Genomic DNA, 66,844 nt, shown 5'->3' on the forward strand with positions numbered 1-66,844 from the left:
CCAAAACGTACCCCGGGTTTTTGAGAAGGAGAGGGCTGCGGGGCTCCAGAGGGACTCCCTTTATATCCTCGGTGTGTCTCTCTCCCTGCCCCACGCCAAGGCCCGGGAGGCGTGAACGGCTCCCTTCTCCCCGCTCCCCCTTAGACGCTGAGGATCACGCGTCCGTCCGAGACTCTCCCCCAGCCCCCGCGCCCTCTGAATCGCCGGTCACCATGGCTACTGCGAAGTTGCCAGCGGTGCCCGGGGAGGAGGAGAACACCATCCTCACGGCCAAGGAAGAGCTGGAGGCCCTGCGCACCGCCTTCGAGTCGGGCGACATCCCCCAGGCGGCCTCCTGCCTCCGGAAGCTGCTGGCCTCTTCCGAGAGCACCCGGCTGGAGGTGGGCATCACAGGCGAGTCCGGGGCCGGCAAGTCACAATGCCCTCGCCCTACCCGCACCCGCAGTTCCCAGACGTGACCCTGTGGGACCTGCCGGGGGCCGGCTCTCCAGGCTGCCCGGTCGACAAGTACCTGAAGCAGGTGGACTTCGGCCGCTATGATTTCTTCCTGCTGGTCTCCCCCCGCCGCTGCGGCGCCGTGGAGACCGGCCTGGTCTCCGAGATCCTGCGCCGGGGCAAACAGTTCTACTTCGTGCGCACCGAGGTGGGCGAGGACCTGGCGGCCACGCGCACCCAGCGACCCTCGGGCTTCAGCGAGGCGGCGGTCCTGCAGGAGATGCGCGAGCACGGCGCCGAGCGGCTGCGCGCGGCCGGCGTGAACGACCCGCGCGTCTTCCTCGTGTCCAACCTCTCGCCCGCGCGCTACGACTTCCCGCTGCTCGTGTCCACCTGGGAGCACGATCTGCCCGCGCCCCGTCGCCACGCCGGCCTGCTGTCGCTGCCCGACATGTCGCTGGAGGCCCTGCGGACGAAGAAGGACATATGCTCCAGGAGCAGGTGCTCAAGACGGCCCTGGTGTTGGGCGTCCTCCAGGCTCTGGCCGGGCCCCGGCTGGCGGCCGCCTACGACGATGCGCTGCTCATACGCTCGCTGCGCGGCTACCACCGCGGCTTCGGCCTGGACGACGACTCGCTCGCCAAGCTGGCCGAGCAGGTGGGCAAACAGGCAGGCGACCTGCGCTCCGTCATCCTCTCCCCGCTGGCCAACGAGGTCTCGCCCGAGACTGTCCTGCGGCTCTACTCCCAGTCGTCCGACGGAGCCATGTGGGTGGCCCGGGCCTCTGAGAAGGGCATTCCCCTGTTCAGAACGCTGGTGGCCGGGGGGGGCATCAGCTTCGGCACCGTCTACACCACGCTCCGGGGCTGCCTCAACGAGATGGCCGAGCTCGCCCAGCAGGTCCGCATCAAGGCCTTGGAGGAGGCGGGGCCCCAGCCTGAGGTCAGCCTGCAGGCGGCTGGTGACAACGGCGTGGAAAAGCGGGGATCCGGGCAGGGGAGCGGCGAGGAAGGCCCGCTCTCGACCTGCCAGAAGCTCGGCCTCCTCCTCAAGTACATTCTCGACAGCTGGAAGAAGCGAGATTTGTCGGAAGACAAATGGAAGTGCAGCCCCCACCCCCCTGCCTCACCCACAAACCAAGCCTTATCAAAACCGACCAAACAAACAAAAGAGGCTGATGTGAAAATGAGAGCTGCAGTTGCTGAGGGGCGGGGTGTGGAGGGCTGAGGGTAGCAGGTGGGCCCAAGTCCAAGTCCCGAACCTGGGATAGGAATTGATCTTGGGAGGGAGAGGTTCAAGGTATGGACGGGGGGTCAGGGCTCTTTAATAGTCTTTCTCTCCCTGGTCCCCAAGTGACCATGAGGGATTTGGGGGTGACAGGACAGCCCGGCCTGGATCCAAGACAGGAGCCCACTGTCAACTTGGGTGGGTGACTGAGTGGGCACTGGGGCCTGCAATCTCATGTCCCTTTCTGAGAACCCCAGAGTCCCAAAGGCCTGCTCTGGTGCGAGAGGGGCGGCCAATGAGTGCCCGGGATCGGCACAATGGTGCCTAGCAACTGGGTTAAACAGAGGTTAGACAGGACATCCTGGGCCAGCCCTGCTGCCTGTGAGTGATGGTGGGGGTGGGTGGCAGGGAGAGGGGAGGCCAGGTGGCCACGGGGAACCGTGGGGAACGTGGGGAAACAGAATGAGAGCGGAGGTGGTGAGAGGGCAGGTGGGCAATTCTGTGAGCATGCAAGGAGAGAAGAGGCAGGGGCACAACCGGCCACCTAGAACGAGTCTCGTTTCAGAAAGATGGTGAGTGGGTCCGCGTGTGGATGTGTGTGGCGGTGAGCTTGCTGGTGTATCCGTGATTGGGAGGAATCTTGGTAAGTCCCTGTGATTTGGATGCTGTGGTCTAAGATCGTGAATAGTTGGCTGAGACTGGGGTTCCGGGTCTGTGTGTGCATGGCTGAGTGGCTGGGCGCAGATGTTGGGGATGGTGCTGAAAGGCCACGGGTCTGACAGTGAGGGCACCTGTTGGGATTTCTGCGCGAGGGTTTGAACGACAGAGGGTGTGTAACACACTGAGTGACGGTATTAGCCTGGCCCAGGAGACCCTGGGAACCCAACTGGTTGGCACATCCTCTGGCTCTGTGCTTGGCTCTTTGGCTGGATGCAGAAGTGAATCTGACACCCTTATCTGCTCAAGCCAAAACTCACATGCCGAGTCAAGGGTCATGCATGTTTAAAAACGAACCACCAGACTGGGGGGCTTGGACAGGACAGGGGTTGCCCCAAGAGCATCTGTGGGCTTGGATGAGGGTCAGGGAAAGGTGGGATTTAGGTGCAGAGAAGGGCGAGTTTCCAGGAATTCAGAAGGCAGCTCTGGTGCTGTGAAGGTGGCCTCACTAATATTCCCTGAGGGTGTTCCAGGACCTGGTGATGGTTCTAGCCTCATCTGGGGGCCTCAAATAACCCCTGACTCTGGAAACAGACTAAGAGGGTCCACTTTTACCTGGAGGATTAAAGGCGGTGCCAGTTTTCTTTGCTGAAGAGCTCTGTGCTTTGCAAAAGATTCCCCTCTTCCCAGAAGGCCTCCCATTGGCTCTGCAAGGACTACTTGGGGTTCATGTGGACCTTTCGGCACCAAAGGAGGTGCGAGGGACCATGGTAGGGCTATCCCAGACCCCCTAGATGCACAAGAAAGAAGGTCCCTTCCAAATCCATTCTCAAAAACACAGCCCACATCCCTATACCTGTGGACCCTCAGACATCATCCTAAGCACAGGACTCACCGACCCCAAGTGGCTGGGATGGAAAGGTCAAGCGTGCTCTCACCATACTGGGCCTAAGGTTAAGAGAGACAGCCCGGGTGACTTTTGTCTCCTGCTTCCAACTGGTGGCCTCGTCCTGTCCCTTCTGCCTCCATCTTTCCCTTTCCCACCTCCCATCTCAACCCCCAGCCCCTGTTCCAGCTGAGACCTCCCCCTCCCCACCTAGGTCCTGCCCCAGCCCCTCACCTTGTCTCCCAGGCCCCAGTCTCATGCACCGTAAGGCCACGGAGGGCTCGTTTTAAAATTATTTTTATTATTTATTTATTTATTGGCCACACCACATGGCTTGCAGGATCTCAGTTCCCCAACCAGGGATCGAACCCAGGCCCTCGGCAGTGAAAGCGCGGAGTCCTAACCACGGGACCGTCAGGGTATTCCCAGGAGGGCTCTTTCTAATGTCCACCTCAGACCCCTCCCTTCCCTGCTCAGAACCGTTCCATGGCTACCCACAGATAAAGATCAAGCTCAGCCCGCTGTTCCAAGCCCTTCGCAAGCTGGCCTCTTCCTGAACCTCGCCAGCAGTAAGACCCTGAGTCTTCCTAAAACAGCAGAGCTGGGAGGGCTCTAAGGAGTCATCTATCCACTCCACAGGTGAGGAAACTGACACCCCCCACACACACACAGAGGGGAAAACAAAGGCTCCAGAGGGGATATGGCTTGCCCCGTGTCACCCCGCAAGTCCCTGGCACGGCTGGGATTAGACGCAGTCACGCAATCCCAGGATTTAAACGCGGCTGCCCCGTCCGTCACGCCGGTGAGGCCTCGGAGGCCTAGAGGCAGGACGGGGCTTGCCTAGGTGCGCCCTGTGGTTCCCGAGCACACGCACGTAATCAGGAGCCAGGCAGCGAGGATGAGTGATGTTTCCACAAATGCACTAGACCCGTCTCTTCCGCTAGTGCTGGAAATGCAGCACCCAAAGAGGTCTTGGCACATAGTGGGGGCTTAGCTGTGCAAAGATTTGGGGGGGGGGTTTGTATGGCAAAAGGATCAGAGGGAGCTGGCCCATATCCTGGTTCTGGTGCAGGCTGTTAAGACATTTAGCAAGTGACCTTTATCTCCCTGAGCCTCAGTTTTTTGCTCTGTAGAATGGGCACTTGATGAAATCATGTATATGGTTAGAACAGTGGCTGGCCCAGAGTAAACATCAAATAAACCTGATCTATGATTCCCAGCAATGCTGAAGATTCCAGCTCTTAATCACTGCCCTTTATGGGTGATTCCAGTGCCTGGTGCATGGTAAATGCCCCCCCCAAATGTAAGACTTTGAATTCCAGGACCAAAAGACCTCAGCCCCATTCCCAGTACCCCCAGGAATTAGCTGGAGGCCTTGGGCAAGTGATCTATCGTCTCAATGCCAAATGTGGATAGGAAGGGAGGGAATCTCCTTTTCTGGCTGTTTTGAGGATTTGATGAGATACTCCAGGAGGAGAAGCTGGTGGTGATGAATAAATGTGAACTTAAATAAAGCACTTAGCACCAGGCCTGGCATCTTGTAACACTCTCAGTGCTATTACTGGTGATGCCGCAAATACTTCAGGCAAGCTGAGGGATGTAGAGAAGACAGGGCAACTCAGTGAAAATACTCCCTTACCGGTCCTGTCCAAGGTCGTCAAGTCCTGAAGATGGAGAGCTGGGGGTCAGGCAGCCCATGGCAAGCGAAGTCTTCCAATCATGCCTCAGCCAGTCCAAGATACTGGAGCTCTCGAAAGACACCAGGGCTCTGAAGGAGGCCTTTGAGGCAGGGGACCTGCCAGCAGTAGCCGCCAAGTTACAATCTACGCTTCATCCACTGGAGAACGTCGGGCTGGACATTGGTGTTACCGGGGGAACAGGCTCAGGCAAGTCAACCTTGTCAACACCATCCGGGGGCTGGGGGGCGAGGACCCCACCTCGGCCTGCACGGGCGTGGTGGAAATGACCGTGGACCCCACGCCGTACCCGCACCCCAAGTACCCCAACATCGTCATCTGGGACCTGCCGGGCATAGGCGCACACCCCTTCCGGGCTGACAAATACCTCCAGTGGGTGCTGCTGGGCCGGTACAACTTCTTCCTCATCATTACGTTGGAGAGCTTCGCCGCCGACCATGCCCAGCTGGCCCTTGAGATCCGGGGCGGCGGGGCAAGCGCTTCTACTGCATCCACCCCAAAGTGGGTGTGGACATCGCCGCCTCGTGCAGCCGCCGCCCCAGCCCCTTCTCAGAGGAGAGGGTGCTCATCCCAATCCGGGACGACTGTGTGCAGAGGCTGGAGGGTGAGGGGCGGGCTCTGGAGGGCTGGATTCTCTTTTTTTTGGCCCAGCGTCTTGCGGGATCTTAATTCCCCAACCAGGAATTGAACCCGGGCCCTCGGCAGTGAAAGCACAGAGTCCTAACTGCAGGACTGCCAGGAAATTCCTATCTATTTCCTTATTTATTTTTTTAATTTTTAGTTTTTATTTATTTTTTGGGGGGCTGGATTCTTGAGGGCTTGCCTCCCCCTTCCCCTGCATCTTCCCACCGAGGCCCACAGTGGGGTGAGGGGTCGCCCGGGGTCACACGGCCCCCATGGTGAAATGCTGCTTACGGCTGCCACTTCAGTCACCTGTGATGGAGACCAGTCACTTGCATTAAGGAAATAAAAGGGTAGGTACTGGCTTATGTATTGGCCAAGTTAGAGCAGTGCAAATGCTATCCGCCCATGCCACGCGGATGCTGGCGACGCGTCGTGGCCGGCAGCTAACGTTTCTTGAGGGCTCACCAGAGGCCACGCACCACTTTCACCAGCTCAGTTCACCACCATGCCATCCCTAGGAGGTAGGTTACAATCATCCCTTGGTTTTACAGATAAGTACAGGAAAGCCCAGAGAGGTCTGGTAACTAGCCTGATGCCACACAGGGCGTAGGGAGCGAGGCTGGGATCTGAACTCAGGCAGCCTAGCTCCAGGGCTGACGGTCTTAAGCCACATGCTGTGTAGACCCAGCTTGCACCCGGGCAGCTCTCAGGACAGCTGGGTCTGCTCGGCGTGGAAACCCACCGAAAGCGCTTTTGTCTCCTGCAGCGGAGGGCCTCAAGGACCCCAAGGTCTTCCTGCTGTCCATGTTTGAGTCAGGCAAGTATGCCTTCCGCCTGCTGGAGGAGTCGATGGTGAGGGGCCTAGAGAGCCACAAGCGGCACGCGTTCCTGGTGGCCCTGCCCAACGTCTCCAAGCCCATGCTGGAGCGGAAGGCGGCCTCGCTACGGCAGCACATCTGGCTGGTGGCCATGGTGGCCTGCGGGGCCAACCCGAGTCCCGTGCCGGGTGTGCTGGAAGTGGCCTGCGACCTGTACACACACGCTCACCAGCTCCCTGGAGGGCTACCGCCGCAGCTTCGGCTTGGACGAGGGCTCCCTCGTCAGGCTGGCGGAGCAGACCGGCCGGCCCCTGCACAAGATCCTGGAGGCGCTACAGGGCCCGAAGACCAAGATCACCGAGGCGCTGGTGGTGGAACTGCTGGGCCAGGCCTCCGGGGATGCCTCGGCATTCAGCCAGGAGCCCCTCAACGTGCCCATCCTGGGCTCCCTGACCGCCTGCGGCCTCTCCTTCGCCGCTGTTTACCGGATACTCCACACCTCCCTGGACGTGGACACCTAGAGCGTGCTGGTTGAGGCCTCCCTCGACAACCCCGAACACAAGCTCCCAGATAAATCCAGTCAAGGATCCCAGCCCTGAGCCTGGGCCAGCTGGAGGTGGCAGTGAGGGGCTGGGAGCAGGCAGGATCCACCTATGCCCAGGCTGGGTGGCACTGGGGGACGGGAAGGAAGAAACTCAGCGGCAACTCTCCTGGACTGCGCCCGTGTGCTCTCCTGCTTCTGTGCCCTGGGTCTCACGCACTCGCTGCCGTTGCCCCCACCTTCCCTACTCTGGTGAACCCACACACCAACCAGCACTCCCCTGGGAAGCAGGGGGAGGGAACGGGACACGGGAGTGCTAAGTTCTGATAAGGCAGAGCAGAGCCAGCTGTCAGGCTGGAGAGAGCGGCCAGAAAGGTGTCTGTGCAGATCGGGACACGGTGGCAAAGGATGCAGAAGCATTTCCGTAAGAGGGCAGTGAACAGCTCTCAAGGGCCTGGGGGGTCACGAAGGGAGGTTCCTGCCTAGGAAGCAGGCAGGAAGGGAGGTCTCAGCCAGTGGTGGCAGGGCCAGAGCCTGCCCTGGGCCTCGAACCTCCCAGACCTGGGGTCTGCAGACTCCCCACTTCTGGCCAGACCTTCTCTGGCCTGCTTTCTTCACTGACCCTCTCTCTACCCTCTTCAGTGAGGTAGGCCCTCACTCTACCCTCTTCAGCTGTGCTTTTTTTCTCAAAAGACCTCAGGATTCCCATGACCTGGACACCAGGACTGTATACAGGGTACACCAGAGGGCAGGGGGAAGCCAGGGAGACCAAAGTGGCCTGGGGGGTGGTGGGCAGAGCTGATCAGCTGGTCGGACTGGAACCAGGCTGGAGTGGCACGATTGGAGGGCCAGGACTAGTCTGGGATTCGGGTGCGGTGAACAGACCGATCTGGAGACATACTTTGGGAAACCCTAAACTAGGATGATGTACCATATTTAACTGAGCAGGTGAGGATAGGTACTACAGTGAACTGTATGGTGTATTTAATTGAGGGTAGGTTCTGGATGAAAGGGAGGGACCATTTCTCAGCAAGAGCAGTTGAGGTTTAGAGAGGAAGGGAGCCACCGTGTGTAAGGGTAACATCACGTGCAAGGATAACACATGAGTATCTGAACAAGGGTAGAACCTGTTTTGACTAAGGGGAAGTACAGTTGGCCCTCTGTATCCCAGGGTTCCACATCCGTGGATTCAACCAACCTTGGACTGAAAATATTTGAAAAAAAAAAAATTCCAGAAAGTTCCAAAAAGTAAAACTTGACTTTTCCAAGTGCTGGCAACTATTTACATACCATTTACATTGTATTTACAACTATTTACATAGCACTGACTGGTGGATTAGGTTTTTTAACTAGTCTAGAAGATGACTTACAGTAGATGGAAGGATGTGCGCACGTTACATGCAAATACTATGCTGTTTAATATACCGGACTTGAGCATCCAAGGATTTCGGTATCTATGGGGAGTCCTGGAACCAACCCCTTGTGAACACCGAGTGACAGTATACTATATTGACTAATTGTATTTAACTAGGGACGTGTTCTATTTTTTAACGAATTGAGTTAGGCATTGCATTTAACTAGGCATTTCACCAAAGGGAAGGCACCATCTTCAAGTGGGCAGAAAACGAGGGCCCTGTACCTTCCTCTCCATGACACACAGAGATGGGAGGCTTGATATCACCCCAGGAAATAGAATACCCCTTTCTAGAGGCTTCCTACGTAGCAAAGACTGGTCTTTAACCACCCCTGACAACTCTCTGACCTACAGTGGATGTGCCCATGGGAAGTTCATTCAGGGTCCAGTGGGAGGCCATGACTAACCTGCCCCCAAGGCCTGGGACCCAGAACTGGGGGGATTCCCAGGACAGCACGCTGGGGAGGGGGAAGAAGAGGAGCTCCAGAACAGGCTTGCATGACTGTTTTTATTCCAGCCACCAGATCTGCCCCAATAAAGAGCTCCCAGACCCTGCCTCACCTTCCAGGCAGGGGCCTGGCGTCAGGACAGAGGGACCTGCTGCTCCTGTCCTTGCAGAGGGAGGCCGACACGGAGCCTGGGCTTCCTGGTGACCACTCAGGCTCCTCCCGCCGCCTGTCACTGTGGGGGCTGATGATGGGCTACCTCGTCCAGGCTGGGGGCGGGATCTCAAAATCACCCCCTGAACAACACTCCCTTGAGGATGGGGGCCTGGCCCTGGACACCTCGTGTCTCCGGGTGAGGAAGTCACGGTCCCTTGTCCATCAGGCCTGCTGCCGCTCTCCGCCCCGCGCGGAGAGGACGTGGGTGCCCCTCGCCATCCACTGGGGGCCCGGAAGGGGGTTCTCTGCGAGACATTCCTCCCCTTGGCCTCAGGCCAGCAGGCGGCTGTACTCTGCCAGGGCGGAGGACTTTTTCACCCCGTCCCAGATCCGGGCGGCGTAGTGGAACCTGTGAGGGGACGTCAACAGTCAGAGCTGCCCTGGCTGTGGCCCCCGCATGACCGTAACGCCTGGGACACAGGGAAGATGCCAACGCCAATGCTAGGTGGCCTGATCCCCTCACCTCCCCAGGGGAAGCGAAGCTGAAGCCCTCGAGTGCCCACCTCTGGGCCCAAACTGCTTCCCGCTGCACTCAGTGCTGGCCTTTGTGGGTAGGGGTCTATCTCTACATCCCTCCAGTCTTGTGATGATCAGAAATGTCTAGCAGCTGCATAACCCTCCCACCTCCCAAATTCTCCCCTCCCCACTGGGCCCTGGTTTAGACCAAAGAGAGAAACAGAGCTCGCGAGTGGCTTCCTGCTGTGTCTGCACTCCCCGCCCCTTCCGCCCACAGCCGACTGCAGACAGACCCAGGGGAGCCAAGCTACAGCTGCTTCTCAAGTTTCTGTTTCTCTGGGAAATGAGATGAGGCAGCCCCGGGTCTGTGGCAGCACTGCTGTGGGCTCTGGGCATAGAGAGCCACGTAGAGTCGGGGCTGGGGAAGCAGCGCAGGGCTTTGTGAAGGAAGGTAGAGAAAGCCAGGGGCAGAGGCTCCCAGTGGAGGGGGCCAGTGGGGGGAGGGAGGGGCCTGGAGAACGCGGCTCCTGTGGCCCCTGACAGCTTTCCGCTTTCCTCTCCGGTGCAGCTATGCTCTCTGCACTCAGGGCCTCAGAATAAATCTTTAAACTTGACTGGGCTCACTGGCCCTACTCCTTGCAGTCAAGTGACACCCAACCACAGTGCATGACCTTGCTACGTGACGCTTCCTTTCTCTGAGCCTAAACCTCCCCACTAGTAAAACTGGACCTCCTCTGCCGAGCGCTCTTACCAGTTCTTCTCGGTGAGGATCGTGTGTGACAGCTGCGGCCGGGCCATGGACATCACTTGGCTCCGGAGCTTGCTCACCAAGGACTGGAAGCTGGGGTGGCCTCGGTACCCAGGGAGCAGGGAGAAGAGTGGGCTGGAACTGGGTCCTGGGAAGTCAGAAGTTAGGAGGGGAGGGGAAGGGGGACAGCCTGCCGAGAGAGGCCCTTCCTCCCCGTCAACAGCACCCTGGCCTGCCAGGAGTGCCTCTGAGTTCAGCCCCGGCCCAGGTCCCCCTGTCCTTCCGTGACTCGGAAACATGCTCCTACGGAAGGGTCTGAGCACCTCAAGGACAGGCTTGAGTCTCCCCTCAGACCAGGGTGGGTCCCTGTCACCCCCAGACCAGGGCAGCCTGTGTCTCCCTCTCACCAGGTGGGCCGTGTCTCCCTACGGACCAGATCCCCTCGAGGCGGAACCATACCTGCTCTTGGGGGGGTTTCATTCTCTGCCTCGCTGTCCATGAAGGGCATCAGGAACAGATTGACCTCGGAGTCCAGGAAGTCGGGTGGCAGCCCAGGGAAGACGTTGCACTGTAACATGGACAGCGTACCTGGCGGAGAGAACCCGTGAGGCTGCAGGCAGTGCTGCAGGGCCGGGGGAGGTACGCGCAGGGTGGTCAAGCTGGGGTCACAGGACCGGTCTGGGGGCCGGGGCTATGGGACTGGATTGGGAGCCAGGAGGCCACTGGCCAGCTTGGGGGGTGGCTGGGGGACCCTCACCCTTGTACCGCAGGTGGGAGTGGGCCATGAGCTGGTCAATCATCAGGTGCATCTGCCGCAGCTTCCGAGGGCAGAAGTCCTCCCGGCGAGCTTTGTTCTGCAGGAAGACTGCGGGTGGGAGGAGACAGGAATGTGCGGCAGCTCGTGCCCGTGCCGTGTTCCCCTTCTCACACCGAAGGCGGCACTGCCCCGGAGTTCAGATCACTTGTATTTACATGACAAGTAACCTCCCTTTAGTACCAGGCCCTGTGCTGGGCGGCGCTGGGGACCCAGAGAAATGAGTCAGATCTGGTCTCTGCCCTCAGGAAGTCCCCAGTCTGATGGAAAAGGCAGAAGAGGAAGACGGCCGCGTGATCAGGAGCCTGGCAGAAAGCCCAGGGGCTGGGCCAGGTGGAGGACGCGGGGAAGACCCTGCCTGGGGTGTCATAAATGAGCCGCATCTTTGCAGAAGAGCAGTGCGTCAGAGAGCAGGGCAAGGACAGAGCGGACCAAGGATGTGCGTGTAGGGGCCCAAGCAGGGTGACCAGGGTGCACGGCGCCCCCGGGGCCGACTCCACACTCACTCCCTGAGCCCCGTGCCATGGACCCAGAAACAGGCAGACTAGGGTCCTGCCCCCAAGGGGCTCCCATTCTGATCGAGGGGCCAGAGCTGGACTCGAGGGTCATGGCCCTGATGGCCAGGGGGACCCTCAGAGGAAGTGGCAGCTAATCCTTTTTGACTCTCCTCCTCACAACCCTCACAGGTGCTCCTCCCAGCGCCCCCTCCCCAGAGTACGCCCGGTTTCCGCCCCCCACTCTCCCCTGCCCACCACTGCAGCCCCCAGAACACCTCTCACCCAGGTGGGGGTAGTACTCAGTGCCTTCATCGGAGCCTGACGAGCTGCTGGACTCATGGCTGGGGGACGGGGTGGAGGGCTTCACCATCTCTGCTGTCTGGAGGAACCTTGGGGTTTGGGGTGACAGGTTGGTGCTCTGCCGCCGGCCCCCCCCATATCCCACAGCCTGGGGAAGGAGGGGGCTCCCTTCATGGATCTGATTAAAGCTACAGCGACACTCAGAAAAATGCCACATACACACCATATTTCTCACACAGTTTTAGGGAACCCAGAGACAACCCTCTCAGACACTGATCCATGGACCCATGTCAACACGTATGTATTTTTTAATGAGTTTATGCCATCAAGAAAAATACTTTATTTTTTAGAGGAGTTTTAAGTTCGTAGCAGAACTGAGTGGAAAGCAAGGAGATTTCCCATGGACCACCCCCCCCCCCCCACAAACAAACAGCCTTCCCACTTCGCAACATCCTGATGATCCTCCATCGACACATCGTTACCACCCGAAGTCCACGGTTTACATTAGGGTTCTCTCCTGGTGGTGTATGTTCTATGGGTTTTGACAAAAACCACATAAATCCACCATTTGTACCACACCGAGTCGTTTCAGGGCCCTAAAAATCCTTTCTGCTCCACCTTATTCACCCCTCCCTCCCCCTCCCAACCCTGGCAGCCACCGATATTTTTACTGGTCTCCATAGTTTTGCCTTTTCCAGAACGTCAGAGTTGGAATCATACAGTATGAAGCCTTTTCAAATTGGCTTCTTTCACTTAATATCCATCTGAGGCTCCTCCATTGTCTTCCATGGCATGACAGCGCATCTCTTTTTAACACTGAATAATATTCCATCGTGTGGATGTACCACAACTTATTTATCCGTTTATCTACCAAAGGACATCTTGGCTGCCCCCGGTTTTGGCAATTATGAATAAAGCTGTGCAGGTTTTTGTATGGATATAAGTTTCCAGTTTATGCTATTTTAAAGTAATTCTTCCAAATATATAAGCGTATATATAAAAGTAAATAAAATAAACCTGAGATAAGGGCTAATGGGATCTGATAAACTATTGCCCTTCTCCTTGTACGGACATGCACACAAAGCAATCTGGAGTGACTGAGGGGGGCAGGAAAGGACAACAGAGTTGAAGGTTCCCTCAGCCCAGACTGGGGTCCCTGATCTCAGGACTCAGCTGAGGGGACCTCAGGGCAAAAGGGCCTCTGAGCCTATAAGCACCTACTATGTGCCCAGATTGCACTGGCACCTCCCTTCCAGGCCGTCCCTAAATCAGGCCACAAATATGGTATCCACAATTTCCAGGGATACACCTGCTCTGGGGAGCCCACATGTAGACTCTGGCTTAAAACCGAGGCTCTGCACGGGCCAGCCTGAGACCACACCCCATCAGAATGTGAACTCCACAGGGTGGCCTGTGTTACCTGTTTGTTCACACCTGCATCCCCAGAGCCCAGGACAGTGACCAGCCTATGTAAATGTCCAATATATTTGTCCTTCGAATGAATTCCAACGGACGATGGTGGTAGGAGGGGGTGTTTCAGAATTAAGTCACTTAGATCTGGTCACAACAGCCGGCTCCCCCAGCAGGTTGCTTTTTACTGTTGGCCAGGCCCTTAGCTCCCGCCCATCCCCAGAGTTACTAACACAAACCTTAAGCTCCCACTTAATCTACTGCTTACTATGCACCAGGTACTGTGCTGAATGCTTTACATTCTTTAAACTCACTTCATCTGCAGGACACCGTTTGCCTATGAGGAAGTGTGGAAAAAGCAACCACTCGCCTAACAAGTACTGGGATTCAAACCTAGGGCTGCCTGACTCCGGAGACATCTGCTTCCTTCAGCTCGGCTCTCCCCTCCCCACGAGCTCCTGTTCCTTCCATCTGTCTGTCTGGGCCCCGTGCCCAGGGCTGCTGGCCTCCCCACAGCTACCTCCTGGGGCCTGAGGCCAAGAGGATGGGAGCCAGTCCTATCTGGGGGCATTTCTGGAACCTCCAGCTGCTTCAGGCAGGACTCCTGCCAGATCCTGACTCCCTCCCTTCCCTGCCCACCATGGTCCCGCGGGAACGGCACCTACGCCTGGAGGGGATGGGCCACGAGGCTCTAAGGACCAGTTCCTCAGTATGCTATTCGTTCAACAAACTTGTGTTAAATATCCACCTTGGGCCAGGCACTGTGTGAGCCACTGGGGCTTACGTTCTAACGAGGGAGACAAGACCATAAAAAGGTCCACACCATCCTGTCAGGGAGTGATACGTGCAATGAAGGAGAACACAGCAGGGTGAGAGCGGGAGAGTCACAGGAGAGACAGTGTTAGCAGGTCGGGGAGGCCTCAGGGGGACGTGAAGGACATGAGGGAGGGGGCCTGGCAGCCGCGGGGAGAGTGTTTCCAGCCGAGGGATGAGGCGTGCAGAGGTCCTAAGTGCCACGAGGGACAGCCATGGGGCCACCACACCTTCGATGGAAGGAGTGAGGGAAGTGCTGGGAGAGGTCAGGGCGGTGACCGGGACCACATCACGTAGGACCTGGTTAGCCATGCATGGGGAGGACTTTGGAGTTTACTCTGAGTGATGTGCACAGTCCGTGGAGGGTTGTAAGTGTGTATGTGTGCTGAGAGAGGACTAGGTGGCAGTGATCCTCTCCAGCTCACGTTTTCAGAGGGTCCCTGTGGCTGCCGCGTGGAAGCGGTGAGAGCCGGGTGAGTGGCTGAGTCTCGGGGCCCCCGTCCCTGGCCCGGCTCCGCTCCCGACAGCGCCTCACCTGTACAGACTGAGGTCCGTGAACCAGTCCTGGACGACAATCACCACGTGGCAGACCGTGAAGAGGAAGGCCGCGATCTGGAGAGACTGCGCGGGGCAGGAACGCACAACAGAGTTGAAGGTCCCCTCCGCCCAGACTGGGGTCCCTGATCTCAGGAGTCAGCTGAGGGGGCCACAGGGCAAAAGCGCCTCTGAGCCTATAAGCACCTACTATGCGCCCAGATTGTACTGGCACTTCCCTTCCAGGCCATCCCTAACATGGGCCAGGTGGCAATGATCAGCCCCTTTTTACACAGGCGGATACGGAGGCTTGAAGGGGGATGATTTTGCCGAGAGGCAGAGCCAGGAGCTGAGCCAGGTCTGACTCTTGGTGCTGCCCTCTCCCTCCAGCTCTGGGGTACCCAGGGCTCTTATGAAGCAGAAACTAGCCCAACCCGTATCCACTAGCTCTCCATCCTGGACCACCAGGCCCGGCTCGGCCCCCTCACCTGCATCTCCACGTAGGTGTGGGGCAGGCTGTACTCTGGAGGCAGCTTGCGGTCGTTGTTGATGAGGTGGTCCAAGATGGAGGGGCTCAGGATGGGCTGGAGCAGGAAGACAGCAAGGTGTCAGGGAAGGGCTGGGGGTCAGGATCCCAGGGGACATGGCCACCCAAGTTCCACCCGATGACGGCAGATACATCACCTCTCAGGACAAAATAATGTCAGATACACGGGCAGTTTCTAATTAGAAAAGAACTAGTCAGTGAGAGGAGGTGACAGAAAAAAAGTTTCAAAGCCGACACACTCTCCCCAGCTCTCTTACAAGTCCCCACTGCTCTCAAGTGCTGCGTGCCCCAGAAGAACGCTCCTAGTGCTGATAAATCTAACATTTACTTGAATGAGTCATGTCGCTGCAACACCCTTATTTTGTTGTTTCAAATGCTTTCAAACTTCACTAGGATAATCACTCAGGTCAAATAACAGTGATTAATGTGAAGACTAGTGAGGATTTAAAAGGCTGCATCAGGGCTTCCCTGGTGACGCAGTGGTTAAGAATCCGCCTGCCAGTGCAGGGGACACGGGTTCGAGCCCCAGTCCAGGAAGATCCCACATGCCGCGGAGCAACTAAGCCTGTGCACCACAACTCCTGAGCCTGCGCTCTAGAGCCTGCGTGCCACAACTACTGAGCCCGAGTGCTGCAATTACTGAAGGCTGCACGCCTAGAGCCCGTGCTCCACGAGAAGCCACCACAATGAGAAGCCCACGCACTGCAACGAAGAGTAGCCCCGGCTCACTACAACTAGAGAAACCCAGCACAAAGCACTAAAACCCAACACAGCCAAAACAAACAAACAAACAAAAGAACTGCATCAGTGGGTGTAAAAGAGCCAGCGGTGAGCTCATCACCTTTTCTTAAAAGAACATCCCACTAAAAATACAAGAGGCTAAATTAGTGGATGATCTATCCACTTCTTCCTGCCCTGGGTGGAATTAACTTTAAGAAAGAGGCTTTCCCAAGGGCTCACTTTCTAAAACCCCAAACACTGCAGTGTTCCATTCTGTCTTTTTTCATTCATTCATTCATTCATTCATTGCTTGTATTTATTTATTGCTTGTTTGTTTGCTTGCTTGCTTGCTGCATTGGGTCTTCATTGCTGCTCACGGGCTTTCTCTAGTTGCGGCGAGCGGGGGCTACTCTTCCTTGCGGTGTGCAGGCTTCTCGTTGTGGTGGCTTCCTTGTTGTGAAGCACAGGCTCTAGGTGCACGGGCTTCAGTAGTTGTGGCTCGCTGGCTATAGAGCGCAGGCTCAGTAGTTGTGGCGCATGGGCTTAGCTGCTCTGCGGCATGTGGGATCTTCCTGGACTGGGGCTTGAACCTGTGTCCCCTGCACTGGCAGGTGGATTCTTAACCACTGCACCACCAGAGAAGTCCCTTCCATTCTGTCTTGTTCTAACTTCTGCTGTGCCCCATAGGGGCCCCGGACCAGCCCGCAGCTGGTTCAGCTCGGCACGAGGTCCTGGTGGTCCTGTCACAGGGCCTGGCACACAGGTCTCACACCACATTTGTGGAAGGTTTTCCATCCATCAATGTGTATGGTGGCCAGAACTTTGTTCCACTAACATTCACTGAGCATCAGCTGTGGGCCAGGCCTCTCCCTGAGGAGCTGCAGACCGGAGAGGAGCGGGCACAGAATGTGAGAACCGGATTGTGGTAAGTCACGTGCTGTGCTGGGAGGTGCACATGGGCACCGGTGGGCGCTCAGAGGAGGGGGAGGCTTCCGGGAGGAGGCAACGCCCCTGCGGAGTCTTCAGGGAGGAGAAGGCAACAGCCAGGCAACAAAGCAAGGGGAGAGAGAATGTTCTAACGGTGACGATGCTGACAGCCAAGAGTACTGAGAACCCACTTCATGCCAGGACTTTACCTGTGTTAACTCACTGACACCTCACAGAAACCCCACGAGGGAGGTAATGTTGTTTTTCCCACTTAAGGAAACCGAGGAGTGGGAACGTTAAATGACTTGGCCAAGGTCGCAGAGCTCGGGAGCGAGACTATGGCGAGGCCTGGAGGTGTGCGTGGCGGGGCTGGTGTCTGCATGAGAGGGGAGTCCAGGGAGTCTGACGGAGGCGAGCCGCACAGGCCCCGGCTGCCTAGCTAAGGAACAGCGATCTTGGAAAAGCTGAGGAAAGCTGCCAGGTAACGCAGGACAGGCCAGCTCTTGTGACAGTGAGGCGCCTGAAGGCTCACCACGCGCCGCCCCGTGCCCAGCACTCTGCCTGGACTGTTCCACTGACTCCCTGCAACCCTCCTGTGAAGCTGAGAGAACTATCACCCCCATTGACAGATGAAAAAATGGAGGTGGGGCGGTTAAAACTTACTTAAAGGCCAGCTCTGGCTGTAGACTGACTCTAGGGCCCACACTTCCAACTGCTATGCTATACGATTCTTTAGGCTCCTGTGTACACGACGGATGGGAGGGGAGAGGGGGCGAAATCTGACAAGAAGAGACTAAGGGCCAAAAAGAGACACAACTTGCCCAAAGGCACTAGCATGTCCATGGCTTGGCCGGAGCCCAATGGAATCCAAGCACGGTTCTGGCTTAAACACATTTGGGGATGAAGTTGAGTGCTGCACGCAGCAGGGTGGGGTGAGTGGGGCTCAGCACCTGCGTGTCCAGGAAAACGATCCGCTCCTGGGTAATAAAGAAGTCAATGCCACTGGTCTGGTTGCCCCCTCGTTCCTTCATTTCGGCGCTCTGGGCCCGGAAGACATAGGCCCTGTGGAAAGGAGCAGGTGGGGGCATTAGAGGTCAGGTTCTTGGCCTTTGCCGCCTCCAGAGTGTGGCCCTGTGAGTGAGCCCATGAGATGTGATTCCCCGCCTGCCCGCAAAGCCTTCCATCCATGGCCCCTGCTGCCTAGGGGGCTATGTTTTATATCACATGACTTCATCCCTACCCACAGGTAGACCTGTTAAGTCTTAACAAAATCAGTAGACCGAGGTGTTTAAGAGCAAGGACTTTGCTGCACTGCTGGGATTCAAACCCCAGCTCTGCCTCTTCCTGGCTGTGTGGCTTTGAGTAAGTTCCTTCATCTCTTTCTCCTCGGTTTCCTCATCTGTAAAACGGGGACAACAATAGTCTCAATCTCTCAGAGTGACTGTGAGGTTAATATACATAAAGCCCTTAAAAGAGTGCCTGATACACGGCGATGTAAAATTGCTAGCTATTAATTATCAAGTGTACCTGCCGTGTGCCAGGCACGGGACACACAGCACTGAATACTCTCCACCCCACAGTGAGAGGATGCGGGGCATCTTGGTTCCCAGTTCTTACCCTGACTGGAGCGCTTTCCCTGCTCCCCCTCCTCAGAGTCCGCTTGCTCTCAAATGGCCCCCTGACCACCTGATTTAAAACAGTAACCTGGCCCCAACGCCACCTCCCTATAGCCCCTTCCCGTTTGATTATCATCTTCTAATGTGCTTGTTTACTAGCTCCCCATTAAAATGCAAGCCCCACGGGGACAGAGATTTTGGCCACTTTTGTTTACTGTTGTAGCCCCAGCACCCAGGACAGGGCCTGGCCCGTGGTAAACACCCAATAAATATTTGTTGAACTGAAGCAGGGAGACCAGTTAGGAAGCTCCTGGCCTCCTCCAGGGGAGATGGCAGTGGCCTGGACCAGGAGATGGGCGTGGAGGAGAGGAGCAGATGAATTCTCAAGATATTTAGGAGGTAAAACTTATGAGACCTGATGATGAGAGTTGGTACCAACGTCTGCCATGTCACAGGCGGACCTGCCTCAGAAGGACACATTAGGCCGACAGGATTCTAGCTCAAGAATCCAAGCCGATAGCCACAGGAAAGTTTTGCTAGTTGGGGGTGGAAGCTGAGCTGGAAAGGATGCCAGCCAAGAGAGCTGCAGCTGTGCCAGAGCGGAGCCCAGCTGAGGTGAAGTCGTGAGTGAGCAGAGAAGAGTGGGGACGGAGCCGACCTGGGAGGTGGGGCACCCGCAGCTCTGGGTCTGGTGATGTATGTTCTCACCACAGGGGTTCTTAACCTGTTCCGGGTTTCCCTCAGGACCCTCTGAGAGCTGGTGGGAACTATGGACACTTTCCCTAGAAGAGAAGCCTGACTGTAAATGTGTGTAGAATCCTGCATATACCGTTCGGGGGTTCATGGACTGCTGAGGCCCATCCATGGTATCCAGGGTGACATCACCGACTTTATGAAAACCAAACTCCTACGCTTTTAGATAACCCTAAGTGGCCACAACCCCTGCTCACCCCCCATCTTGATTCTTCTCTAATTAGACTGTCTACGTTCCCTACCTTACTCCCTAATCCCTGCCTTTCCCTCTTTCCTTCCCTGCCCTCAGTTTGGGGCTCTAGTTCTCAAGCTCCCTCCTCCCCCAAAGGACTCCATCCTTTACCTTCACAATCATACCCCATCCTTACTCAGCAAGGCAGGACTGAGGCTGGTCTAGAACCCATGCCCTTCACCCAGGTCTCTTGTCCCAGTGTTTCCCAGGCCACATCAGCCACATCCTGTGAGTACTCGCTCTGTGCCAATTTCTTGTTAACTTTTGCCTTCCCGATCTTGTCTCATCCTCCAAAATCCCACTTTACAGATGAGAAAGTGAAATACTAGGAGGTGAAGGGACCTGCCCAAGATCAGCCAGCTGGTGAGTGACAGGGCTGAGACTGAGGTGAACCTAAATCCAAAGACTTAATGAATACGCCATGCCAGTTCCTGGCGGCCCTGTACCATTTGCTGGCACAAGGAAGGAAGGCAGGGAGGGAGGTACAGGATTGGTTTCTTTGGAGCTACACGAAAGTTTGGTCCAGACTGGTCATCAACCTCGTCTGACAGAGACACTGAGGTCAAGGGAGGGGATGCAACTTCCCAAACACCACTTGCAATATCCAGGCCCAGCCTCCCCTGACCTAGGTGGGTGCCACCTCCCTTCCAGACCCAACGCCCCCCTCACCTCTGGTCCTCCTCAGGAGTGTTGGCTGACAACAACGACATAACCATGGACTTGCCTGTCCCCTGGAGGCCCAGGACACCAACCACCAAGACATCAGTCTGATCCAACAGGTACTGCGGGAAGATGCAGGAATGAGACCCTCAAAAATCTGTCGGTTGATGGAGTGGGAGTGAGGAAGGGGCCCTAGAGACTTCCATGGCTCGTCCGCCTACCTTCTCGGATATAAAGAAAAACGTTCGTGCACCAAATCCCCTCAACTGGGCAAAGGGCGGGGGAAGGGGGGGTATATGGAATGTTCTGGGCACAAAGGACAGCATTTGTGAGAGCTCCGAAGCAGAAAAGAGCCTCGCTGGTCAAGAAGGTACTAGGAAGTCAGCGTGGCTGGAACACAGAGGAAAAGGGGCGCTTGACTTTGGGGAGGAGAAGGGGAGAGGCATAGGAACAAAAGGATGGGTGGAAGCAGCCAGGACTGGGTAACTGAGGGCCACTGGAGCAGACTCCTGGGAGGCTTTGGGCTTCAGGCAGGTTGGGAAAACATGGGAAAGCATGAGAAAGGCAGCAGTAAGCAGGAAGGGGAGCCCAGCCCGTCCTGGCTCTGTCTGTGGGATTTAAGAGTCCTACAGAATCCTGAGACCTTCACCTCTGGGCTGCCAGCTCTGCTGATTTTCACCACCAGGGGGCATAAGAGACACTCCTCAAGGAAAACAAGTCATGTCCTCAATGTGGCTGCTGCACCTCAGAACCATCTGGAGAGCTTTAAAAAACACCCCTCTAATCCTGGGCTGAACCCTAGACCCACTAAAGCAGAATATCGAGGGCTAGCCCAGTTCAATATGGTAGACACTGACCACATGTGGCTACTTAAATTTAAATTAATTAAAATTAAACAAAACTACAAATTCAGTTCCTCAGTTATACGAGCCGCATTTGGGGATTTGTGGGTAAGCGCTCTACAGCAGGGCCTGGACAGCGGCTTTTTTTTTTTTTTTAAAGCTCCCCAGTTGATATCAACATGAGAGTGGTAACAGATGGGCCTGGTATGTTGTTAGTAAATCCAAGCTGTTGGAGAAGGAGAGGGAGCATACCTGGGAGAATCTGAGGAATGTGACAAGCCTGGGAGGAAAAAACAGGAAGGGGGAAATGAAGACTGGGACACTGGAGTAGATGTGACGGTCCAGGAGTGTGAGGTGTGGACTAGAGTGAGGGCTGTTGGGATGGAGGCGGAAGCTCCGGGGCTAACATTCAAACCAGTTCACACTGGTACTGCATGGGTCTCGACCAACCAGGAGGAGGACTGGAGCAGGCCCCGGAGGCTGCCCTGCTGCGCGCGAGCGGGGGCAGGAGATCCCAGGGCCTCTGCGGTGGTAGTGGGTCCCTCTCTGCCAACCAGTATCAAAGTATTTCAGCATTTTAACAACCAGCACAGCTGAGCTAGTGTCAGCCACTGAAATTCGGCCCAGCTAGGTGAGAACTTTCTGATCCATTCTCTCTCACTGCTGCCACTGCCCGAAAGCTGTCTAGTCTCGTGTTGCCTGCCAAAAAGGTGGGGGGCGGGGAGGAGGTGAGGGTGTGGGACCCGGAAAAGGTCGAGCAGGGAGAGACCCCTGACCCCCCAGTACCTCAATGGCACTGTCGCACCAATTCATCTGGTCATCCACCAACTTGATGCTGTGCTTCATGCGCTCTGGGGGCAGCAGTTTGGCCTGGCCCACGACAGCTGCAGACAAAGACGTGCTGAGGGTCTGTGCGAGGGGGTTCCGGCTCCCAACCAGATCCCGCCTGGCCCCAACTCACGGTCCATGGCTGCTGGCGCGGCAGTCCCCATGCCCCGGTTCTGGATCTGGTACACAGGCTGCGTGGGTCTCTGCCCCTCCTTCTCCCCCTTGGGGGGCGCAGGGGCCGCAGGGGGTGGTGGGGCAGTGCCCTCGGGGGTGGAGGCACTCGCTGTGGCCGCAGGCCCTTTCCCCTCCTCCCGTGGCTTCATGAGGACAATGGGCTTCTCAAGAGGGGCTGGGGTAGGCGGGGTGGCAGGGGCCGTTGGAGTCGGTGGCTGCTTTGACTACGGGCATGAGAAGGTTCCGGTCAGTGGAGAGATCCCTGCCCTAACTGCTCCCAGCCTCCCCTTCCAAAGCGTCTTCCCCACTCACCCGCTCTGCTGGAGGTTTTGAGAGGATGATGGGGGTTTTCTGCATGACCGCCGTGCTTGTCTCTTCGCTGCCATCCTGTGGTGAGGGAGGGCAGTTACTCAGGAGTGGCTCCCCTAGCTCCCTGGACACCCCTCTAAGTGCCAAGTACCATTCTAAACGCCTTCAGACATAAACTCCTCCAATCCTACCAACAGCCCTTTGAGAGATACCTTTATCCCCATTTTTCAGATGAAGAAACTGAGATCCAGAGAGGTTAACTGGCTTGCCCAAGGCCACACAGCCAATTAAGCAGTGGAGCCAGGGCTCGAAGCCAGACAGCCGGGTTCCAGAAGCACGCTGCCAGCCGCTCCACTCAGCTGCCTTTGCTAGACAAGCCCAGGCAGAAGGCGCTGAGGCTCTGGAGCAAGAGACATCTGCATTTGAACTTGGCCTTGGCTTTTGTTGGTTGTGTGAACACGGATAAGGAACCACCCTTACTTAGGCCTGTTTGCTCATCTGGCGAATGGGGATAGGAATTCCTTCCTCACAGGACTGTTAAGAGGGTGAGAGTAGACAGGACTCACAAACCGTCCACGCAGCATTGGGCACGTGGCAGGTGAGCAATATCTAGAGCTGCTATCCTGACAGCCCTGCTGTCCCAACCTCCGCTCCCCAGCCCCACCCGGGCTAGCCAAGTCGGCGGACTGATTCCCATGCCTTACCCTCTTCATGCCTCTTCTGTCTCACCCCCATCTGCCTAAGAAAGGGGAGAGACCTGAGTTGGAATCCTGTTCCTTCTGTGGTAGCCTGAGTAACCCTGGGACAGTCTTGACCCTTCACTAGGTCTGTTTCTTCACCCACATATTGAGGATACTTATTTAAATCCTGCTCACTCACTGGCCTATGACGAAGGACAAACCAAAGGATATGAACGTGCTTTGCAAAGAACAGGTGAGGGTGGAGAGAAGATGATGGATAGGAGATACAGTCAGGAGGCACCATGTACAGCACTGGTGCCCGACTGGCATGGGGGGTGACCAGGATGAGACCTGATGGGCTGTCACTAGTAGTGGGAGGAAGAGAATTGGCAGGAAGACGCTGAGGTCAGCAGGAGACATGGAGGATGTGAGGAGTCCATTGGCCAGTTAGGAGGCTGCCAGGGCTCAGTAGCAAAGTCAGAGTCAAAGACAAGAGATCTGAGAGTTGCTTGTTCAGGGACTGAAGCTGAAGGTGCAGGAAGATGGTAACATTCCCCAGAAAGATGTGTGTGGAAGGAGGAGAGACTGCGTGTTGTCACTTATGCTGTGGCCCAAGGGAAGGAGCAAGTAAGAGCCAAGCTCACTGTGAATAAATTTCCTTCATGTTTTTTGCAGTTTTATGGCTCAGAAACTGTCCCAACCATTATCTTCTTCCACTCACCCCCGGCAATAAACAGCCCTTAGAGGCGGGCAGGGCCCTGGAGAAAGAACCCCGGGGGCAGGCTCTGGCAGTGCGTCACCTACACGCAGGAGAGGAGCAAGGCAGGACCGGGCCCACAACGAAGCTCCCGATTCCCGATCCAGGACACTCTACAGCAGACACAGTGGTGCTGCGCCTGAGGCTCACTTGGATTTGGGTTCAAGTCCTGGCCCCAAAGCTTATTGACTTGTGACTTTGGGTAAGTCCCTTCCCCTCTAAGACTCATTTCCTCATTAGTGAAAACTGGGTCTATCGCAGGCTCTACTTCATGGGACAGCTGCAGGAGTCCAGGAAGACCCACAGGATGGAAAGCACTCTGCAGAGCACCAGCACACTGCAAACTGCTCAACAGACAAAAAAGGCTGCTATTATTACACAACTCTGGAAAACAGGAGCTTCTGGCACCTCTCAGCTCAAACTCCAATGCCAATTCCAGTCAGCGAAATCCAAAGTTCTTTCCAAGGCCTATCAGGTCCCACATGATCTGGCCCCAGTTTCCTCTCTGATCTCATCTTCTATCACTTTCCCTTCTTCATCCACTGCAGCCACGCTGGCCTCCTGGCTACTCCTTGAACACACCAGATAAAGGCCTCAGGGCCTTCGCATTTGCTCTTCTTTCTGTTTTGAATGCTCTTCACTCAGATTCTGTCAGGACTTGTCCCCTTGCCTCCTTCAGGTCTCTGCTCAAAAGTCAGCTCTTCAGAGAAGCCTTCTCTGACTGCTTCATCTAAGACAGCCCCTTTATCACTCTGAGGGCAATCCGTTTTGTCCACAGATATATCCCCAGCATCTAGATGAGGGCCCGGTGCCTAGCAGGTGCTCAATAAACATTGGTGGAATCAGTGGACACATGAACGCTGCCCTTGGGCCCAGACACTCACCCGTCTCTCTCTGTCCCAAGGTGCAATGTAGTCCCTCTCCCGACCGCCAGGCCCGGAGAGATTCTGGGGGCCGCCAGGGCCTGGCTCCTTCCACCGCCGCCGCCTGTCTATCCCATAGAGCCCAGGCTGACTGTGCCCAGACTCAGACATGGTCACCTATGGGTAGAAAAACGATGATTCCAGGATGAAGAAAGTCTCTCCCCACTCTACGTGGCTTACCCTGGACTATAAGAAGGCACTTCCTTTCAAGAGAGCTCTGTGGCTGTGGCTGTGGCAGTGACTGCCAGCAGGATCTCAATAGCCATTCTTCACTTCTTCCAAAGAAAACCCTCAGTTCTGAGCTGGATACATGGCTATCCAGAATACGCTTCTCAGCCTGGTCTGCAGTTAGCTGCGGCCATGTGACTAAGCTCTTTCTGGCCAACGGTATGACACCAGAAGTGTGTTTTGGCAGCGTTCAGAAACTTTTCTTCACAGACACTGGCACCTGCCTTTTGTCTCCTACTAGCTGAAAGGAATGCGGGTGTGGAGGCTGGAGCTCAAGCAGCCATAGAGGTCTGTGAGGCAGCTTAATGGAAGGAAGGCATAGAGACAAAACACAAGGTTTGGGGACTCCCTATTAACCTTAAATTGCCTATCTCTGGATGCAGTGACAAACAAATCCCCTTCTAGCTCTTGCAGCCAAAACTATTCCCAACTGGTAATCACTTTGCTCAACATAAATACTAACACATGGGGGAAGGTCACATAAAAATGGGACATACTCTTTCCCAAAGTGCAGCAAAGCATTTCCATACAAATCTGTAACATGACTCCCAGTCCAACAACTACCCTTTTGATTACCCAATACTGGCACATGTTGGGGTGGGGCACCTGTATTCAAGGACCTATTTTCACCGGGTGTCCCTCTACTTTCAGTGTGTTCACCTTCCATTACTGATGGTCTGCCATCCCTCACACTCCAAGGTCTCACCAGGGACATTATATGCCCCTCACCAGGGTCATTATATGTCATTATATGTCTCACATCTAAGACATTATAAAATGTATGGTTACCTATATAACTCACTCTCTATCATTTAACTAGCTGCTTATAGGCCCCTAGGGAGTTTCCCCAGCTGTTTACACTTTATTCCAGGGAAGTCTCTTGAGTATGTCTGTTTGTAGGACTCCGAGGTCAACTGCTGTAGCTCACGGGTCCATATCTGGTCTGCCTTCTGTTTTTGGAAATAAAGTTTTATTGGAATACAGCCACATCCGTCAATTTACAAATAGTCTACAGCTGCCTTCTTGATACAACGGCAAAGTTGAGTAGCTGAGACAGAGATACTATGGGCTGCAGAGTCTAAAGTAATTATTCTCTGGACCTTTATAGAAAACGTTTGCTGACCTTTGCTTAGCTCTGAAGTGCCTTCAAATCATTCTATGAATCCCTCCACCTCCCACCCCAGTACAGTGACATGAAGAGGTTCTTGTGTAAGACTCTTTCCCCAGAACGGAAGTATCTGTTTACAGGATGCAGAAGTAATTTTGTTAGCCAGGTAGGGGCTTGTCTAGCTCCTCTCCCACTGCTCTACATGACCTCTCCCTTAGCCACAAACTAGGTGGAAAACTGCCTTCTGAGACAAAGGAGGACAAGGCCAGTTTACAGATGCTTACGCAAACTGATTCAGCACTTAAATGACTGTTTACAGTCTCCCAAAGGAGAGCCTCCTCAGAAATTGAGACTCTTCCCCCCTTGCAATTAAGGTTCTGTTTACACTTTATCCTGGAGGCCTCCCCAGCACTTGTCTGTTTTCTTGCCTCAATAGGGATTCTGCTCCAGCACTACAGTGTCTGTTTACATAACCCATGAGGACCTTCTTCCCATGCATGTTATTCTGGGAACTTCCACAGTATCTGAGTTTACTCTACAGCCCCTATGGCAAGCTCCCCAGAATTTAAGAGTTCACCTACAAGCATTTTGGGGACTCCCAATATTGTTTCCAGGTTCCTCTGGGGATTCCCCCCCCCCAAAAGTATAAAGCCAGTCTATTTGTGTTTATTTACAGGACTCTTAAGGTGACCTCCCAGAACTACAAATTACAAATTCCCCTATTACAAATTCTTTGGGGGGCTTCCTCAGTACTTAAGCATCTCTTAACACGCTCCTTTTGGGGGATCACCCAGAATCTATTTGCAAGTTATTTGGGGAGACTCCCAATTCCTAACTCCGTATTTATGGTCTATTGAAGCACTCCCACCCCAGAACTTGAGTCTATTCACACTATTTTTCTACAAGACTCTCCAGCAACTACATGTATACGTACAGCCTCTTATATGGGGTCTCCCCTGGCACTTGAGTCTGTGTTTTATTCAGGGGACTTCAGCATAATTAGGCACCTGTTTACAGGCCTCCCATAGGGAACCCCAGAACTTAAGTTTCTATATACACTGTATTTAGAGGAATTTGGAGGACCTCCCCACTGTTTAAAAATCCGTTTGCAGGCCCTCTACGAGTGTCCCCAGGGCTCTGCACGTTACTGGAGGGATTTCGCAGTACTTTACCGCCAGTTTACAGGCCCTCACTATAAATGGTCTCCCAGAACTGAAATTTTTCCTATATACACATTATCTGTCTCCTGCCCACCCCACTCCCGCCAACGCGCTTTTTAACGGGTTGCTTTGACTCAGAACTCAGTTACGCACAACCGCCAGGCGTCCGAGCGACCCGTTAGCGGTCAAGGAGGAGCCTGGCCCCGAAACACGCCCTGTGCCCCGCCCCCCGCCAAGGCGCCAGCCTCGCGCAGGCACGCGGGCCCCTTACCTAAGGCGGCTGTTGATTGGTTCCTGGGGTGCAAGGGGGCGCGCGCCCTCCGAGATGGGGGTGGGGTGGGGACGGGGAGGTTCCACCGCAAGCCACCGGCCTGTAAATGGAGTCTGGGGACCCGGGAGCGTAGCGGGAGAGAACGGGTACCGGTCAACCCAGAACCGGTGGGGGCATGCCGGAAGCGGCACCGAAGGAAGGCCGGTCCGAGGGAGGAAGAAGTCGAGAAGATCTCGCGGAGCCGAACCGAGATCAGGTCTCGCGGGCTGTCTGCCCTGCGCATGCGCCGCAGGCTGGGCGCGCGAGAATCGAGCGTGAGCGCCGGGCGCAGCATGCGTTGATGTAGGTGGTTGGCTTCAGCAAGCTGGCGGATTGCAGAGGGGAGTTGGGAGTGCGCGGCGACTCCGCTTCAGTGCGCGTGCGCATCGCAGGGGGCGTACGTGGGCTTGCAGAGAAGCTGGGGAAGTCGGGGGTGGGGGGCGGGGAAGCCGGGGGCGGGGGCGGGGACGCCGCATGCTTTGGGTTCGAGTACCGCTTCAGCTGTGGTGTTGGCAGGACGCGGTGGGGTGGGACAGCAGGAAAGAATTTAAGTGTCCCGGGCTGAGTGAGTGCTGAGAACACAGGAATGAATCAGACCTGGCGTAGGCCCTGGAAGGGATCCCGGTCTGTGGAAGGAGACGGCTAGGGAATCAAATCACTTAGGAAAGGATGCGGGTACGATTGGACCTTGAAGGGCAGGCAAGGACACTCCAGGCAAGGGAACCCCGGGAGAAAGGTCCAGACTGGCTTGGACTCATGGAGTTCCACTGGGGTGGGAGGTGAGGCAGCAGACATGGGCAGGTCAGATCCTGAAGAGATGTGAGACGTGGACTGGTGGGAAGAAGAGCACGTATAAACCCTTCGGGGGCTGCGGTGGAGGAGGGATACAGTGCTAAGAGTCGACAATTCAAACGCCTGCGGTAGGAACCCTGTGCGCGCCTCAGAGGAATACCGGGCGGGGAGTGAGGCCCGCGGAGACCGCATGCGCAGTTAGCCCAAAGGGCTCCGCGACTTAGCTGAAGCGGGTGGTTACCAATGGGAACGATAGATGCTTCAAGAGAAGAGAGAAGGGTATATATACATATACATATATTCATAGATATGTAGGTGAGTGGGGAATTTACCATTTTTCATTTAAAATTATATTTGGGTACCTCCCCGGAGGTCCAGTGGTTAAGACTCCGGGCTTCCATTGCTTGGGGACACAGGTGGTTCCTGGTCGGGGAACTAAGATCCCACATGCCGCGTGGCGCGGCCAAACAACAACAAAATTATATTTGGACAGGGAATACGTGTACATTCTGACAAAAGTCGAGCAGTCCATGGGGTAGACAAGAAAAGTCCGTCTCCTCTCTGGTTCCCATATTCCATTCCTAGAGCACCGCTTCTCAGTTTCCTTCTGGAGCTACTGTTACAGCAAAGCATTGGGGTTGAGAGCTTGAGCCTGGCCAAGTTCCTTAACCTCTCTGCGTCTGTGTCCTGTTTCTACAATGGAGATGAGGGCACTGAATGATGATACTGGCAGAGTTAAATGGGTGACAGTGCCTAGAATAGTGCCTGGGGCATAGTAGCACTGTGTGTTGTCATTATTTTGTGGTTTATGATGACAGTGATAGTGACTGAGTCTGAACTGCCCCCCTCCCGTCCAGGCCTCATCCCTGCTGTCATTTTCTCAGCACAGGTGGCAGGTGGAACCATTTCTCCAGGCTGGGTGAAAACAACCATCACACAGACTGAGTTGAGAGTCCTCTTGTTTATGGATTCTCCAGAAGATTGTGGGTGTCTGGCAGAGATACACATGACAGGCCATCTTTGTGTTATGTCTGACATTATCCCTTTTAGCATCTTCATCTGTTAGGTCGAATCTGTTTTTCTTACCTGAATTTCTCAACCCCAGAGTAGCCTCACAAATGCCAGTTTCACCTCTGGGCAACCCTCAGAGGTGGAGATTTGACTTAAGGGAAAAGAAAGGGCTTGGCACTGGACCATGAGCCCACTGTATACTGGGTTCTGCTTTATATACATCACCGTAACCTTCTCCCCTCCTTGTTTAACAGATGCAGAAAATGAGTCAGAGAGAAGAAGGGGCTTACTGAAGTACCCAGGGCCAGGAGGCATCAGGGCCTGGATTCAAACCCAACCCTGTCTCACTCTAGGGCGAGCACACATTTTTTCCCTGGCAGTGGGCAGCCTGCCTAGCGGTGAGTCAGTGGTGCAATCAAGCACCCAGAGAGCCTTTTATATAAGTGGGATGGCGTGCTGTTGTGTGGATGTACCGTACTTAACCATTACCCTATTGATACACGTTTAGGGTAGTTCCTGAACTTTTGCTCTTACAAACATTTGCCACAATGAATATCCTGTACATCTGACTGCATGTAGATGATAGTATTATCAATAGAATATCTTGTTTGAAGTAGAATTGCTGGGTCAAAGGGTACATGCACTGGGAATTTTAAGAGCCCTTTGCCAAACGATCTGTTCATTTCTCAAGTCACTTCTCTGTTCACTTCATTCATTCGTTTGTATCTATTGAACGAATTATGGAACTCTAGTCATCTGCCAGGACAGAGCACCTGCCCTCCAGGAACGGATCTTCCAGTAGGGGCAGATGATGTCAGGTAAAAGATGCTTGGACAAATCAGGATAAGGGAATTGAGAGTGACAGAGGTCACAGAGAGTGACAGTTGGTCAGGGAAGGCTGCTCTGAGGTGACATTTGAGCAGAAGCCTGAAAGATGGTAAGGGAATGAACCATAGGAAGATGCTGAAAAACAGTAAGTGGAAAGACCCCGAAGTGAGAATGGACCTGGGTGTTCAAGGATTATCAAGATGACCAGAGTGACCGGAGCAGAGTGGAAAAGGGGTAGAATTATTTAGGGATATAGCTGTAGAGAGGTCCAGGTTACATGGGGTCTTGTGAGCCATGGTAAGAGCTTTTGAATTTACTTCCAAGTGTAACAGGAAGCCTTTGGAGGGCCGTGAGCAAGGACCAGCATGTTGTGAGGTATGTTTTATAAAGATTTCTCTAGTGTTATTCTCAAAAAGTAGTAACAGTGGTTCCCTGTGGGGGTGAAGGTTATAGGTGGATGTGGAGGAAAACGTCTTAAGACTTTCATGTTTTTGAACTATGTGACTCTTATCTATGCACAAAAAAGTTAAAGCAGCGCTGGCTGCCATGAGGAGAATGGGCTGCAGCTGGGCAGCAGTGGAAGCAGGAAATGAGGAAGCTGCTGTCTCTTCCCTGGGCAAGAGATGATGATGATGACTCAGGAAGAGGGTTATGTGAGAGGAAGCATGAATCAGGGATGACCTAAAAGTTATCCTGAAGGTTTGGGCCTGACCCACTGGGTGAAGAGTGATGCTTTTTACCGAGATGGGGAGGAGTAGCCTTGACGGGAAATTGACAAGCTTTGAACTGCTTAACTTTGAGATGCACATTGGACATCTGAAGTGGTCCAAGTAAGTGGTCGCACTAAGGCGAAGCCAGGGTTTGTAGATACAGAATTTTTGCTGACTTTTCATTTTGAAATTTTAAAAACACGCACAGAGGTTTTCTGGTATAAAGAACTCCCACATACCCACCACCCAGTGTGGGGAGTCATCACATTTTACTTACCTTATTTCTTCTGTTTTCTTCTCCCACATATAAGCACACTTTTTCCTGGAGTTTCTGTATTATTTTTTAAGCTTTTAAGCAAACCTCAGATGTCCTGTCATTTTATCAATAACTATACAAGTGTGCTAAATTTTGGAGCTGTTAATATATAGATGACATTTAAAGCCCCGGAATTTGCTGCAACCATCCAGCCTGAGGGAGTAGGTTGAGCAGAGACTGGGCCCTGGGCCTCCCACGTATAGGAATCAGGGAAAGGACCAGCATCCTAGAGAAGGAGCAGGAACATCAGGAGAGGTGATAAACCGGGGCCAAGGAAACAAAGAGTTCCAAAAAGATGGTGATCGACTAGGGAGCAGAGATACAGAGCAGTAGCTGGAGGTGGACGTGGGGTCCACCATGAAGGAAACATGGCTGTCTTATCCCCCAGTCTTGTTGCAGGAGAATGGGGTGCAAGAGGATGGTCATGTCCCAGGCGAGTCCCAGGGACGGGCCACCAAGTGAGGGTCCTTGGTTTCACTCAGGAAAGTTCAAGAGCAAGCCATAGTAAAGTGAAAGTAAGTTTATTTAGAGAGATACACATTCCATAGGCAGAATGCAGACCATCTCAGAAGGCAAGAGTGGCACTGGGGTGTGGGGGTGGTTAGTTTTTATGGGCTGGATAATTTCATAGGCTAACAAGTGAGAAGATTATTCCAAATATTTTGGGAAAGGGGCGGGGATTTCCAGGAATTGGGCCACCACCCACTCTTTGGCCTTTTATGGTCAGCCTCAGAACTGTTATGGTGCCTGTGGGTGTGTCACTTAGCATATGCTGATGTATTGCAACAAACGTATAATGAGGCTCAAGGTCTAGGGAAGTCCAGTCTTCTGCCATCTTGGACCTAGTAGGTTCCAAACAGTTTTAGTCGTGTCCTCGAGGGGCTGTGTCATTCTTTTTTTTTTAATATTTATTTATTTATTTATTTGGCTGCTCTGGGTCTTTAGTTGCGGCATGCATGAGGGATCTAGTTCCCTGACCAGGGATCAAACCCAGGACCCCTGCATTGGGAGCATGGAGTCTTAACCACTGGACCACCAGGGAAGTCCTGTGTCATTCTTTTAAAGGTTGTGTCCTGCCCCCTTCCCTCCTGTCTCAGTCTCACTATGTCATGGAAACTTCTCAATATCGTAATGTAGAATCTATAAGGAAAAGTTTACAGGTATTTACTTTTCTTTATCTTTTTTTTTTGTTGAGGTGTAACTTAAACGTGGTGAAGTGCAGAAAAGACACAGATCTTAAAGAGTATTGGTCAATGAATTTTTACAAATATATATACTCGTGTAACCACTAACCAGGTCAAGGTAGAGAACATTTCCAACACCCCAGAAATTTCTCTTGGACCCTTTCCCCGTCAGCTCCCCCACTCCAGAAGCAGCCACTGATCTAATTCTGGTTACTACATGTGAGTTGTGTCTGCTCTTGAACTTGATATAAATGAAATCTTACAGCAGGTCTGCTGTGTTGTCTGCCTTCTTTAGCTCTTTGGTCTGGGAGAGCCTTTGCTGCTGTTGAATGTATCAGGAGTTTGTTCTATAAGAACTTACTTTTAAAGGATTTCCACATACAGGTTATTTTACAATATGTAAAATAAAGACTCTGAATTTGAATTCCGGATGTTTTGCAGTTTGGTGAATACATAGTGGAGGATGTAAAGTGCTTAAAGTTCCTGTGGGCCGTTTTTGAGATGGGAGGAATGACAGCATGTTTGTATGCCGCTGGGAGTGATAGGGAAACCGTGCAGCTCAAATTGGAACTTGAACCCACGTTCCAGGACTTGAACCTGGCCAAACGCAGACTGGGAATTGAACCCACGGCCTTTTATTTATTTTTTAATTTTTTTAATTTTATTTTCTTTATTTTTTATACAGCAGGTTCTTATTAGTTATCTATTTTATACATATTAGTGTATATCTGTCAATCCCAATCTCCCAATTCATCCCACCACCACCAACCCCATTGGTGTCCATACGTTTGTTCTCTACATTTGTGTCTCTATTTCTGCCTTGCAAACTGGTTCATCTGTACCATTTTTCTAGGTTCCACATATATGCGTTAATATACGATATTTGTTTTTCTCTTTCTGACTTACTTCACTCTGTATGACAGACTCTAGGTCCATGCACGTCTCTACAAATGACCCAATTTCGTTCCTTTTTATGCCTGAGTAATATTCCATTGTATATATGTACCACATCTTCTTTATCCATTCGTCTGTCATTGGGCATTTAGGTTGCTTCCATGTCCTGGCTATTGTAAATAGTGTTGCAATGAACATTGGGGTGCATGTGTCTTTTTGAATTATGGTTTTCTCTGGGTATATGCCCAGGAGTGGGATTGCTGGGTCATATGGTAATTCTATTTTTAGTTTTTTAAGGAACCTCCATACTGTTCTCCATAGTGGCTGTATCAATTTACATTCCCACCAACAGTGCAAGAGGGTTCCCTTTTCTCCACACCCTCTCCAGCATTTGTTGTTTGTAGATTTTCTGATGATGCCCATTCTAACTGGTGTGACACCTCATTGTAGTTTTGATTTGCATTTCTCTAATAATTAGCGATGTTGAGCAGCTTTTCATGTGCTTCTTGGCCATCTGTCTATTTAGATCTTCTGCCCATTTTTTCATTGGGTTGTTTGTTTTTTTAATATTGAGCTGCATGAGCTCTTTATATATTTTGGAGACTAATCCTTTGTCCATTGATTTGTTTGCAAATATTTTCTCCCATTCTGAGGGTTGTCTTTTCATCTTGATTGTAGTTTCCTTTGCTTTGCAAAAGCTTTTAAGTTTCATTAGGTCCCATGTGTTTACTTTTGTTTTTATTTCCATTACTCTAGGAGGTGGATCAAAAAAGATCTTGCTGTGATTTATATAAAAGAGTGTTCTTCCTATGTTTTCTTCTCAGAGTTTTATAGTGTCCGATCTTACATTTAGGTCTCTAATCCATTTTGAGTTTGTTTTTGTGTATGGTGTTAGGGAGTATTCTAATTTCATTCTTTTACATGTAGCTGTCCAGTTTTTCCAGCACCACTTATTGAAGAGACTGTCTTTTCTCCATTGTATATCCTTGCCTCCTTTGTCATAGACTAGTTGACCATAGGTGCGTGGGTTTATCTCTGGGCTTTCTATCCTGTTCTATTGATCTATATTTCTGTTTTTTTGCCAGTACCATATTATCTTGATTACTGTAGCTTTGTAGTATAGTCTGAAGTCAGGGAGTCTGATTCCTCCAGCTCCGTTTTCTTCCCTCAAGACTGCTTTGGCTATTTGGGGTCTTTTGTGTCTCCATACAAATTTTAAAATTTTTTGTTCTAGTTCTGTAAAAAATGCCACTGGTAATTTGAAAGGGATTGCATTGAATCTGTAGATTGCTTTGGGTAGTACAGTCATTTTCATAATATTGATTCTTCCAATCCAAGAACATGGTATATCTCTCCATCTGTTTGTATCATCTTTAATTTTATGTTGAGGTAGGTTCCCTCTGTGCCCACTTTCTGGAGAGTTTTTATCATAAATGGGTGTTGAATTTTGTGTAAAGCTTTTTCTGCATCTACTGAGATGATCATATGGTTTTTATTCTTCAATTTGTTAATATGTTGTATCACATTGATTGATTTGTGTATATTTAAGAATCCTTGCATCCCTGGGATAAATCCCACTTGATCATGGTGTATGATCCTTTTAATATGTTGTTGGATTCTGTTTGCTAGTATTTTGTTGAGGATTTTTGCATTTATATTCATCAGTGATATTGGTCTGTAATTTTCTTTTTTTGTAGTATCTTTGTCTGGTTTTGGTAACAGGGTGATGGTGGCCTCATAGTATGAGTTTGGGAGTGTTCCTTCCTCTGCAATTTTTTGGAAGAGTTTGAGAAGGATGGATGTTAGCTCTTCTCTAAATGTTTGATAGAATTCACCTGTGAAGCCATCTGGTCTTGGACTTTTTGTTTGTTGGAAGATTTTTAATCACAGTTTCAATTTCATTATTTGTGATTGGTCTATTCATATTTTTTAGTTCTTCCTGGTTCAGTCTTGGAAGGTTATACCTTTCTAAGAATTTGTCCATTTCTTCCAGGTTGCCCATTTTTTTGGCTTGGAGTTCCTTGTAGTAGTCTCTTATGATGCTTTGTATTTCTGCTGTGTCTGTTGTAACTTCTCATTTTTCCTCTCTAATTTTATTGATTTGAGTCCTCTCCCTCTTTTTCTTGATGCATCTGGCTAAAGGTTTATCAATTTTGTTTATCTTCTCAAAGAACCAGCTTTTAGTTTTATTGATCTTTGCTATTGTTTTCTTTGTTTCTATTTCATTTATTTGTGCTCTGATCTTTATGATATCTTTCCTTCTACTAACTTTGGGTTTTGCTTGTTCTTCTTTCTCTAGTTCCTTTAGGTGTAAGGTTAGATTGTTTATTTGAGATTTTTCTTGTTTCTTGAGGTAGGCTTGTATTGCTATTAACTTCACTCTTAGAACTGCTTTTGCTGCATCCCATAGGTTTTGGATCGTCATGTTTTCATTGTAATTTGTCTCTAGGTATTTTTTGATTTCCTCTTTGATTTCTTCAGTGATCTCTTGGTTATTTAGTAATGTATTGTTTAGCTTCCATGTGTTTATGTTTTTAATGTTTTTTTCCCTGTAATTGATTTCCAATCTCATAGCGTTGTGGTCGGAAAAGATGCTTGATATGATTTCAGTTTTCTTAAATTTACTGAGGCTTGATTTGTGACCCAAGATGTGACCTCTCCTGGAGAATGTTTCATATGCACTTGAGAAGAAAGTGTAATCTGCTGCTTTTGGATCGAATGTCCTATAAATGTCAATTAAATCTATCTGGTCTATTGTGTCATTTACAGCTTGTGTTTCCTTATTAATTTTCTGTCTGGATGATCTGTCCATTGGTGTAAGTGAGGTGTTAAAGTCCCCCACTATTATTGTGTTACTGTCAGTTTCCTCTTTTATAGTTGTTAGCAGTTGCCTTATGTATTGAGGTGCTCCTATGTTGGGTGCATATATATTTATAATTGTCATATCTTCTTCTTGGATTGACCCCTTGATCATTATTTAGTGCCCTTCCTTGTCTCTGCTAACATTCTTTATTTTAAAGTCTATTTTATCTGATATGAGTATTGCTACTCCAGCTTTCTTTTGATTTCCATTTGTATGTAATATCTTTTTCCATCCCCTCACTTTTAGTCTGTATGTGTCCCTAGGTGGGTCTTCAGAGTGGGTCTCTTGTAGACAGCATATATATGGGTCTTGTTTTTGTATACATTCAGCGAGCCTGTGTCTTTTGGTTGGAGCATTTAATCCATTCAAGTTTAAGGTAATTATCGATATGTATGTTCCTGTTACCGTTTTCTTAATTGTTATGGGTTTGTTTTTGTAGGTCCTTTTCTTCTCTTGCGTTTCCCACTTAGAAAAGTTCCTTTAGTATTTGTTGTAGAGCTGGCTTGGTGGTGCTGAATTCTCTTAGCTTTTGCTTGTCTGTAAAGCTTTTGATTTCTCTGTCGAATCTGAATGAGATCCTTGCCGGGTAGAGTAATCTTGGTTGTAAGTTCTTCCCTTTCATCACTTTGAATATATTGTGCCACTCCCTTCTGGCTAGTAGAGTTTCTGCTGAGAAATCAGCTGTTAACCTTATGGGAGTTCCCTTGTATGTTATTTGTTGTTTTTCCTTTGCTGCTTTCAATAAGTTTTCTTTGTCTTTAATTTTTGTCAGTTTGATTACTATGTGTCTTGGCGTATTTCCTTGGGTTTATCCTGCCTGGGACTCTCTGTGCTTCCTGGACTTGGGTAGCTATTTCCTTTCCCATGTTAGGGAAGTTTTCGACTATAATCTCTTCAAATATTTTCTCAGGTCCTTCCTCTCTCTTTTCTCCTTCTGGGACCGCTATAATGCGAATGTTGGTATGTTTAATGTTGTCCCAGAGGTCTCTTAGGCTGTCTTCATTTCTTTTCATTCTTTTTTCTTTATTCTGTTCTGTGACAGTGAACTCCACCATTCTGTCTTCCAGGTCACTTATCCATTCTTCTGCCTCAGTTATTCTGCTATTGATTCCTTCTAGTGTATTTTTCACTTCAGTTATTGTATTGTTCATCTCTGTTTGTTTGTTCTTTAATTCTTCTAGACGTTTGTTCTTTAATTCTTCTAGGTCTTTGTTAAACATTTCTTGTATCTTCTCGATCTTTGCCTCCATTCTTTTTCCCAGGTCCTGGATCATCTTCACTATCATTATTCTGAATTCTTTTTCTGGAAGGTTGCCTATCTCCACTTCATTTAGTTGTTTTTCTGGGGTTTTATCTTGTTCCTTCCTCTGGTACAAAGTCCTCTGCCTTTTCATCTTGTCTGTCTTTCTGTGAATGTGGTTTTCCTTCCACAGGCTGCAGAATTGTAGTTCTTCTTGCTTCTGCTGTCTGCCCTCTGGTAGATGAGGCTATCAAAGAGGCTTGTGCAAGCTTCTTGATGGGAGCAGCTGGTGGTGGGTAGAGCTGGGTGTTGCTCTGGTGGGCAGAGCTCAGTAAAACTTTAATTGGCTTGTCTGCTGATGTATGGGGCTGGGTTCCCTCCCTGTTGGTTGTTTGGCCTGAGGTGACCCAGCACTGGAGCCTACCCAGCTCTTTGGTGGGGATAATGGCGGACTCTGGGAGAGCTCACGCCAAGGAGTACTTCCGAGAACTTCTGCTGCCAGTGTCCTTGTCCCCATGGTGAGCCACAGCCACCCCCCACCTCTGCAGGAGACCCTCCAACACTAGCAGGTAGATCTAGTTCAGTCTCCTGTGGGGTTGCTTCTCCTTCCCCCTGGGTCCTGATGCTCACACTACTTTGTGTGTGCCCTCCAAGAGTGGAGTCTCTGTTTCCCCCAGTCCTGTCGAAGTCCTGCAATCAAATCCCACTAGCCTTCAAAGTCTGATTCTCTAGGAATTCCTCCTCCCATTGCCAGACCCCCAGGTTGGGAAGCCTGACGTGGGGCTCAGAACCTTCACTCCAGTGAGTGGACTTCCGTGGTATAAGTGTTCTCCAGTTTATGAGTCACCCACCCAGCAGTTATGGGATTTGATTTTATTGTGATTGAGCCCCTCTTACCGTCTCATTGTGGCTTCTCCTTTGTCTTTGGATGTGGGGTATCTTTTTTGGTGAGTTCCAGTGTCTTCCTGTTGATGATTGTTCAGCAGTTAGTTGTGATTCCGGTGCTCTCACAACAGGGAGTGAGCTCACGTCCTTCTACTACACCATCTTCCCCATGGCCTTTTAATTGAGATCACACACCTGGTCTCAAGACTTAATGAAGCTCAGGTTCTTGATGTCTCCTTGCAGAAAGAATTCAGTGAGACACAAAGTGATAGGTAAGAAGTGGATTTATTTAGAGAGAAACACACTCCACAGACAGAGTGTGGGCCATCTCAGAAGGCGAGAGGCCCTGAAATATGGGGTGGTTAGTTTTTGTGGACTGAGTAATTTCATAGGCTAATTAATGGAAGGATTATTCCATCTATTTCAGGGGAATGGGCATGGATTTCCAGGAATTGCGCCACAGCCCACTTTTTGACCTTATATGCTTGACCTCAGAACTGTCATGGTGCTGGTGGGTGTGTCATTTAACTAATGTATTACAATGAGCGTATAATGAGGCTCAAGGTCCACTGGAAGTTGAATCTTCCGCCATCTTGGACTTAGTTGGTTCTAACCAGTTTTTGTCATGTCCTGTGGCTATGTCATTCTTTTAAAGGTTGTGCCCTGCCCCTTCCCTCCTGTTTCAATAGCAGGGAAAATGGATGAGGCAGGAGACTTAGGACCCAGGCCCTCAAGGAGGCGAGAGAGGGTGCAGCCTGGTTACAAGTGGAGACAGGGCTTGGACTTGAATTGAAGAAGGGCCAGCTCATCCTGGTAGAAGAAAGGAAAGTGTTACCCTTTGACATTGCCTCCAAATTGTGAAAAGCACTCTCCTAGTTTTTATATGTTAGCAGTAATCCCACACAGCAGAAAAGCTCAAAACAGGTCTTTGGACTGCAGTCTGGTGTTGATGTAGATGATACAGCTTCCTTTACCAACCATCGTAAAGAACTGGACAAATACTGGCGATGTTTGTTCTACATGGATGGGGCAAAAGGACCAGGAGAGTGGTGGGCAATTACAACAGAGAATCTTTGGGAGGGAAGAAGAGCCCTGTGGCTGGAGCAGCTGTGATACTGTGATTTATAATAAATATGTATTTGGTCTTTGTCCCCTGAGTCTGGAACAGAGCTCCTAAAACCTTTGGAACGGAGTAATAAGGGTGTCTTTTGTTATGTTAATGAGATGGCTTTGGAAAGCACCTAGGTAACCTAAGGATAGGGGCTGGGTGCCAAGGGACCCGAATGGATGATTAGAGGGTCAGAACTTCCAGGTCTCTAGGGAGGGGAGAGGGGTTGGAGGTTAAATTAGTCACGGAAGTTCAATGATTTAATCAGTCATGACTGTGTAATGAAGCTTCCATAGATAACCTCAAAGGACAGGGTTTGGAGAGCTTCCAGGTTGGTGAAGGAGATTTGGGGAGAGTGGTGCCCAGAGAGATCATGGAAGCTCCCTGCCCCTTCCCCGTACCTTGCCCTATGTATCTCTTCCATGTGGCTGTTCCTGAGCCACTCATCGAACCCAAGGAAGGGGGTTGTTGGCTACAGCCAGTTGGTCAGAAGCACGGGTGACAACATGGACTTGAAATTGGCATCTGAAGGGGTGAGGGTAGGGGGTAGTCTTGTAGGACCAAACCCTTAACCTGTGGAATCTGACGCTGTCTCCAGGTAGACAGTGTCAGGATTGAGTTGACTGTGGTATCTGAGAATTGCTTGGTATGGGGGAAAAAACCCCTCACACACTGGAATTGGGTGCAGAATCATTAGCAGCCATGACAGGGAGGGGATGGGGAGGCTGGAGGCAGGGGCAGGGGGGTGCATAGCCTGAAGAGCCCCCCCAGGTGAGGCCAGTGCGCGTAGTAACACCATTCTGTAGTAAAAACGAATGTGCACCTGGCTGGTACTGAGAAGCAGGTACACACCAGGGTGTGCAGCAGGGTTCCTTTCAGAGTTCAAAATTGGGCAAAAGGAATCAAGATGGGAGGGGCGTGAGAGTTTTTAGGGGCCCAGAAACTTCAAGCTTGAGCTGAGTGGTAGTTGCTCAGGTGAATGCTTTTGTAAAAAATCTATTGAGGCCACATTTAAAATTTGTGTTGTTCATGTAAAATAAATCTCAATGAAAGAAAAAATGAGTGGGGACTTCCCTGGCGGTCCAGTGGTTAAGACTCTGCGCTTTCATTGCAGGGTGTGCGGGTTCAATCCCTGGTCAGGGAGCTAAGATCCCACAAGAAGAGAAAAAATGAGCGAGGACTAGGAGCCAGACTTTGAGAGAAGGGCAGTTGGGAACCATGGAAGGGTTCTGAGCAGAGGAAGGGCCCGGTAATGTCTGGGGCATGGTTGGGGTGGGGGGTGGGGGGTGGGTTGGCCCCAGCTCCTGACTGGCTCTCTAACCCTGGTAAGCCCTCCAGCCCTCTCTGGACCCACTTTTCCCCACCCAGTCCTCTCGTGGGCGTGGAGGCAAAACAGAAGTAGGAGGGGGAAGTCACCAAAATCACCATGAGACCGAGCCCCTGGGGGCAGAGCTCTCTGACTCATGCCTGCAGCCCTGCCCCTGGTGCAGGGCCTTCAGGAAGTGCTGATTGTGTGAGGGGGAGAGCAGAGACTGCTGGAGGGGGAGCATCAGGACCTGAGCTCCACAGTGGAGAGTGGGTGCAGGGCAGCGGGGGCAGATCCGAGATAACTCAGAACAGGAGCGCTCTCACGTGTGCTCTTAGTTTCTTAGTCAAAAGCCCCTTGTAACCAGTTTGTCCCTTGTCCCAGAAGAAACCAACATGTGGTAGAAGGTGAGACGCTTCCAGCCACCCCAGGTAGTAAGTGTGTTCATTCAGTGATATTCACTGAGGCCTGGTATATGCCAGGCCCTTGACATTGAAGACGCAACAGAGCAAAAATGAAAATAGGGTGTAGGGATCTCTGAGTGAATGAATGGGCTGGTTGGCTAAGTGCTGGGGCTTCAGAGCCCGGCCACCTGGGTCAAATCCCAGCTCCCCCATCTCTTTGCTGTGGCTATGGGCAGGGTTCTTAAATCTCCGTGCCTCAGTTTCCTCATCTGTAAAATGGGACCAGTAATACCACCTTGTCTCCTTTTGTAGAGATTTTGTGAGATCATTTATATAAAGGACTTAACGTGGGGCTTTGCCCAATAAATATTATTATTGTAATAGAGACAGGTGCATGGGGCTATGGGAGCTTCAGAGAGGGCTTCCTGGAGGAGGGGACATCTAAGCGGGGGCCCAAAGGAGGCGTAGGAAGGAGTTTGTCCGCTGAAGCCAAGTACAACTAGGAAAGGGTGGTTCTGGAGGAATGAGTTCGGCAGGGTATCTGGCATCACCGAGGAGGGCTTACTGCAGGGGTAGGGTGTTGGAAATGTTCCTGTTTCCTCTTCCCCCCAGATGGGCTGGCGTCCAGAGGAAGGGCTGTCTGCGGCAGTGGGTGGTGCAAGCCCCAGTTTAGCTCTTGGGGCTGATGGGGAGGCTGGCTGCGGACTTGCAGGGAAATCCAAAGATAGCTCAGCAGAGAAGGATGACTCGCAGCCTGGGCTTCCCCTCAAATCAAGGGAAGCGAGGATGAATCAGCCTCTCCAAGTGGAACGAAGCGGCTGTGGGAAGTGAGACCTAGGTTCAGGGTCCAAGGCTGCTCTGTCTTTGACTCACCGCAAGCAGGGCAGAGAGGGAGGGCTCTGCAGTAGGATGAGCTGGGTGTGAATCCAGGCCCTCTAGGCCCTGCTCCTCTTGAAACCTCAGTTTCTGTATCTGTACAATGGGGTGGAGTGGGGCGGGCAGTGGTGGTAGTGACTTACAAAACAGGAGCGCAGAGCTGGGCATACAGGAGGGCCTCTGTAAGTGCCAGCCCCCTTTCCTTTTTCTGTCTTAGTCCTAGCAGGTACGAAACAAGTATGTAGGATGGTTTGGAATTCCTGTTAGTCTCCTGATAGGTGAGTTTTCATCTAGGTTCTGGTGGGATATGAGTAGAGAGGGTTAAAGGGCAGTAGAAAAAAGAAAAAGGGCAGCCACGTATTCATTGTGTCTGAAAATCAGTAGCACTAATAAAAATGATTAAGTTCTCTCATGTATTTGTTCTTACTATATGCCTGACCCTCTGTGCCCTCCCAGTTTTAATCTTCACAGCTGTCCCATGGGAAGGTGGCCCCATCTTACAGGTGAAGTGAAAAGTTCAGAGGTGAAGCCACGTGCCCAAAGTCACACAGCCAGTGGATGGCAGAGCCAGGATTTGGACCCCGATTCAAATCTGAGGGAGGAGGGCTGGGGCCTGGACTCCTGGGTCTGAGGGAGGAGGGGCTGGGGGGCTGGGCTCCTGGGCCTGAATTTAAAGCCCTTGCTCTTCGCCACAGATCTGGGCTGGGGCCAGGCGGGAGTTGAGGACTCCCCAGCCTACAGACCTGGGAGGACACTTCTTGGAGGCCTCTGTTTCATAGATGGGGAGCAGGTTCAGACAGGGCAAGGGCCTTCCACTGGCTGACCTGCCTGTTTGGAGTGTGCATATGTTTCGAAAGAAACAGCAACTTCTTCTGACTTTGTTTAACATTTATTACAAAGTGTAAGAGCAGAGAGTGGCGAGCTTCACCCTTCCCCCCAGTCCCCACCTTCTCCCCCACCAGATAATTCTCTGCAGCTCTGGAGAACTGGTGTCCTCCTCGACCTCCCGCCAGGGGGCTCTGCCTCCTGCCTCGGGCCTCGTTCCTTCATCTGTGCTGGTCAGCGGGTAACTGATGCAGCCCAGGATCTTGGACTCTGGGCCCCCGCTCCCCTCCTCCTCCTCTGGGACTCAGGAGTCCCAGCCCGCAGGCACAGGGTATGTGGGGCAGGGGTGACCATTTTCCCGTTTGGGGCCTCGGTGGGGATGGGCCATGGCCTCCCTCCTTCAGCCAGTGTCCCCGCCAGCAGCCATCAGGGAGTCAACCCACCCCAAGGTGTGGCCCCCCTCGGTCCTTACGCTTAACTGGCTTTATGCGTGGGGCTGGGTTAGGAGTAGCAGAGAGAATGTCCTTGACCTCAGTCCTGGGGAAAGTAGCCTAGTTCTTCCTGGCTGGGTCCTGGGGAGACAAACAGAGAGATGGATAGACAGGCAGGCCAGACACCAGAGGAAGAGACAGAGACAGAGACCAAGCAAAGAAAGAGGGAGCGGGTACTGAGGGTCTGTGAAGGGGGGGCGGAATGTCTGTTTTCCTCGCTGCTGGTCCAGCCCCGAGCTTGGAGTCCCTCCCTTCAGACAGAGCCAGAGTGGAAGAGAAAGGGTGGCCTCACCTCCAGGCCACCCATCCCCCACCCCCTTAGCCACATGGGGTGCTGGCCACAGGCACCCTTCCTCCAGGATATTGTCCTGCCCAGGTCCCAGCTCCCTTACCAGCTACGTGGCCTCCTGGCTTGGTTCTGGAAGCTGCCGTGGACCCAGGGCAGCGCTAAGCAGCTCGGTCAGGGTGTCTAGCCTCCCTGCCAGCGCATCAATCTGCTTCTCCAGGGCCTGGTGTGAGGTGCTCAGACCCAGCTTTAGGTCAGAGAGGATCATGTGCATCTGGGCAGAGAGAGGTCAGAGGGATTGGGGGCTGGGGGAGACTCTCTCCCTGCCCTGTGGAGTAAGGCAGCAGAACCAGCATTTACTAAGTACTTACAGGCCTTGGAGGATTATCTTCGATAATAACAGTTACCTTATCAACCACCTGCCACCGCCCAGCAACTTGGCCCGGTGCTCTTTATAGTTTAAAATCCTCCTAAAAGTGTGGGCAGTGGGAATCCTGTTTCCATTTTTAAGAGCTGAGGAAACAGGCCTGGAGCAGTTAAGTGACACACCCAAGGCAGCACCTGGATCAGGGAGGCCCTAGAATGTAGTAGGTGCTCACTTAAATCTTTGTGGAATTGATCACTGCCTGACTTCACAATCCACAGAGCCCTTTCTCTGCCTTCTCAAACTAGGATTCACAGCTTCGTCCTTGAGAGTGTGTGAGCTTTCTATGAGAACTCTTGACTTCTGTGTTTTGGGCCGGGTGGATAATCTTGGAAATCACAACCTGCCAATTCCGGCAGATTTAGGCCACCACCATGCAGTTTAGGGGCCGGCATCTGTGGCTGTGTTTACCATGGTATTGGGGCCAAGGGCCACTGTTTGAATTGTCATGGACTAATGAGAAAAAATCAAAGGCTACCGGATAAGCAAGAGGTGCTGTGAGTCAAGCCAGGGGGCGTGATGTCACCTACCCGAGCACTTCAGAATCAAGGGGACCCAGCAGAAGGAGGGCAAGCTGAGTCACCCCTTGGCCAGGCAAGCCTGCCCAGCGCTCCTGGGCCCGCTCTTCACAATAGCAACACAGATTGAGTTTTCCCGAAACGTTGTCACCTGTCCATGTGTCAGTGCTGTTAATTCGCATTTTATTGCTTTGCCCTTTGTGTTTGAACTTGGTTTGTCAATTTGCTTTGGTTTTATTGTTGTATAACAGTCATAGTTGAAAGGAATTTTATATCCGTCCACATGTAAGTAACTTGACAATGGAGATAATTTCACATCGAACACTGGAGTTCTTTGTACTGTTATTTAAGTTTCAAAGGAAACTGCACCTTACATGAGAAACGCTATTGCGTCATTCACTTATTCATTCGTTCGTTCGTTCAGCCACAGACCTTTATCGAGTGGCTGTGTGTGCCAGCGTTCCCTGTTCCAGGGCCAGATCTCCTCACCAGCTGCCCCCACCCTCCCTCTTCTCCCAGACCCCCTCTCATGGGACCCCAGTACCTTGGAGATGTCCACCATGGAGTTCACTTTTTCCCGGAGCTTTCTGTGTTTCAGCCGCACCTGGCGGAACCTGGGGGTAAAAAAACTGGGGGGTGAGAGTGGCCCTAGCTCAGAGGTGGGATGAGAGGGGGTGGCTGCGCCCCTGAGCCCGCCTCCCATAGAGACCCGGGCATCCAGGCGCACAGGCACTCGGAGACATGCAAACGAGAGCATCACACACAGTCACTGTGAGGTCCAGGTGGGCGTCCGTTCAGTGAGACAACACATGGGCATCTTGACCTGGGCACGCGTTCATGCTTGGTCACACACACACACACACACACACACACACACACAGACACGCGTGCGCATGCACCCTGCAGAGAGGAGGAGACTTGGACATGGCGTGCGCACGCACAGAGGTCCTCACCTGTTGATGGCGGCCAGCAGCCTGCGCTGGTGCCTGCGGGCGGCTCCAGAGTCCTTCCTGCGTTTATGTTTGTAGAACATCCAGGACTCTTGCAGCACTCGGGCGGCCGACTCTTTCATCTGGGGGTGGGTTTCACAGTGTCAAGGGAGATAGTCCTCCTAGGGTTCCGGGAGGAGGGGCTGGGGGTCTGGATCCTGGGTCTGAGGGAGGAGGGGCCGGGGGCCTGGATCCTGGGTCTGAGGGAGGAGGGGCCGGGGGCCTGGATCCTGGGTCTGAGGGGGGAGGGGCCGGGGGCCTGGATCCTGGGGCTGAGGGGGGAGGGGCCGGGGGCCTGGATCCTGGGGCTGAGGGGGGAGGGGCCGGGGGCCTGGATCCTGGGGCTGACGGGGGAGGGGCTGGGGGCCTGGATCCTGGGGCTGAGGGGGGAGGGGCCGGGGGCCTGGATCCTGGGTCTGAGGGAGGAGGGGCCGGGGGCCTGGATCCTGGGTCTGAGGGGGGAGGGGCCGGGGACCTGGCTCCTGGGGCTGAGGAAAGGGTGTGCTCTGGGTGCTGGAGGCCCCCCTCACCTCTTTGGCATACTGAATATCCATCATGAAGTTGTGCACGTGCTTCTCTGCCTTATTAAACTCCAGCTTCCGGGCCACCACGGCCACCAGCAGGGCTGTGCAGCAGACCCCCTGTGGGCACAGCAGGCACTGTGACACAAGGCTTGTGGGGATCTGAGGACCAGCCTCGTGCCACCAACTCTGTCTCTCCTTGAGCCCTCCCAACAGCCACAGACGTCAGGCACCACCACCGCTAGTTGACAGACAAGCAAACCAGGCCAGAGAGAACCAGGGTTCCACAGGTCCTAGTGGTGGAGCTGAGATCATAAAATCACGCGTCCGAGTCCAACTCCTGGTTGTGGTATTTACACCATCACAATGTTCTCTCTTTTTTTAAAAAAATAAATTTATTTATTTTATTTTATTTATTTTTGGCTGTGTTGGATCTTCGTTGCTGCGCGCGGGCTTTCTCTAGTTGCAGAGAGTGGGGACTACTCTTCGTTGCGGTGCACGGGCTTCTCATCGCGGTGGCTTCTCTTGTTGCAGAGCACAGGCTCTAGGTGCACGGGCTTCAGTAGTTGTGGTGCATGGGCTCTAGAGCGCAGGCTCAGTAGTTGTGGCTCACGGGCTTAGTTGCTCCGCGGCATGTGGGATCTTCCCGGACCAGGGCTCGAACCCGTGTCCCCTGCATTAGCAGGCGGATTCTTAACCACCGCGCCACCAGGGAAGCCCATGTTCTCTTTTGTTAAGTGTGTGATTGGAGATTGGCGAGAAGGGCTGGTTCTGGGCAAGGAGCAGACCTCAGGCTCCTGCGGGACCCTTTCCTCCCCACGGTCCAGTGGGCCATCAGGTCACCGAGGGTGTCCCTCCCCCTCCTCCCCACCACTACAGCCTCTGCCCAGCTCTGGCCACATCCTCTCCCTTCTGGACAGTCTCCAGCCTTTCCCTTACTCCACCCTGACCCCAGGGAGATCTAACACCCAGTTATGACCCTGACGCCCTCACCCTAATCTCCTTCTAGGCTCCCACTGCCCCAGACTTCTTAGCCCAGCTCTCAAGGCCTTCCAAGGTCCAGGCCGCTCTTCCTCCTCTGCCCAGCTTCCGTCCCAGGCAACTCAGCCCTCACCTGCCTGAGCACCTTGGTCTCACTCTTCTCCCTTCCTTCTCGAGGCCTCTGATCCTTCAAGGCCCCAGCAAATCCCAACTGCTCTGTAGCACCTGCTCACTCTTCCTGGAGTTAGAATGAATCTCCTGAAGTCTTCCCGCACCCCATATGTTTCAACTCTTGACCCTCAGAATAATTACTAGCTGTAAACCTTGGCTCTGGGACTGCTCGGGTTTCAAGCCCAGCTTCAGAGCAAGTTATCTAATCTCTCAGTGTCTGAGTTTCTTATCTGTAAAATGTGCACACCCTCACAGTATTACTCCAAGGATTCCATAAGTTAACATCTTTAGAGCAGAGACTGGCACAGAGTATGTGCCCGATAAAAGTTAGCCGTTATAATTTCATTGTACCTTGGAACCTCTCAGCTAGGAGTGGGCTGTGAGCTTGAGTGCAAATCGCCTTATCTCTCAGTTTCTCCTTTTGTCAAATGAGGGAGGAGGTCCCAGGCAGCCCTGAGGGTCCCTGACCCTTTGGGAGTGTGTCCTTGGCTGAGTCTCTGCCCCTCTTTCCTAGTCACAAAGACTCACTGCTGGAGGGGAGGGGGCTGTCACATTTCCCTGCCACCCCATGCATCATCTGTGGACCCAGGACGGGGATTCACCATGTCCTTCCTGGGACAAATGAGGGCTGGGGCTGGAGGCTTGAATCCCTGCGGGTGAAGGGAGCCAGATCTCACAGGGAGGTGAAGGCCAAGGCATTGGGTGCTGGGTCTATGAGGGGAAGGGGGCAGATGTCTAGATTTAGGAGGAGGCCGACTCTGGGGAGGAGGCTGGAGTCTGGGGCTTGGGGAGCCTCTGCCTCATCCTTGAGGGCACAGGAGCTGGGGTAGGGGCAGCCGGACGCCTGGAACCAGTTACAATAACAGGTTCCGCATCGCCACCCCCTGACCCATTTACTGAGCATTTTCTGTGTTTGAGACCCTTTACATGGTTTAATTCATTTCGTCTTCTCAGGAACCCCATGAGGAGTACACTGGTATCAGCATCCCCATTTTATAGATGAGGAGACTGAGGCCCAGAAAGACTGTGTGGCTGACTCCCAGCTAGGAAGTGGGCAGAAGCAGGATTTGAACCCAGGCAGCCTGAGCCCACAGGCATGCTCTTGATGTCTAGACGCAATAAATAGCTTTAATGGAGGCTGGGAGACTGGATTCCTGGGTCCTGGAAGAGCCTAGAGCTGGGAAACCAGGTACCTGAATCCTGGATGATTGAGAGGGTAAAGGGGGGAGAGGGAAAGATACCTGAGTCTTGGTGGGGCTTGGGGCTGGATTCCTGGAATCTGGGAGGAAATGGGGCTGGGAGGTCAGGGGCCTGTGTTCCTGAGGAGGATGTGGGCTGGGTCCTAGGTTCTTGAGAGAGCAAGGACTCAGGGGATGGATTCCTGGGTTTTCAAAGGAAATGAGGCTAGTGTTTGTGTCCTGGACAGGGAATGGGGCTGTGGGGGTCCAGACACCCGAGTTTCTTGGGGGTGTCCCTGAGTGTCTTAGTTGGCTCCGTGGTTTCCTGGGGCCCAGGGGATGAGCAGTGTGGGATAAAGGCAGGGTCCCTGAGTGGGTGTACTCACCATGACCCCAGTGCAGAGGCAGACAATCTTGCCCCATATGGTACCCGGCACCACGTCCCCGTAGCCGATGGTGAGGAATGTGATGGGGATCAGCCACAGTGTGTCTGAAAGGTGCCCGGTGGCATTAACGGTCTGTCTGTGGGGAAGAGTGGGTTAATTCTGGGGTTCCTGTGATGTTTGATACCCTCTTTCTTAACATACACCCACAGTTCCAAGAAGCACTCAGAAAAAGCCAGTAAGTTCTGGGCTTTGGAGAGCCTGCCTGGCCTCCTCTTTGCTGTGTGACCTGGGCAAGATGCTCAACCACTCTGGGCTGTGGGATTTGAACCTGGATCCGACCAATTCCAAAGCCTTTTTGGTTTCAGCTAGGCTGCCAGGGCTGCTACATTCAGAGCGTGTGGCTGAGGGGTTGAGAGGGGGGCAGAAACCCAGCCTGAAGTCCACCTGTCAGACCCGGCAGGGGGCTGCATCCACTCAAAGGAAGGGGCACCTTTTTCTAATTTCCACAAAGATGCTCTATGGCCTAGAGGTGGCCCTATCAGGACTAAAAAGGTGGGACTCTAAAAAGGCTTGGCGGGGGACTTCCCTGGTGGTCCAGTGGTAAAGAACCCGCCTTACAATGCAGGGGACACGGGTTCGATCCCTGGTCAGGGAGCTAAGATCCCACAGGCTGCAGGGCAACTAAGCCTGCGCACCACAACTACTGAGCTTGCGCACCTCAACCAGAGCCTGCGTGCCGCAAACCACAGAGCCCACGCGCCCTGGAGCCTGTGTGCCACAACTAGAGAAGAAAAAACCTGCACGCCACAACTAGAGAGAAGTCCACGTGCCGCAACAAAAGATCTCGCATGCCACAACCAAGACCCGACGCAGCCAAAAATAAATAAAATAAAATAAATAATAAATAAATCTTTAAAATAAATAAATAAATGCACTTTAAAAAAAAATAAAATTAAAAGTCTTGGCGGACTCTGCCTCTTTTCCCCTCACTTCATAGAAGGGGACCTTTAGGTCCAGCCATGGAAAGGATTGATAATCAGGATTTGTCTAACTTTGACCCACAGTTAGGCCAAAGCAGGGAAAGCATCATTCACCAGGGCCCCAGACACCTCAAACCCACTAAATTAGTGTCTGGAGGTGGGGATTGAATCTGCCCTGTTAAGCTCCAACCCCTGCATCCCAAAATGCATTCAAGTTTGAGGAATTCTGCCTCAAACAGATTTAGAAATTTGGCTCCCTCCCCATCCTCCCATTTTTCAGGTGAGAAAATTGGTGGGAGGATCATTTACTGATCCTCCCATTTTTCAGGTGAGAAAATTGGTGGGAGGATCATTTACTGATCCTGACCAATTTCCCAACTGAGAAAACAGATCCTGTGAGATGAATGAGTTTAAAATCATGAAAGATTAGAATTGCCAGGGAGACTTTAAAGATGGTGGATTTTGATACCCATTTTATAGATGCGGAAACAGAGGCTCAGAGAGGAGAGATCTAAGGCCAGTTCTTCCCATTCTCCATCTCCCCTCAAGAATCCTTTGCCACATGTACTAAACCAGAGGTTCTCAAATTTGAGCCAGCATCAGAGTGAACTGTTAAAAAAGATTGCTGGGCCCAACCCACCAGAGTTTTGGATTCCATAGGTCCTGGTGGGGCCTGCGAATTTGGATTTGCAACCAGTTCCCAGGAGATGCTGCTGGTCCCAGAACCACACTTTGAGAACCACTGGCTAAGATTACCCCCCATTTGTTTATCTGTAAGGTAAGTGGAGGCCCTGAGGGGTACAGTTCCAGCATCAGGTCAAAGTCCAGCAGGCGGCCTCGAATTCCCGTACCAATTCTCTGCACGGAATTCCCTTCTGGTGCAGCCCGGGGGTCACCGGGAGCACCTACAGTGCATCTGTGCTAATTTGGAAAAGATGTCCCCTTCCTCCAAAGCAGGTGCAACCCTTGGCCAGGGCCCAGTGCCTGCGTGTGGAGACTGAACAGCTGCCTGGAAACCTGAGGCAGGAGAGATTTGGAAGCAGGAAGGGCAGGGCTTCCTATGGTGTGTGTGTGTGTCTGGGGAGACTGGAGACTGCAGGTGGAGGAACGGCTTTGGGGCGAAGGGCTTTCTCCACTTCTTGGTCTCAGGGACTCCCAACCTGCAGCACTGTACAGGGCGATGGTGGTTGTAAGCGGCTCCTCCAGAGGCTCCAGGTACCATCACCTCCCGCCCTCCCCTCCCCCCGCATCCTCACCTCTCGGCCACCGACAGCACCCAGGCGGTGGTGAGCCAGAGGCCAAGCGTGAGGCAGAGCAGCAGGCGGCCGGGGTGCGTGTTCATGTACAGCTTGGCCACGAACCAGTGGCGGAAGCGGACCTGGTTGAGCGCGCCGATGCTGCGGTAGGAGGCGTTGAGCAGGACGCCGCTGCGCAGGAGCAGGGCGCGGGGCACCAGGTACAGGCGCAGCAGCATGGCCAGCGACAGCAGCGCCTCCGCCTGGCCCAGGAAACTCGGCCAGGACTGCGTGACCGCCGTCTTTGGGGACCCCGAGCCCTGCGCGCACGGCGGGCCCCACACCGGCGCCGGGTGCAGCCCGCACACAGCCAGCTCCAGCCCGATCTGCGCCGCCTGCCGCCCGGTCAGCGCCACGCGCCAGTCCCGGAGCCCGTTGTCCGTCATGAACAGCTGCAGGGAGGGGAACGGATGGAGAAGGAGGGGGGTCACACGAAGGTCAGGCGCCCGCTCCCCAGCCTGCGCGGGGAGATAAGGGGGGCGCGCCCGCGGGGCCGGAGAGGGAGGCAGATAGCGCAGGGCATGGGGCCCGGGAGGGTGGGAAGGGGCAGGGCAGGACCCGGGGAAGACATCTCTCCACCTTCTCCCCCTCCTAGTTTCAGCCCACTTCCAGAACTTCCAGCCCAGGAACACTTATTGAGTGCCTATTGTATGCCCGACATTGTTCTATATATTGAGATATACTGAGGATATGGGTGGGCAAAACAAACAAAACAAAACCCCTGCCTCCCCAAGAACTTACATTCCACATCCATAGAGCTATGTCCTACTCCAGTTTCTGGGGACGCAGTAGTAATTGCCATCATCCCATTAGCAATGATAATAGCCAACATTTACAGGGCACTTTGGAGGTGCCAGGCATTGCGCTGTCCTCTTTACGTGTTGTGACTCAGTGAGTGCTCACAAGACAGTGAGATTGAAAATATTCTTACCCCCATTTTATAGATGCAGAAACTGAGGCCCAGGGCCCTCAGGCCACTTAACTACTCGAATGACTGCTTTAATGATAATGTGTACTTCTTACTGGGCACATCTTGTGTGCCAGGCACTGCAAGGGGCGTCACCACACTCGACCAATAACCCTCATTTTATACTGCAGAGGTGTGGGGGGAAGGGAACAGGATCTGGGGATGTGGGGGATGGGATGAGAGGGGAAGGGGTGGAGAGTCCAGTGTGGGTTGAGACATGAGATGGGAGGGGGGGAGACAGGTGGGAAGGGCTCCTGGGTCTGTGGGGTCGTTGGCACAGAGGTGGGGAGCTCAGCAGTGGGGAAGGACCTGCAGGCACATGGCTAGGATCTTGGGTTGTCGGGATGGGAACAGGTAGGGACTCGGGGATGGAGAAGTGAGATCTGGGAGGCTGTGTCTTTTGTGAGGCAACCTGGGGACAGAGTGGACAGAGGCCTGGGGGCGGGAACTCTCAGCATCTACAGGTGTGCAAGGTGAGACAGAGTGCAGCAGGTGGGGGAAGGTCAGGGCTGCTCCGGGGGGCTGTCTGTCTGTCCTGGGTTCACCCCCTCCGGGTGGATGAGGGTGTGGATGTATCTCAGGGTGGAGGAAGCTCATTACTCAGCCCAGGAGGTGGGAAGTGTGAGCCGACAGGGCGTGGGGGGGGGGGGCGCTGACGGGAGCTAGGAAGGGGCCTACCTGGACCTCTTTGGCGTGAAAGGCCACAATCAGGGAAAGCAGCAAGAACGTGGAGATGCTTATCATGCATTTAACCAGGAACAGGTGGATCGCCCACTGTTGGGAGGGAGAGAGAAAGGGGTGAGATCCCAGGTCTCCCTCAGTCCCCTCTGCACTCTTCCCAAACCGCCATCCCTTCTCCATTCCCAATTTCCTAGCCTCCTAACCCCCAGCCCCCAGCCCAGTTCCTCCTGATGCCTCAGGTCTGGGGAAGTCTCAGCTGGTCCCCAGGCAGAGTGCCCTCTTCCTTCCCAATGGGACAGCCCTGGCCCAGGTGCCAGTGTTCACCCTCCTCAGCTCTTCTCCGAGGACCACACCCCGAGGGAAGACCTTGAAACTCACATTCCTTCCTAATTCCCCCATACTGGTCCCCATCAATAATAGTTCCTCAGTTGTGTGTGTGTGTGTGTGTGTGTGTGTGTGTGTGTGTGTGTGTGTGTGTATGGGGGGGTGTCTAGAAACAGACATTTAGCCTCTAAAGAGTGGTCCCTTCCCTTCCCACCCAGCTGGTCTCTGCCCTAGAAAGCAACTTCAGGTCCCTCCCCACACCCCGCCCGCAGTTCCTGAGGAGCCTAGAAACTATCACTCAGGCTCCAGGGAATGAATGACACCCTCCCCTGCCCTCATCCAGGGGGCTGGGTTCCTAAGACCCCAGCCCCAGCTCTGAGAAAGGCCCTCCAGGCCTGCTGCCCTGTGTGTCTCCTCTGCCTCCCTCCCCACCTCCTGCCCTCTCTCCTGGCTCTAAGCCCAGGGCAGATCTGGCCAGAAGCACATAGCCTCCAGAAACCACGGGAAGTTTTTTTCCCTGTCTTTGTGTGGCAATACTTTGGAGGAATCTAGAATTCTTGAGGAAGGGATTTAGAGGGGACTGGGACTGCTGGATTCCCTAGGAGGGGGTGTGTGTGGGGATCCCTGCCTGGGAGGTGGTGTCAGGGGGAAGAGTTCACTTGGGCTCCCACTCTGAGCTCAGCACCTGTTTCTCCTAAAACACTGCCAGCTCCCCTGACCCGGCCAGGGCCCCCCTCTGTGCAGGGGAAGAGGGCCAGTTTCCTGCCCCATGGGGCCTGCCCCCCTTCCCCGAACAATGGTGCTGTTGTCCCTAGCCCTCCCCCACCCCTTCATCCTTCTGTGGCTCCCCAGTTCCCTGTCCCATTCTTTTGTCCCAAAGAACACCCCACTAGACCCAACCTCCTCCCCACTCTGCAGTCCACTTCTCTGGTGGTCCTCTCTCCTTTCCAATTCCTCTTGCCCCAAATCCCTGACCCCCTTCGCTGTCTGTACCACTCCGTCTCTTACTGCATCTTTGTCTTGGTCTCTCTCTGTCTTGGTCTCTCTGTGTATCTCTGCCTCTCGGTACCTCTCACCATCCTCCCTCTCCCGCCCCACTATCTCTATCACGTTCCCCTGCATCGGTGGGGTCTGGCCCAGGCCTCTCCTCCAGCCCCTCTCCCATGGCGAGCAGGTGTCTGGATCCCTGCAAAATGAGTTTATTAGATTACGATGGAGGTGGGGAGGGGACACGGGTGTTGTCAAGGCGGTCATAGAAAGGGGGCCGAGGAAGACCCTTCGGGTCATGTATTTCAACCCTCACCCCCGGTTTCCAGTTGGGGAAGCTGAGGCTCAGAGAGCTGCAGCAGATTCCAGAGTCCGCGTGCTGGAGGCAGCAGCTGGCAGGTGGTAGAGGGAAGCAATTGGAGGTGAGAAGGCGGAGGGATGAGGTGGCGTAGGAAAGACCCCCTGTCCCTTCCCATCTGCCAGGGCTTCCTTGTCCTCACCTCGCCTGCTGGGCGGGGTGCTGAAGTGTGGGAGCGGCGGGTCAGCCCGGCCATGCTTCCTGTTGGCATGGGCTTCGGCGGCCCCACCCCCTCAGTGCCCACTGCCCTCGCCTGGCCACCCGGCCAGAGGAAGCCAGCCTGCCCTGACAGTCCGTGTGGCTCTTGGTCACTTCAAAGCTGCCTGCCTCTCCCACCCCCAAATCCAAGCCTGAGTGTTGTCCCCCAGAAATCCCCCAACTCAATCCTCAAATCAGTGCCCTCCAACCAGCCCAATTCCACGTCCCTTACCCTAGACAGATCTCCAACCCCTCCTTTCCTGTTGAGCAATTCTGTCCCGTCCTCAAGCCGCCAGTTCTGACCGGTGTCCTTCATCTGCCCCCATCGCTGCCCAGACCAGGGCGGGAATGTGCTGGGAACCTGCTCAGACCTGTCCTAGCCCCACTTGTTCTTTCCTTCCCCACTCACACTATCCTCAAAGTCAGCCCCTCTTCCCCTAAAAATGCTCGAAGTCACCTCTAAGGAGCCCGGGCCCCAGCCTCTCCTCTCCTGGGACCCAGGAGTCCAGGCTACCATAAACCTACCTCTCCCTTATTTCCCAGATTAAATAGCCCATAGATTCTGGGGAAGCTGAGCTTCTTAATGATGGAGATGGAGGGGGGAGGAGGGCGGTGCTTGTTTTCTTTTCCCACCCCTCCACCCAGCCAGTTCTTTTGGTCTCTGCCCTTTGCCTCTGAGATACTGCACGAACATTAGAGTTTAGATAAGGACCAAGGAGCTGCCGCCTACTGGAAGAAGTCAGCCTTTCTCCCCACCCTCCCTTCGCTGAACCTGGGGTTATCTCTCCCCTAATCTGCCCTTGGGAGACTCAAGTATCTGACCAGCCACCTCCTGGCCTCCAGGGGTCCTGGACCTCCAACTGTCTAATTGCAATACCTTCAAACTGACACTCTGTGACCCCCCTTTCCTTCCTTTTGCAGAGAGGGCCCCCTGCATTTACCCCCCTAGGTCCCAGGAGTCCAGCCCTCAGCCCCCTCCACTCTCAGACCCAGGGGTCTCCAGCCTCTACTCACTCAGGACCCGAGAGTCCTGGCCCCCAGCCCCCTCCTCCCTCAGACCCAGCAGTTTCAGCCCCCAGCCCCTCCTCCCGCAAGACTCGGGAGTCTCAGCCTCCAGCCTCCACTCACCGGGCACCCCCCGAACCATAGCATCTCCGCGTGCAGGACCATGAGTCCGATGCCGATCCCTGCCAGTGCCAGTGCCCAGCCTGCCAGACTCTTCTCCTGCTCCAGCAGATGCTTTCTCCTCCTCAGGGCCCCCAGGCCTGGCACCAGCTCCCCGCCCATGGCCCCCGGGGTCTTGGGGCTCAGCCAGCTTCCTGCCCAGAGTCCCCCACCTCGCAGCACACAAAGAGCAGCCACTATGGCTTGCAGGTCCCCGGGCTGCTCTGCTCCCTCGCTCTGGGCTCTTGCTTTGAGGCGCAGCAGATCCTGTGCCCTCTGTGGGGTGGTGACTGCTGGGCAGGGCGGGGAGGTGCTGGGGAGGCCCCTGGGCAGAGGGGAGGCTCCCCAACCCCCTTCTCAGACTAAGGAGGGGCGGGGTGTGCCTTGGGGCAGAGCAAGGAAGAGGCGTGTGTCCACATGGATTAAGACACACACCAACACACAATGGGCTTTGTCATACACAACCGGTCTGCAGCGTGTAATACACACCTACACTCAGCCACACCCGGACACCATGCAACACAGGGTGATAACACCCTCAAACACGGCATGGCCGGAGACAGAACCTAACACCCATGGGCATGCAACACAACCTACACCGAGTGACTCACAACTCCCGACGAGCTCTGAAACTCACAGCCACACCCGGACACCACACACGTGATGTGACACACGCTGGCACTTAGTGAGGCAGGCAGCGCCCTGTGGCACACACGGTCACCTAAATATTGTCCACGCGCAGGCACAAACACTGCAATCAAAGTTGGCACAACATCCTCTGACACAAACAGCCACACCCAGATGCCACACACAGGATGATGCCCATTCGTAGCTACACAAACACAACATATACGGGTGTTCCACAAACACACACTCTGTATTGACCTCGCAATCCCCATATGCCACACACAACAAATCTGTGTGAACAAAGCACTCAGCCATCACACACCTGTGGAACACAACACGACATGTGCAGACACACAGCATTTAGGGACACATCCATGGCAGTCTCCAATCACCCAGCACGTAGAGAAATGCACACTGACGTACGTCACGGCACGTGGTGACTCAAGCACATACGCTCATAGACTGATTCACAACACACATGGATTCACCCTGACAGACAATATACCCCGGTGCACAATGCCATTCATATATGCAGTCAGAGAACAATATGAATGGATGCGTGTAGGAACGGACCTATAGGCCCAGTGACACACACAGAAACCCAAGCGGCATGTGCCCCATGTAAGACATTTTGATCTATTTTGGTGCATCACACAGGACACAACCAAGAATGGTGCCCCTGGGGGAGGGGGGCGGGGCACAGGCTACACGGACCCTGATGCCCAAGAGCAACGTGCACAGAGTAAAACATGCCCCATCGCCTCGGACTGACACCATAAACCACACCCACACACAGCCTGGCACATGATACACTCCAACACAGGTGGCCACACAAACACAACATATACAGTGGAATACACAAAGACACAATGACACAAAGCACGTGCTACACTATTTCCCAGCAGAAACACTGTGTCTCATGAACCAGCAGATGTGACCCACTGACACAGCCATCACTTAGGCCTGAAATGACATCACACACAGCACCGGGGAACGCCCTCTGGTACAATGTAATACACAGCCATGCATGCAAACACAACACTCTGAGTGTGGGTCCCCAGTCTGTGTTCTTGGCAGGGAAAAGAGAGGCCCCCAACATGGACACACACCTGGAAGGAGACACAGGGTCACATCACTGAGTGATACACAACTTTACGCACACAACACCCACAAAGGAGAGACACAACACACGCTGATGCACAGAACAGCAAATGCAATGCAGACTGATGCACGGTGACCCCCAGAGTGACAACCATGCGGCATGTGACCACATGCAGCAGCACAGATGTTACGCACGGGTCTGTACACCGTACATCTAGACACACATCAAAACCCTCCACCAGCAACACACGGGGACTCACTGGCCAGGTGACACAAAACCCCTCTCACCGTGTGGTGGGTGGCCCTATGGACACCACTCTCGGGGGAGACACACAGACATAACCCCTCTCCCCTCCTGAGTTGTATGCCATGTAGGAACATGGTCCCTCCAGCCACAGGGCAATGAGACACACACAGACATGCTTGGCGTCACACCAACACAACCCACACGCACACACCCAGAGACACCAAACCGCACACACAGACACACCCGGTGACGAAAACAACCTATGCTGGGGCCCGGCCCCATGGTGCGCATGTGATTCCCACTTGGGATGAGACGCGGGGGTGGGCAGTGATGGAGACACACGCCTGTCTGCTTGGAGGAGATGCTGCAGCCGGGGGATCGCCAGGCTGCAGCCTGAGCGGCACCCGCCCCGCCCCCCCCCCCCCCCCCCGCCCCCCTGCACCTCTCTCCTCCCTCTCAGCTCCTCCAGGCCTTGCCTCAGACTGCTGTCTCGGTCTCTCCCACTCTGGAAGCCTTTCGGTTCGTCTTTATCTCTTTCTCCGTCTGTCTTTCTCTGTCTCTGTTTTCCTCTCCTTTATGCCTTTGTCTCCTTTCTGTCTAAGTGTCTTCTGGCTCTGTCTCTCTCTGTCCGTTTCTCTGGTTCCATTTCTGTCTCTGGCTCTGCCTCTCTTTGTGTCCCTGTGTCTCTCAGCATCTCTGTCTCTGTGTCTATCCCTGCATCCCACTGCTTTAAAAATTTTTTTGTTGAAGTATAGTTGATTTACAATGATTCGGATGTACAGCAAAGTAATTCAGTTATATATATGTATATATAATATATATATTCTCTTTCAGATTCTTTTCCATTATGGTTATTACAAGATATGAAAGGTAGTCCCCTGTGCTATACAGTAGGTCCTTGTTGTTTATTTTATATACAGTAGTGTGTATCCGTTAATCCCAAATTCCCAATTTATCCCTCCCACCCTTTCCCCTTTGATAACCGTAAGTTTGTTTTCTGTGTCTCTGAGTCTATTTCTGTTTTGTAAATAAGTTCATTTGTACCCTTTTTTTTAGATTCCACGTATAAGTGAGATCCTATGATCCCACTGCTTTTCAATTTTTATTTATTTATTTATTTATTTATGGCCGTGTTGGGTCTTCGTTTCTGTGCGAGGGCTTTCTCTAGTTGTGGCAAGCGGGGGCCACTCTTCATCGCGGTGCGCGGGCCTCTCACTATCGCGGCCTCTCTTGTTGCGGAGCACAGGCTCCAGACGCGCAGGCCCAGTAATTGTGGCTCACGGGCCCAGCTGCTCTGCGGCATGTGGGATCCCCCTAGACCAGGGCTCGAACCCGTGTCCCCTCCATTGGCAGGCAGATTCTCAACCACTGCGCCACCAGGGAAGCCCCCCACTGCTTTTCTCTTTCACTCTCGCTCCCTGCCCCTGTCCCTCTCTGTGTTCATCGCTCTCTGTGTCTGTCTGTTGCTCTCTGACTCTGTCTCCGTCTCTGCCTGTGCTCTCTTTTCTGTCTCATCCTCTCTCTGTCTCTAGTGCTCTGTGTCTCTGGGCCTCTCTAAGCTCATCTCTGCCTCAGTTTCTCTCTCCTGTTCAGGGGCACAGCTGGGAACAGCTTTGCCCCTCCCAGTTCCACTCCAGCCTCGCTCAGGGGCCAAAGGCCAGGGACACAGAGGCTGCGGCTGCCTGAGAGGGTCAGTGGCCACGGAACAGAGACCTCTAGCCCCAGGCCTTCCACAGCCTCTGTGCTCCACTGCAGGCAACTGTGAAAAACTGAGGGGAGAGAGACAACCAGAGAGACCTTGAATGTTGGAGCCAGAGGAGAGGGAGGGAGAAAGACAGACAGAGAAGGAGGGAGAGAGAGGGGAGGGAGGAGGTGGGAGGGAGAAGTTTTTACAAACGCAAAGAGCTGGAGACGGAAGAGACCTAGTGGTGAAGAGAAAGCAGGAGTCAGAATCAAGACAGGGAAGTTGGAGCAGAGGGAAATTTTGCCTCCAAAGACACCACGACTAAAAGAGAAAAGCGGAGAGTAGGCAGGGTGTGGGAGATGCCAGGGTGGGCGGCGATGGGTCACAGTGGGAAGGGCACCTGCCTCCAAATGGAAGTTCTGGGCTATGGGGGTCAGTTGGTAGCACACTGCTCCAGAGCCAGCTCCCTGCAGCCCAGAGAGGGGGCTGGTGACTCAGGGCCGCAGCGCTTCCTGTGACTCAGCTTTGGTCTCAACCCTGGAAGGGGGGCGTGGAGGGGGAGAGGGGTCTCTGTAAAAGACAGGGAGGGGGAGCGCCAGAGGACCTCTCTGCCCAGAGGAGGGAGCAGGGCAGCTGCAAGGGACTTGGAGGGGAGGAGGGCTGGGGACCAGGATCCTGGGGCTGAGGGAGGAGGGGCCGGGGGTCTGGATCCTGGGTCTGAGGGGGGAGGGGCCGGGGGTCTGGATCCTGGGTCTGAGGGGGGAGGGGCCGGGGGTCTGGATCCTGGGTCTGAGGGGGGAGGGGCCGGGGGTCTGGATCCTGGGTCTGAGGGGGGAGGGGCCGGGCGCCTGGATCCTGGGTCTGAGGGGGGAGGGGCTGGGGGTCTGGATCCTGGGTCTGAGGGGGGAGGGGCTGGGGGTCTGGATCCTGGGTCTGAGGGGGGAGGGGCCGGGGGTCTGGATCCTGGGTCTGAGGGGGGAGGGGCTGGGGGTCTGGATCCTGGGTCTGAGGGGGGAGGGGCCGGGGGCCTGGATCCTCGGTCTGAGGGGGGAGGGGCCAGGGGTCTGGATCCTGGGGCTGAGGGAGGAAGGGCCGGGGGTCTGGATCCTGGGTCTGAGGGGGGAGGGGCTGGGGGTCTGGATCCTGGGTCTGAGGGGGGAGGGGCCGGGGGCCTGGATCCTCGGTCTGAGGGGGGAGGGGCCAGGGGTCTGGATCCTGGGGCTGAGGGAGGAAGGGCCAGGGGTCTGGATCCTGGGTCTGAGGGGGGAGGGGCCGGGGGCCTGGATCCTGGGTCTGAGGGGGGAGGGGCCGGGGACCATGATCCTGGGTCTGAGGGAGGAGGGGCTGGGGGTCTGGACCCTGGGTCTGAGGGAGGAGGGGGCTGGAACCATACTCCTGGTCCAGGAAGACTAGAAGAACTGATTCCAAAGTTCTTAGGACTTTTCCTTGGCCTCGTTCCAGCTGCCCCACCTTCATCCCAGCCCCATCTCCGGGCCTGGAAAGGACCCAGATGCCTTGGAGCCCAGCCTGAAGGGGCCAAGGACAAAGAAAGAGTTGTTTAACTCGGCAGGGTGGCGGAGCGGGTGAAGAGGTAGTCTCAGATGGAAAGGTCACTCATCACCCAGGGCTTGTGCAGGGAAAGGCGGGGCTCAGCCCAGGGGAAGACGTCCAGAAAGTCTGAGGCCTGTGGCGGCAAATCCTCCAACTGCTGTCTTTTGGATTTAGGCATTTGGAGGCTTCGGGGCATTGGGATACTGCCATCTGGTGGTGTTTGGGGGAACTGCAGGCTCTGTGCTTTTCCAGCCTAGTGTCCCATCTATTGCGCACCTATTGAGAGTCAGGTACTTCTCTACACGTTGGGGATACAGTAATAACTAAACAGACAAAATCCCTGCCCCCATGGAGCTTCCTGGATAAAGGAGGGAGACCCTGTGGTTCTGTCAATCTCTCTTTTGCTTTTGCTTTGTCTCTGTGAGTCTGCTTCTCTCTGTATCTCACTGGCCTTGCTTCTGAGTTTCTGTCTCCTGGTCTTTGTCCCCAAGTGCATGCCTCTCCGCTTTTATTTTTTTAATTTTTATTTGATTTTATTTTTTAAATAAATTTTTAAATTTATTTTTGGCTGCATTGGGTCTTTGTTGCTGTGCGCGGGCTTTCTCTAGTTGCAGTGAGCAGGGGCTACTCTTTGTTGCGGTGTGTGGGCTTCTCATTGAGGTGGCTTCTCTTGTTGTGGAGCACGGGCTCTAGGCATGCAAGCTTCAGTAGTTGTGGCACGTGGGCTCAGTAGTTGTGGCTCATGGGCTCTAGAGGGCAGGCTTAGTAGTTGTGGTGCATGGGCTTAGTTGCTCCGCGGCATGTGGGATCTTCCTGGACCAGGGCTCAAACCCGCGTCCCCTGCACTGGCAGGCGGACTCCCAACCATTGTGCCACCAGGGAAGCCCTCTGCTTTTAGTTTATCCTTTGTACCTCTGTGTTCCCAACCAATTAAAAATTATGTATTATATTATGCTAAGCTATTTATCTATATATCTATCTATATATAGATATATATCTCGCAATCTGGGTATCTAGAGACTTTGGGTCAATTGGGTTAAGTCTTTTTTTTAATTTAAAATTTATTTATTTATTTATTTTTGGCTGCATTGGGTCTTTGTTGCTCTGCTCAGGCTTTCTCTAGTTGCGACGAGCGGGGGCTACTCTTCATTGCGGTGCGCGGGATTCTCACTGCGGTGGCTTCTCTTGTTGTGTAGCACGGGCTCTAGGAGTGCGGGCTTCAGTAGTTGTGGCACATGGGCTTAGTTGCTCCGCAGCATGTGGGATCTTCCCGGACCAGGGCTCGAACCCGTGTCCCCTGCATTGGCAGGCGGATTCTTAACCGCTGAGCCACCAGGGAAGCCCTGGGTTAAGCCTTGACATGGCCATGGTCACTGACTTTATTTTTGGGTGGAACATAATAACATAACACACATACAGCCTGGTTTAGAGACAGACCTGAGTTCACATCTAGCTCTGCTATCCCTAGCTTTGTGTCCTATGAGACCTGTAAAATGGGGGGATGATTATACCCTGTGTCACAGGGCTGCTTGAGGATTAGGTGAGGTGGAATATCTGTGGCCCTCAGCACGGGACCTGGCATACATTAAGCCCTCATGGCACATTGTTTCCCAAGCTGGCTCCAGTAATTCCTCCTCCTCTGTGCCGGTATGTGGCTTCTCCCACCAACAGGTAGACTCTGTGTCTCTTCTCCTTCAATCTGGCTGGCTTGTGACTTGCTTTGACTAATAGAATGTGGCAGAAATGATTCTGGGCCAGTTCCAGGTCCAGTTCTTAAGAGAACTAGAAGCTTTTGCTTTTGTTCTCTTAGAACTCTAAGACTGCCGTGTTGTGAGGAAGCCCAAGCTAGTCACATGGAGGGGCCATGCAGAGGAGAATCAAAGCACCCTGGCCAAAAGCCCCAGTCCAGCCCCATCTGAATGTAGCTGCATGAGACCAGCAGAAGTGCCCCGTCAACCCACAGGATCATGAGAAATAATGCACTTTTTGTTTTAAGACACTAAATTTTGGAGTGGTTTGTTATATAATAATAACAATAAATATTACACTTTTCTGTTCACTTTTATGTTTGAAGTTTTCCATAATAAAAAGTATGTATATATTAATATATATGAGTACGTATATATAAATAGGTATTAGAATAGATAATGGAAATTGCACTTTATAAATTACAGCTAGTGTTATTTTGCTTCTCTCTTTCTGCCTCTGGGTCTTTCTTGACTCTTTCAGTCTCTGCTCGTCTTTCATATTTTCCTGTCTCTCTTTCTCTATCTCTTTCTCTCTGTGTGTCTACTCTTATCTTACCAAAACCCCTCCTGCCACTTTTCCTTCCACTTACTTTGCTCCATCACATTGGCCTTCTTGCTGATCCTCAAACATGCCATGCTCTTTCCTGCCTCAACATCTTGGTGCTTGCTTCTTCCTCTGCCTGAATGCTTTTACCTCCAGTCTCCTCTTGGATCATTTCCTTACTTCATCCAGTTCTCTTTTCAATATAGCCTCTTCCTTGACCATCTCTTCAGAAATGCTCCTCTCCCACCCCATAAATAACTCTGTATCATATTTCATTGCTATGTCTTTATCATGGCATATGGCATTTATCTAAATGATCCTGTTTTCTTATTTTTCTACTTGTTCAGGACAGGGATTTTGCCATCCCCAGTATTTAGAACAGTGCCTGGCACATAAGAGATGCTCAATGGCTATTTGTTGAAGGAATACTCTTATTCAGTAGTACTGATTGGCTCTTCTTCGACTCTACCCTCCTGCCCTGTTCCACACTGTTCTGGAAATGGGAAGGATATCATTTCCTCATTTCCCTGTCCTTTGTCTCACCTATTAGTTGAGTTGCTGTCTGTGGTTCTGAGACCCAATGCTGTGGATCTGTCCTTGGTGCTGACCTAGGCTCCCACGTGCATTAACCTGGGGAGGGCAACAGAATCTTAGGAGAGGGGCGATGTGAGCATGATCCAAGCACTGGACCACCTGGATCACTGAGAGGAGCAGGCATCTGAGTTCTGAAGGGAGGAAGTGCCTGGGTCACTGGGTTCAACAGGTATTTCTTTTATCTATCGCCTATCTATCTATCTATCTATCCATGTATACACATACATATATATATTATTATTACGCAAAACTTCAAACAAGCAGAAGTGAACAGAAGAGTATAATAAACCTCACGTACCCATCTAACAAATACCAACTCATGGTTAATTGCATTTCTTCTGTGCCTCCACCCGCTTCCTCACTTCCTATATTATTTTCATGCAAATCCCAGACATGATATCATTTAATTGTATGTCGTATTTTAATTTTGTTTCTTTCTGTGGAGGTATGGCTTACACATTGGAAAGGTCACAAATCTTTTTTTAAAATTAATTAGTTAATTTATTTATTTTTGGCTGCATTGGGTCTTCGTTGCTGCACGCGGGCTTTCTCTAGTTGCGGCGAGCGGGGGCTTCTCATTGCAGTGGCTTCTCTTGTTGCAGAGCACGGGCTCTAGGCACGCATGGGCTTCAGTAGTTGTGGCTCGTGGGCTCAGGAGTTGTGGCTCCCGGGCTCTAGAGCCTAGGCTCAGTAGTTGTGGTGCACGGGCTTAGTTGCTCCACGGCATGTGGGATCTAGTTGCCTGACCAAGGCTCGAACCCGTGTCCTCTGCATTGGCAGGCAGATTCTTAACCACTGCACCACCGGGAAAGTCCCCCCCACATCTTAAGTGTACAAATTGATGCAGTTCTACCTGTGTATAGACACGTGTGACCATCACCTCAAGCAAGTCACAGAGCATCTCCATTGCCACAAGAGGTTCTCCTGAACCGTCTCCCAACTGATACACCAGAGATAGCCAGCATCCTGACCTCTGTCACCAAAGATTAGAAAGCCACAATATGGGAGTCCAAAAACCTAGGCTCTTGCCTTGACTTTGCTGTTGGCATTAGTATTTTTTTTTTGTATGCAATATACCATACGTGCAGAAAGTGCATACCATATAGAGATTTATATTGGACAAATGATTACATTTGTGTATCCCCATGAAATTACCACACACCCAGAGAGAATACTGCCACTCCCCAGAATCTTCCTGTGTGCTTCTTTATGACCACCGCCTTCTTCCCAATCTCCAGAGGAAGCCACTATCCTCATGCATAAGGAACTTTACTCCTCAGCCCTTACACACTGTTTTCTCATTCCTTCTTTCTCCCTCCAAGCCCCTCAACACTAAGTGGCCCCTGACCCTGGAGACCATGAATGAGAGACCCGTTCACCAGCCTCTCCTTGGTGTCCCTGCCTTCAGTCTCACTCCCCCAGTCTGTCCCCTGCCTGGTCACAGGGAGAGCTTCCCATCCCCTGGCTTCGACCATACCTCTCCCCTGCTCGAAGCCCTTCCATGGATCCCCACTGGCTGCAGAATAAGTTCAGGAAACTTCAGCTTCATCTGACATTTTAAGCCCCTCAGGAGCGCTGCCATCCCTTCGTCCTCATCTTCTTTTCTCACATTTTGTGCACAGACCAGGCCTTTACGCACTCCGCCCTTCCTCTCGCTCCTTTGCCAATTCCTACTTGTCACTTAGGTGTCTTCTCAGAGATTCGTTCCTATCAGAAGCCTTCCCTGGTCTTCCTCTTTGAAGCTCCCCTAGACCCCCATACTTTATAATTTACCAACCATCAGCCTCCAGGTTTGTGACAGACTCTTTCCAGACCAGGGGGACAGGGTTGGGTCTGACTCATTGCAGGGTCCCTGGCATCACCGGCTCAGAAGAATAGGTTATAAATGTTTGCCGACTGTCCCTCCTTGCAGCTCCCTCTGTCTCTTACTTGTTCCTGCTTCTGTCCTGCTGTCCCTCTGCCATTTAACAAGTGTTTCCTAGAATCAAGGACATAGAGAACAGACTGGTGGTTGCCAAGGGGGAGGGGGTTGGGGGAGGGACGGATTGGGAGGTTGGGGTTAGCAGATGTAAGCTTTTATATATAGGATGGATAAACAAGTCCTACTGTTCAGCACAGAGAACTATATTCAATATCCTATGATAAACCATAATAGAAAAAAATATTAAAAAAAGAATGTATATATATGTATAACTGAATCACTTCGCTGTACAGCAGTAATTAACATAACATTGTAAATCAACTATACTTCAATAATAATAAAAAGCAAGCAAACCAAGTGTTTCCTTTCATGAACTTGTGTGGGCTGGCCCTTCTGTCTGGAATGCTCTTCCTCATTCTGTCCACCTGGTGACCTCCCTCATCATTCACGACCCAGCACAGGCTCCATTCTCTATGAAATCACTCCTGATGCCCTAACCCCCAGTCAGAGGTTTTTTTTCTCTACCTGCCAGCCCTTCCAGCCCAAGTACTTCCCCCTCTTTACTGCCCTGACCTCTCTGGGTGCTATGTCCATCTGGGCCCTAGTCTGTGTCCTCGTCAGACCAAGAACTCTTCAAGAGTGGGGTTCTCCAGGATCACCCAGCCCAGAAGAATGCATTACAAATGTGTTTTGAATCTCTGCTGGGATTACTTCTGCCTCTGTGTCTCTGTCTTTGCATGGGCGTGTCCCTCTGCCTGGACTGCTGTCCCTGTCTCTGTCCATACAGCATGCTTTGAGACCTGTCACCAGGTTCTTCTCCCTCTGGCACCAGCCCCAGTGTATCCCTCCCCCAACGCTCGTTCTTCTTGTCCCTGCACATCCCTCCATCATGGGCTTGTGGCTGTCTGAGAACAGATCTGCCTCTTCCATCCGACTGGGAGCTCCTCCAGACCTGGGACTCTCCTCCGTGGCCCCAGTGCCCAGAGCATGGCCAGGAACATAGGCGGATCTCCATGAATGATGGATCCGGTGTGTACAAAACCACGTTTGGTAATGCTGATTCTCTACCACCTTTCAGCTTCATTTCCAAGATCCGTGTCTGAAGCACTCCTCTGTGTATCACTGGAAACTTGGAGGATGAGGGCTCTCCTTGCTCCTCCCACCGTACATTAAGCCCCTCACCAGGACGGCCAAGCGTCTCCTCCTCCACCGTGTGTTCCACACAGTGTCAGCTTTGACCAGAGAACTCATTACACAGTGAATGAAGTGTGACTACAAGCTCACACCCATAGATTTCACCAGTCTTACCTCATACCCCATCACCTAGAAGAAGCTCACCTGGTAAAATAATGGAATGACTCGGTTCTTGTTGCCAACTG

At 52.8% G+C, this 66,844-nt stretch overlaps 3 protein-coding genes and 1 pseudogene across 6 annotated transcripts; 2 read left to right on the forward strand and 2 right to left on the reverse strand.

The window, feature by feature from the left end:
- Positions 1-212: 212 nt before the first annotated feature.
- LOC309616521 (interferon-inducible GTPase 5-like) lies at positions 213-1,662 on the forward strand (the record flags this gene model as incomplete). Its single annotated transcript, XM_082367180.1, is given in 3 exon segments — positions 213-411; positions 414-919; positions 922-1,662. Coding segments are annotated over 3 exon segments (1,446 nt in total).
- A 337-nt stretch (positions 1,663-1,999) lies between these two features.
- Positions 2,000-6,865, forward strand: LOC309616522 (interferon-inducible GTPase 5-like; annotated as a pseudogene). Its single transcript has 3 exons — positions 2,000-5,554; positions 6,209-6,557; positions 6,601-6,865. The product of its transcript is annotated as an interferon-inducible GTPase 5-like (transcript).
- A 1,923-nt stretch (positions 6,866-8,788) lies between these two features.
- Positions 8,789-27,552, reverse strand: SMG9 (SMG9 nonsense mediated mRNA decay factor). 2 transcript variants are annotated; one of them, XM_082368401.1, is made up of 14 exons: positions 27,269-27,552; positions 24,463-24,618; positions 22,145-22,219; positions 21,792-22,056; positions 21,617-21,714; positions 19,998-20,110; positions 17,678-17,789; positions 15,022-15,117; positions 14,535-14,620; positions 11,759-11,865; positions 10,923-11,030; positions 10,625-10,753; positions 10,169-10,313; positions 8,789-9,310 (listed from the first exon to the last, which is right to left on the reverse strand). In XM_082368401.1, the coding sequence occupies exons 2-14, from the start codon at positions 24,610-24,612 to the stop codon at positions 9,232-9,234; spliced, it is 1,563 nt and encodes a 520-aa protein (XP_082224527.1). In that variant the 5' UTR covers positions 24,613-24,618; positions 27,269-27,552; the 3' UTR covers positions 8,789-9,231. The 2 variants fall into 2 exon arrangements, with proteins under 2 accessions (XP_082224527.1, XP_082224528.1); XM_082368402.1 differs by lacking the exon at positions 27,269-27,552 and adding an exon at positions 22,846-22,880 and having other exon boundaries at positions 24,463-24,540.
- Positions 27,553-40,436: 12,884 nt separating this feature from the next.
- Positions 40,437-55,756, reverse strand: KCNN4 (potassium calcium-activated channel subfamily N member 4). Of its 2 annotated transcripts, none has more exons than XM_082368408.1 (9): positions 54,517-55,107; positions 52,415-52,510; positions 50,731-51,161; positions 48,495-48,630; positions 45,788-45,898; positions 45,222-45,340; positions 44,813-44,882; positions 43,433-43,600; positions 40,437-43,121 (listed from the first exon to the last, which is right to left on the reverse strand). In XM_082368408.1, exons 1-8 carry the CDS (start codon positions 54,598-54,600, stop codon positions 43,436-43,438), a joined length of 1,212 nt encoding a protein of 403 aa, XP_082224534.1. In that variant the 5' UTR covers positions 54,601-55,107; the 3' UTR covers positions 40,437-43,121; positions 43,433-43,435. The 2 variants fall into 2 exon arrangements, with proteins under 2 accessions (XP_082224534.1, XP_082224533.1); XM_082368407.1 differs by lacking the exon at positions 54,517-55,107 and adding an exon at positions 55,413-55,756 and having other exon boundaries at positions 40,439-43,121.
- Positions 55,757-66,844: the final 11,088 nt, after the last annotated feature.

The sequence above is a fragment of the Balaenoptera borealis genome (genome assembly GCF_965194805.1).
Source record: "Balaenoptera borealis genome assembly, chromosome: 19".
Lineage (NCBI taxonomy): Eukaryota > Metazoa > Chordata > Mammalia > Artiodactyla > Balaenopteridae > Balaenoptera > Balaenoptera borealis.

Excerpts from the sequence above, each read along its gene's own strand:
- KCNN4 (XM_082368407.1), bottom strand. The coding sequence starts at position 55,571 with ATGGGCGGGGAGCTGGTGCCAGGCCTGGGGGCCCTGAGGAGGAGAAAG. Across the intron at positions 51,162-52,414 it reads TTCACGCCAAAGAGGTCCAG|CTGTTCATGACGGACAACGG; the intron begins GTAGGCCCCTTC and ends CCCTCCCTGCAG. Across the intron at positions 43,601-44,812 it reads CCATGGTGGACATCTCCAAG|ATGCACATGATCCTCTCTGA; the intron begins GTACTGGGGTCC and ends CTCTCTGCCCAG.
- SMG9 (XM_082368401.1), bottom strand. The coding sequence starts at position 24,612 with ATGTCTGAGTCTGGGCACAGTCAGCCTGGGCTCTATGGGATAGACAGG. Across the intron at positions 21,715-21,791 it reads CGCGCCAGCAGCCATGGACC|CTGTCGTGGGCCAGGCCAAA; the intron begins GTGAGTTGGGGC and ends CTTTGTCTGCAG. Across the intron at positions 14,621-15,021 it reads ACACCTACGTGGAGATGCAG|TCTCTCCAGATCGCGGCCTT; the intron begins GTGAGGGGGCCG and ends TGCCCCGCGCAG.